The 70000-nt window shown below is 37.7% G+C and overlaps 6 protein-coding genes across 11 annotated transcripts in view; 4 read left to right on the top strand and 2 right to left on the bottom strand.

The window, feature by feature from the left end:
* Nucleotides 1-9576: 9576 nt before the first annotated feature.
* On the top strand, nucleotides 9577-20049 carry LOC148736732 (adhesion G protein-coupled receptor L4-like). Its single transcript, XM_088747077.1, has 12 exons — nucleotides 9577-9778; nucleotides 13556-13605; nucleotides 13811-13940; nucleotides 14082-14209; nucleotides 15218-15320; nucleotides 15593-15743; nucleotides 16338-16419; nucleotides 16933-16999; nucleotides 17175-17257; nucleotides 18490-18610; nucleotides 19133-19174; nucleotides 19266-20049. The coding sequence occupies exons 1-12, from the start codon at nucleotides 9707-9709 to the stop codon at nucleotides 19401-19403; spliced, it is 1167 nt and encodes a 388-aa protein (XP_088603203.1). The 5' UTR covers nucleotides 9577-9706; the 3' UTR covers nucleotides 19404-20049.
* A 2063-nt stretch (nucleotides 20050-22112) lies between these two features.
* Nucleotides 22113-35361, top strand: LOC148736731 (adhesion G protein-coupled receptor L4-like). Of its 5 annotated transcripts, none has more exons than XM_088747070.1 (20): nucleotides 22115-22300; nucleotides 23851-23874; nucleotides 24004-24366; nucleotides 24640-24668; nucleotides 24963-25028; nucleotides 25453-25624; nucleotides 26520-26633; nucleotides 27295-27379; nucleotides 27709-27802; nucleotides 28459-28508; nucleotides 28677-28797; nucleotides 29438-29532; nucleotides 29970-30072; nucleotides 30347-30497; nucleotides 30974-31022; nucleotides 31288-31354; nucleotides 31873-31955; nucleotides 32152-32272; nucleotides 32753-32794; nucleotides 34166-35361. In XM_088747070.1, the coding sequence occupies exons 1-20, from the start codon at nucleotides 22240-22242 to the stop codon at nucleotides 34286-34288; spliced, it is 2013 nt and encodes a 670-aa protein (XP_088603196.1). In that variant the 5' UTR covers nucleotides 22115-22239; the 3' UTR covers nucleotides 34289-35361. The 5 variants fall into 5 exon arrangements, with proteins under 5 accessions (XP_088603197.1, XP_088603198.1, XP_088603196.1 ...); XM_088747073.1 differs by having other exon boundaries at nucleotides 22116-22300; nucleotides 30941-31022; XM_088747069.1 differs by lacking the exon at nucleotides 23851-23874 and having other exon boundaries at nucleotides 30941-31022.
* LOC148736730 (skeletal aspartic acid-rich protein 2-like) lies at nucleotides 35255-40118 on the bottom strand. Its single transcript, XM_088747089.1, has 4 exons — nucleotides 39921-40118; nucleotides 38055-38476; nucleotides 36915-37139; nucleotides 35255-36588 (listed from the first exon to the last, which is right to left on the bottom strand). The coding sequence occupies exons 1-4, from the start codon at nucleotides 39961-39963 to the stop codon at nucleotides 36289-36291; spliced, it is 990 nt and encodes a 329-aa protein (XP_088603215.1). The 5' UTR covers nucleotides 39964-40118; the 3' UTR covers nucleotides 35255-36288.
* A 703-nt stretch (nucleotides 40119-40821) lies between these two features.
* LOC148736729 (skeletal aspartic acid-rich protein 1-like) lies at nucleotides 40822-47897 on the bottom strand. The gene is made up of 4 exons (XM_088747092.1): nucleotides 47729-47897; nucleotides 44771-45186; nucleotides 43121-43333; nucleotides 40822-42809 (listed from the first exon to the last, which is right to left on the bottom strand). Exons 1-4 carry the CDS (start codon nucleotides 47769-47771, stop codon nucleotides 42558-42560), a joined length of 924 nt encoding a protein of 307 aa, XP_088603218.1. The 5' UTR covers nucleotides 47772-47897; the 3' UTR covers nucleotides 40822-42557.
* A 2128-nt stretch (nucleotides 47898-50025) lies between these two features.
* LOC111347149 (adhesion G protein-coupled receptor D1) lies at nucleotides 50026-55839 on the top strand. Of its 2 annotated transcripts, XM_088747086.1 has the most exons (11): nucleotides 50026-50122; nucleotides 50336-50465; nucleotides 50629-50744; nucleotides 51172-51274; nucleotides 51571-51721; nucleotides 52350-52431; nucleotides 52917-52983; nucleotides 53373-53455; nucleotides 54572-54692; nucleotides 55213-55254; nucleotides 55346-55839. In XM_088747086.1, the coding sequence occupies exons 2-11, from the start codon at nucleotides 50373-50375 to the stop codon at nucleotides 55481-55483; spliced, it is 996 nt and encodes a 331-aa protein (XP_088603212.1). In that variant the 5' UTR covers nucleotides 50026-50122; nucleotides 50336-50372; the 3' UTR covers nucleotides 55484-55839. The 2 variants fall into 2 exon arrangements, with proteins under 2 accessions (XP_088603212.1, XP_088603213.1); XM_088747087.1 differs by lacking the exon at nucleotides 55213-55254.
* A 12972-nt stretch (nucleotides 55840-68811) lies between these two features.
* The window catches only part of LOC148736726 (uncharacterized), a 13066-nt gene continuing 11877 nt past the window's right edge, over nucleotides 68812-70000 (top strand). The window contains exon 1 of the mRNA XM_088749165.1: nucleotides 68812-69020. The gene's annotated coding sequence lies outside the window, so the exon portion shown is untranslated. The remainder of the gene's footprint in view (nucleotides 69021-70000) is intronic.

Here is a 70000-nt window from a genome sequence, read left to right as displayed (position 1 = left end):
ATATCATCGACGCATCAGCTTTTTTTCGCGTTATCAGTTTAATGCTATTTTTTTAATATAACAGCTTGGTACAAGAAAAAGATAGAATAAAGAATTATAATTCTAGGATACATGCTCGAGAGCGGAAGTCTCGATATACTTCAGGTATTACGTTTATTCTCATGAGTAAAAGAGTTAAAAACATTCAGGTAGCTCCAAATTAAACTTTTGAGACGAACAACTCCCGGTTAGCTCAATGGATAGAACGCTGGACTGTTGAGCGGGAGGTCGAGGGTTTGAGCCCCACCTGGACCAACACTCAAGGCCTTAAAATTACTGAGGAGAATGTGCTACCTTTCTATAATATCAGGAATTGGATAGACATTCTAATCTTCTCAGATAACGACGAATAAACCGTAGGTCCCCTTTCCTGCAGGGTTAGGGTTAGGACACGTTAATTACCCACACACGAGATCACTGTGTAATGGATGTCTTCCCCAGGGGTGGGATGGGTGGGTTGCAGTCCGTAATGCTCTGTTGAGAGTGAGGACTTAAACTGGTGAATAAATAAATAAATAAATTCGTTCCACCGCTGCATAAGTATGAAATTTACTGTTTCTGCTTACTACGTTAACTGTAAGCTTTATCAACCAATTATTTACTCTTTTTTTATCCACTATCATCTTTGCTTCTATATTTATTATGTTTGACTAAACGGGAACGGAAACTACCCGTGTTGCTTCTTTCTAGATGCTGTGCAGTTTCAGGGTTTTGGCGCCATCTTAGACTCGCTGACCACTAACCTCAATTTCATACAAAACCTTTGAGTTCCGCGCACTGACTGAATGAATTGAATTCCCGCGATTTGACTCTGTTCAATTTGGTAAATATCTAAATTGCAACCAGCTAACCATATGAAGTGAATTACTTGATGTGGATAGTGACTGTAAACATAAGTATCGAGAAATTTCTAGAAAGCTGAGTCATGCTAAGCTGCTTATATGGACTTCTGTGGAACTTTTTAGAACATTGTATCAAATCATGCAGTTATGATGTATTTATTTATTATCCAACTACACTCCGTAGAGAACAAATAACGCCTAGACGAGTAGAACTATCACGCGGTATTTGTACTCCAGAGAACCTGTTAGAGAAATTTGCTCGCATTGCGCAAGCGAAGAAATGGATTGAAATGGCGGACAATTTAAATTATATTTCTGACGAAGAAGTGTCGGAATGGCTGGCAAATAGAAATCCAAGTTTATTAGATGAATCGAACGAAGAAAAAAAGCTAGACGACCAAGTCATTTCTTCATTTATTGAAGAAAATAGAAACAGCAACACGACAACCCGCCAACTCCGCTCCGCCCCGCATAGTTCTGTTACGCACCCTCCGTAAATAAATCTCCCCGAAATTCTCCCGCACTGAAATAACAATTTGGCATGTTAGATGATAGAAAACTTATTAGACGATTTTTTGTGTCGTATCGCTGAGTATTTTTACTCGCTTTTTGTATTTTGACGAGCCCTACGGGCTCGTCAAAATACGGCACAATTCGTAAAAATACTCAGCGATACTACACAACAAAACGTCTGATAAATATACACTACCGAGATAGTTGTGTTGCAAGCTCCTGGATTGCTCTTTAATACTTTGTAAATATAAAGGGGGCCTCGGTCTTGCATAGCAGGAGTTTATTTCTATTCTGTGGGTAGGGATTGCTAACAATGAAGACATCTGTTGTTGTTGTCGTTGTTGTAATAAAGCAAGGACTGGAAAAATCTTTAAAATAGTTCAAATACGTCCGGCCTCTTAGTGAAAGAGAATATAAATGTCTCGAAATGCACTGTTCAGCAACATATATTCGCCCTCTGGGAGATTTTATGGTTGACCTTTGCAAGCTTTAAACATCTAAAACTATGTGAAGTAATCAGAAATACTGCAGCCATGAAATAACTTCTCAACTGTTTACATTTTATGTTCGCTGTATAATATATAATCGCGCTAATAAGAATCAGGAATAATTAGGAAGCAGCACATATTTTTCCTATATATATATATATATATATATATATATATATATAGGATGAGTCATTGCTCTGCAATTGCGCATGCTCGCTAGTGTACTCTAGTTTGAGCACTCTGGCATGGCTTAGACGATACCACAAAGGTTGGATCGTTTGGGGTGACCATATTGGTTCTCCTCCATCCTAGCATTAGCACTGCACTGATGAGGCCCAGAAGGCCGAAACAGTACTGTCTGCAGTTAGGTATATATATATATATATATATATATATATATATATATATATATATATATATATATATATATATATTCAGCTTATTAGTAAATTGTGAAAGGATAAATTGAGATGGGGTTCATCTAATAACGGAGTATTTATTTCGAGCGCGACCCGAAGGGATGAGCAGAATGCCATATGGTTTGGCAAGCACATTTTATGTAGCGACGTTCCTTCTTAGTGAGTATTAGTATACGCTGATCAAAATTGTCATTCTTTTAATCGGCCCGACAGAGAGGCGACTATCAGTTTCTTATTTATCCAAGAACTCTTAGCTTAGATTGTAGTTGTGCATACCCAGATTTAGACTTTTTTTATTATCTTATAAGTGTAAATAGTTTTTAACTTTTAACTTAGGATAGAGGGCCACTGGTTCGTCAGTTTTTAACTGTTATGTGTTACCCTCTGTAAATAAAGTTGTTACTTACTTACTTATTACCTCGGTCAAATTCTGTCACTTATCGACAGACACTACACTCTTCATTTGAAACCCCTTCAACTATAAAATGAAATATGCAAATATTTTAGGAACATTTGTTTTTTATGGATCAGTACTGCCCTCAACGTCAATTGATGGCAAAGGCAGAGTCAAAATGTCTGAGAAAACGTAGAATTTTGTTTCCTATGTTCATGATCAAAGCTGACATACTATTGAAGCGGAATTCGCAGTAGTTTGCAAAGAGAAAAAAAAATACTGATTAGCCTATACAGGAGTAAATTGGTGTAAAAGAATACAAAGCCACCTTAGTGTCTTTTAAAATTGCACTAATTTGCACGTCCTTATCATTCCGCGAGATGAGGGAGGGTCTCAATCAGGTTATGGTTTCGAAACGAGCGACGCGCTCGTTTTGAAACACCAGATTTAAAAATTGAATATCAAATGTTGATAGAAATAACAAAATCAACATACGAACTATTTGATGAAAAAAAAAATAGTTTTATGTTCTCCCATTATAAGACCATAGGAGAGAAATTATGCTGCTTTCGTTTAGTTTGTTTACTGGGGCCCGACAAATGAAAACTCGTAGATTGGAGTAAATTGGCTAGGGGGTATTACCCCAAGCCGCTTTAATATACAAAGATAAAAAAACTGAGGTTAGCACCTCTTTAAAATTTTGAGTAAAATGCACTTCGCCCCAGTAAAGGTGGGGCTAAAACACGCCAATAATAAAACCATAGAATTATCCTATGAAGGAGGTGGGAAAAGGTGGAGGAGGTGGGAAAATCTCCGCTGTTGACTCGAAGAGTAGCAATGGTGAAGTGAGTGATCCTAACAAAGTCACGTGGGCATCTTCCTAAGGGGTTATCGACTCCAATCGCAATGACCCCCCTCTCACCCAAAGGACACTGTCACGCAATACTTACGAACTTATTGTATAAACATTAATAGCAAAACAAAGACTTCGAATGACAAAACATAAAAACACTATTTGCTAGCAAATATTTCGTTTAGAAACAGTCGATGAAATTTTTGTTTGCTTTTTAGAATAACATTAAACTGAAGGAAAGCGCAGTCAACTGCATTAACCAGATGTTCAGGTTCGAGCGTTAAAAAGTCAACTGCAAAGTATAAAACTTAAATTAAGGCACATTCTAACAGTGCGTTGGGTAAAAATAATTTCTTCATGATAAATAGAAAAAAGGCCAAGGGACAACATTACCTTTTCGCATGGCAATAAAGCAACAAATGAGTTCTATGCTTAAAATCAATCTGTTATTTAAATACGCGGAGCTTGGTGGAATTCTAAATCTAATTCAATGCAAGATGGCGTGCCTCTTGAATGTAACAAAAAACTGAAATAAGCGCAAACTATACGATCTACGCATCAGCTATTTTTTCATGTCATCAACTGGATCTTATTTTTTGATAAAAGTGTTTCTTCTAAAAAAAGATAGAAACCAAGAATTATAATTCTATGATATATGCTCGAGGTCTTGATATAGATATTTTCAGATATAACGTATATTCTTATGAGTTAAAGAGGTAATTGATATTCAGTATTAACTATATAGTATATCAAACCGGGACCATAGGCTTTACGATACTTCAGCAAAGCTCTAAATAAAGTCCCTGAGAAGAGCGACTCGTTCCATCGTTCCATAAGTTTAACACTAACTGTTGCTACCTGTAGGCTTTATAAGCCGATGATTTTTTTCTCTTTATTTTTGCTTAACTATCATTATTATAGCTATTACTACTATTATCATCATGGTTGTTACACTTATTGCGTTCGAATTACGGAGAATGCATACTATCCGTTGTGCTTTTTTTTTTTGGAAGCTTTGGAATTTCAGGGTTGGGGCACCATCTTGGACTGGCTGAGCATTAGGATCGATTTCGTGAAAAAGCTTTGAATCCAGTGCGCTGGCTGAATGAAGTCCCATAATTTTACTCTCTTCTACCTAGATGCCATGGGACCATTTGTAGATAAATAAGGACCATTTAACCTTACCAAATTAATTACTACGAATCGGAACTGTGCGCCACGCAGTCATTAGATATTCGTAGGTTTAACTATATCCTGAATTTTTTTCCACCGAGACAAAATTTCCGTTCCTAAGCTAGATCGATGGCTCTTTATCAATCAATGATTATTATTAGCTGTTATTAATATCCTTTTCTTTTAAGGTGGCAGTTATTATTTCCTTTCTTATCCCGCAGTTATGCAAAAAGGCTGGGCAATATCAGAACGAAGTAAGTTCTTCATTTATCAGCTAACTTGAAAAAAAAAAAATCAGTAACTAAGAAATATCTCCAGTTATAGTTCACCACTAAATTTTCTCCGGTTCTTATTGGTTTAAATCGATCACGTGACGCGATAGTGTTCATCCGTGGAGAGACACTATCAGCCCATAGTGCCCGCCCGCGGAAAATACCCGGATGGATAGTGCCCATCAGCGGAAAATACCTGGATTAGTAGTACTCATCCGTGAAAAGTTTTGAATAGTTTGACGGCCGCGAAGTTAGGCAGATCGGAAAAAACAGTGAATTTTCAATTCTGACAGGTATAACATATTATTTAGCCAATGTACAGTTGCGAATTATTGACATTTGTGACAAGCTGTAAGCGTGGAAGTTAAATTTAGTGGTGAACAATAAAAAACAATAGAGTGTTTATGTCTCGGAACTTGCATATTTGCCCTCGAAGCTTCGCTTCTCCTGCAGATATTTGTTTTAAGAACATCAAATTTCCGCGGGGCAACTATCAGCCGATAGTTCCTCCACAGAAACACTCTATTGTTTAAATGGTTCATTCAGTTGTTATATTAGAAGGTTCCCCAGCAATTTGATTTCATTCGAACAGTGCCACACATATGTGATTATTTCCCTTTCCAGCCTTAGTGTCTCGAGAATCAGGACAATACTGAAACACGCTCATTAATGCTGACCGTGACTTAACTAAAGGGAACGGAATTCTTGCTATCTGTCTTTTCAAAAATTACACTGAATCAGTAGAACTTCAAAACACGCTTTCTCTGTCGTTCCTCTTAAAGAAAATATAATCAAATCTGTGAACTATTCATTCACTTTTTTTCGCCGAGCTTTTATTTTGATTTTATTGTAGATGATGGGTGTAAAACTGCGTCGTTTTTTAAGCAAAGTTACTGTGAGGATGAGGAATGCAGAGATCAACAAATGGATAAATGGCACAAAATAAAATGCGCTCCAATTTCCTTTGGCGTTGGCAGATTTTCCTGCTCTAGATGGTGTCATAAATTTAACTCATCCTTTGGTACAATATGGCCATCGATCACGCGTTGTTCAGTAACGTTTCGAAACGCTTTTACGAATAAGATTAAATACTCGTGTGGCAACGGACACCGTAGTTTTGAAGCAATACATTGCAGATCGTTTCTGTTTATCATCAGATTCATGCGGTTCGGAGTTCAAAGTACGTATCTTTCTCTCTTATCATTTTTATCGCAATCATTTTGTCTTCCATGATTTCACAACTCCTTAATACTTTTTCATTCGGCCATAGTGCTGGAAAAGTAAAATAAACTATCTTTAGCATGAGTTTGACTGCTTGGTGATGCCAGTTTTGTAGAGACTGTAAGCAATTCTATGCGGGGGGTAATATTGCTTGCACTGTAGGTTTTTGCCCAGTGTCTATGTGCTGCTGAAACACTAACCCCCTTAATGGTAATCATTGAATCTTGCAACTGAGAAAACGAACCTCTCTAACCTCTCTGTGATAAAGTAGGAATTTATTTCATTGTGGAACATTTTGCTGTTAACATAACCTTTAACACCGAAACGTTTCTTTGCAGAAAAATTTGAATTTTACTCTTGATTTCTTTAGCTTATATCTTAGGCACAGCAGCCAATGAGACGTCGGTAAGATATTTGGCAGATTGTCGTCTATAAGACTCCTGACTTCTGAATAAGTTTTACACTGTTACCCGAATGATGGAATTTAGATGAATGATTCTGTAGCACGTAACCATAACAATGCAAGCTATTTTCTTTTTGTTAAAGGAAAAAGAAAATAGTCCACCGGAGGAAACCTTACAGGTAGATGATGATAAAAACTGGGGTGTAGCTTAATTTACATTGTTTTCTTTTGAGTAAAATTTGTTGAATACTTTTTGTTATTTTTTTTTTCTGATTTTGTTGTTGTTATTATTATTATTACTATTATTATTATTACTGTTATTTTTATGAGTGATGAAGACTTAAACCTATAGGTATACAATATACTAATAATTATAAAATATTATGCAAAATTTATAGATAATATAATACATAAAATCCTCACTCATTATTATTGTCATAATCATTATTATTATTATTTTATCGATTGGTCAGTGATGGGTTAGTTACAAATGTAGCTTGCTTAGATGTGTCTTGTATGGTGAGCTGGCTAATATTTCTTTTTGTTTTCTTCCATATTTTATTTTTTCCCATATGTGGCTGTTCCTCTCTTTCTCGCTTTGTCTTAACGCGATAACGGAAAGATACCTTAAGATGACTTAAAAACACTTTTCATCTGTTAGTTTATCTAGTCAATGTCCTGAAAAGGAATCTAGTATTTACAACTCGTCCATATTCCCGAAATCCAGCAAACAGGAAATATCCATGTACCCATACTCCGAACTCCACTTATTATATTTATCCATCTTTTAAATAAGCAACAATTGAGTAACTGGAGTTAGCTTCTAATCTAACTAATGTTACCACTTTTCATCCAGGATGCCAAAAACCAGTTAACTTCCTCAATCCAAAGTATATGGTCCCGTAAGACAAATTCTTCAGCGAGTCAAAAATTGGAGGACACCTTTTTTGCTGCGTTTATCTTTGAAGACTCAATAGGGAGGAAAGCCATAAAACGACAGAACTTCACAAATCCCGAGCTTATTGATGTCGGTGAAGATCTGGGTGAGTGGAGAACAGCTTCCTTCCTTATGCGAGCCAGCGCCACTATTTTACATCAGCTGAAAAAATCTAATTTCTTTTCCAATGCAAGATCGGAAGCTTGCGCAATTCTGAAATTAGGGAAATTACTGACACGCAAAATCTTGAGTCAAACAAATGCAACGGGATGAATCTAGTTATGCTGGTCAAAGCCTACTCCGGACTTGAAATTTTGTTTTTTTTGTTTTTGTTATCGACATCTCTTTAGAGTTCCGAGTCAGACACAACATCTCCCAGAAAGGAGAAAACTTCTTGTTTAATGCAAGCAATCGGGAGAACTTTATCAAGATTCCCTTAGCCAATCTGGATCGAGGTAAGTACCTTTCTTTGTTTTGAATATTTGCTTTTATGATGATTGCATGTAATATCCTGCCTAACTCAGTGGTTCAGACTTTATTCTGACATTAACTACCAACTTTGCAATCCTTGGTTTTTAAGTGCCGTCTTAAAGAATCCAAAATCCACAATCCAAAATAACAAGGGCTATTACAGTTTTACCTCCGAAAGACGAAAGAACTCTTATCCTAAACATCAACTTATTTTCAGAGTACCATGGTTCTACATTTTGAAAATAGAGCCATTTCTAATCTCGTAATTTTTGGTCGCACGACATTGAAATAGCGGCCAAGCTCGTACGTAAGAAACATAAGACTTCGTCTTGTGACATTTTATTTCCTGAGCATCAGCAACATTAGAAAATGAGTCGGATTAAGTTTCCAAAGTTTACAGTAGATACCTAGTCAATTTAGCGGCGAAATAAGAGAGAATCAGTTTCTGTATTTCTTCATTGCCGCCGTGTTGGTACCCCTTGGGTGAGCACCAACAAGGCATCCCCATATTGAGCTCTATAAAGCTATGTCAGACACTGGCCAATAACTCATCAGCGGAAAACTTTACAGACCTTAAAGCTTGAAAAAATTTTCATTTATCTTTTTTAATATAGATGACTCGTTGGCGTTAGGCATTCAATAGATTTGATTTTAGATTTCGATAACATGACGGTGAAAACCACCAGTATGCGTGTAGCTTACATTTAATACTAAGGACAGTGAGGTGTTGTTTCCTTTTTCCCTTTTTCCCTAGTGCAAATCGGTCTCCGTTTTTAATTATCTTGAATCTCTTTCTTTTACGAAAAAACTTTATGATTTTTCAAAAAACTTCAAACAGTGTTCTTCCACGATTTCCCTGTCTATGACGACACTAGTGCCCTGAGTACTTATAAGTCACGGTCGTTTTAAAAAACAATTACATCGTGAAGTTTTGAAAACCGAAATTAAAGTAGTTATCATTCCCTTTAAAACAGACTCAGTAGTACTTGGGGTTGCATACAAAAAACTTTCTGAGTCTTTCACAAACTATTCAGCCAGTTCTGAGAGAGGCAACAAAACAAGGTACGCATGTTATATATATATATATATTTTTTTTTTCTTTTTTTTCGAAAGTAAAGATGAATAGAAATTAACAATTGGTTCATGCTTTAGCGTGCACTATCGAGTTATGGAGCACGCGGGAAGTTTGGAGAGCACGGAAGAAGCGTAAGAGTTGCCAGAGGCAATAGCTGAGGGCAACTCTAGCCGGTAGAATTTTGCATCAAATCCGACGCGAAAAACGGACAACAATATCAATTGAAGCGAATGGTGACGGCGTTGATGCCGAGTCTCTTTTTCCGTTGTTTTTCTTTTTTTCTGCCACATTTAAGAACTCTAGCCCAACGGAAAAGGTCGAAAAATTGTCTTAGTTTTGTGACTAGTAGGCCGAGTCTCTGTTTACATCCATTATTGTCGCGAAATATATTATTTTCCCCCGCGCTACCAATGGCCCCTCGCACGAAAAAAAAAAATTCTAGCGAAGTGATTTGCTTACGCTATCAGTGTGCACTATCGGAACTTTGAGCTCGCTTACGTATACTGAATTTAATTGCGCGGCTCTATTAGCTATGTTCTAATATTATTTTGTTCTTTTGCGATCGTCTAATTTTTTTTTTATTTCAGAATACTTGACAGTATAATTATGTCCGCCGTAGTAGACCCTCAGCCTGCAGATTTGTTAGAAAACGTCACATTGGTGTTTAAGAACCTAAGGGTATCTATGCCTCCCTCTCGTTATTTGTTTACTTATTATTTCAAGTTCTTTGTTTTGTCTCATTTTCAGTTTTGTTTTATTTTGTTTGTTTTTTCATTGTCGTGAAAGGGGATACAAACAGTTCCTTCGTCCTTCTATGGTTGAACAAGTTGTCATCTTTTACCGCAATTCAAACTGAGATTTACCGACTAATCCCTAAGTTGAAGACTACCCAAATCAGCATTACATCCCTTTAAGATCCGCTCCAAATTGTGTTACTTTGAACCTATTACAAAGGGGATACTATCAAACTCCGGCGGCTCTCTTCTATATCACATAGGATACCTGGTAAATTTTAACCATTAAACAAATTAATAGGCGAAAAGTCATTAGTGGCGTAATCCCAGAGACCTTGATGCAGAGGGTTACCATCTAGCTTAGAGGGTTATCCATTAATATTCTTTAGCTACGACGCCTTAATAGTGAGGCATGAGCGAGGCAAGCGCTGAAGCCCTGCTATCTTACTTCTTGAACTAGGACACTTAAAGTGTATATGACACAAAATTAATTTTTTACACTGTTTTTTGGTAGCTAGATAGGTATGATGAACGATTCGAGAGTTAAAGTTCATCGAAAATTCCCGATTTCGAAGATACCCCAAAATCGGTGTACGGGTAACGGGTAGCGCCATGTTTTTTTCATTTTGCGATGACGTCATCGATCTTACCCGGTAGACCCAGCCGTTTTTTCCGGGGTAGACACCAGTTTACCCGTAGAAGAAGTACGAGTACTAGAGTACGAGAATGACGAGCTACATGATGGAGAAACGAGTGAGTTTTTAAGACGTTTTGAATTGTTTGACTCCTTAGTAATGTTATTGCAAGTCTGTTGACATATTTTTGCCAAATTTTAAATTTTAGCGGTAAAGAAAGCGCGTCAAACTGGATTGACTTTGGATGTCAAATGCGAAGGTTGAACTCTGAAACGATATCAATAATTTGTGGTGGTGATTTGGGGGATTTCTGAGAATTTCTCAGTTGTGTCTTCCAAAAGCACTAGCATTGACAAATATGGCATGGGAGTCAATGCTGAGGTTCACAATCAAAGAAGTTGTTTGGTAATGTGCTTCGATGAAATGGCGGGGTTTGCAATAACAAGTGACGTGCGCTTGTGCTTTCGAAGATGAAGCATATCATTGGCGTACTTTCTAAAGACAGAACATTCGTAAAGGAGAATTTTGGATACATTTGATGGACTTTATTAAACAATTTAGATAACTTATTTCTGAAGAAAAAGAGCAAATGCTTCCGCCGCGGCCGCCGTCTTTGTAAACAATCGTTACAAATTCCCGCGTGTTAACTCTTCGGGCATCTTAATCAAATTAGCTACGCACATGAATATCTTACGCGTACGGGAGCAGTACCCGTACCCGTACACCGATCTCGGGGTATCGTAAGGTCTCAATTTTTTTTTTTTCGTTCGAACTTCGCGCAAATGCGGCCTGAAATTTGTCCCCTGGACCGCGCGCGGCCAAAAAGTCACGTGAGCTGAGGCTGTGACGTCAGGTTGTGGTACTCTCATTGAGTGCATGGCGGAAAAGAAGAAGCCTGTGAGGAAAGGTGGGCGCTATTGTGTCGCCGAAGTGCCTAACAATTCAGAGCTGTACGAACACCAGCTACACGCCAGGCATCTCGATGCACCAATTTCCTGTGGATCGTGCTTTGAGAAAGAGATGGATGAAATTCGTGCAACGGCACCGAGTGGATTTCAAAGAGCTGATTTCAAAGCATGCCTCAATGTGTTCGGTCCATTCAGTGAGCGAAGCTGTGACGAGAACAGAATGGCTTTCACGATGGAAAGCATGGAAAATACGAAGCGGAATAGAGTTCTGATCAAGGGTTCTATTCCCACGATGGATGCGGTTGTGCCCGAAGTTTCCCAAGAATTGATAGATCGCGAGAACTGTCAGGCGAGCAGTCATTACCAGTCATTTTTTTTTACCATGGCCAGTTCTGTTTATTTTTGCAACCCCACATATCCTTAAGGTAAAGGAGACACATTTGAGCCACTGATGTCAACAAAGTAGACTTTGGTGTAATTTCTTTCATGCATTTTTGTGAACTTTGAATTTTGTAATCCAAACACAAGACAAGTGAGGATAAAGTACATTTGCTGGATTAAACACTAACTTTCATAGGGCCTACACGGTAACACACATACTGTAAAAATGCACTCACATACTATATAACTATTGTTTTCCTATAGAATCAGAACAAACTTCACATCAAGCTGATGGTAAAAGTCAACCAAGCACTAGTTAATCTAGTTCTAGATGCCCACGCAAAAGCAAGAGGCCATCACATGGTCACCGGAAGAAAAGTAGCAAATAAAGTGACTCTCATTTTTTTTCCAAATCAGCTGTTTTATGGTCATTATTATTAATTTAATCCAGAGTAGCATAGACAAAGATGATATGGCCCAGATGAATGAAACTGAGCTGGGAGCATTTTTTTAATCATAAGTTTTTCTTCCTGGATACATGGAATATTTTTACTAGAGCTCAATACTCCTGGACATTGGTATATCCCCTGTGTTTTCGTGTGTTGTACTTTTTCCTTTTACTGTGATAAACACAAGCTGGTAGAGGTCTTCTGTTATCCAGCCTATGTACCCACAAAGCCATCTGGTGATTCATCTATATGCAACAGCTCTGATGAACCTACAAATAAAGAGGAAAATGAGAAATGAAAAAATGTACAGCTCGGGTGATTACTGGACCTCCCTTCCTCAATGAAATGATAAGAGACTCGTTTCTTATCACTGGCAAATTCAACGATTGAGATAAAACTAGAAGTATCATAATTGATGAGTAAAGCAACAAAATCAGAAATGACAGATGTATATATATACAGATATTTATATGTTTAAACTTACTCGTTCTCTGACACTTCATTGCGTCGACGATAAATTCCTCCACCTTGGTTTCTAAGGAGGGGAGCGACTTGCCAAACAACGGCGCGATTCGTAATCTTCGTGTTCGGTATTGCACTTGATTCTTTCGATCAAGCCATCAAAAAGCATCTTTGCGGATGAATTAGTTACTTCTCTGCAACAATGCAACACAAAACTCGAGAGCACCGACTAACAGCTCAGTGTTGCATTGCTCGCATTGACACCTGGAAGAGGTAAAGGAATAGTTATTGGACAAACATCGCGACGCAAGGGCTCAGATCAGCTCTGCTTATGCTTACGTTAGTCTGGAATTATAGTAAAGCTTTCAACTTACCAGAAATACACACGCACATTTCCTTAAAATCTAGCCTCCAAAGTCAAAAGGCTAAGTCCGTCGCTATCCCTTTCTTCACTTGCGTTCGAGGATTCTTCTTCGCTATAATCAGCAAGCGGCTCGTCTTGATACGGGACGATAACATAGTCACTTCACTCCAATCCGTTCTTTCAGAAGAGCCACACGATTCACTACTAGAGTAGGAGTCACTGAACATCATGGAAAGAAACGGATTGGAAACGGACGAATTTTGACAAATACGCGGAGTTTCCTCTCAGAACACTTTGATAGCCCCTTTGGCAATCAAACAACTCCACGTCACGACCTTGTTTCTCGTCCCTAGTCTCCTGAGGCAGTTTTATATGGAAATCGAGCAAGTTTTGCATGGCTAATAACGGTCATAACCAAAAGAAATTATAATTTTCTACTGTCTCACAGTTTATCATACATATTGAATTACCAAAAGCCGGGAAAAAAATTTTTGTGTCATATGCACTTTAACCATTCCTCAGGTGGATCGAAAAAACAGAACATGTGTATTCTGGAGCTTCTCTGAAGACAGGTAAGCAGCATAGTTAGAACACTTTTATTAACGACGCGAATTTCAGTTTTTAATGGGAACCCAAACTGTATGGATGGAAGGCAAAAGTATCTGAAAAAACTTTTGGGTTAGTAGGGTAAATTGAGCATTTTTGAGGAAGAGGGTGTAGGGGGTTGTGATAGAATAACTAGTCTTGAGTTCTTCCTCGTGTCTTTTTTTTTCAAAGCTTTGGGAGTTGGTCAAGTGAAGGATGTCAAACAAAGATGATATCCGATCACCATACAAAATGTGTTTGCAATCACTTAACCCACTTCGCTGTGCTCATGGATTTCACCGACAATGGTGCTGAAGGGAAGGTAAACATTTTTTTTTTTAAAAATATTAAATCATGAATCTACAAAAGGAACATTGAGTCATAACTGGTATCGCATCTGTATATATTTATTGTAATAGACAACACTTTCTTTGGTCCAAATAAAATAATTATGACTTTTCAGTCTTCCAACCAGGAGAAAACTCTTTCGTCAGATGAACATGACAAAATACTGACAATCCTCACTCAAGTAGGGATGGCTTTATCTCTCACTGGAGTCGTACTCACAGTTATCAGCTATCTTCAGCTCACGTAAGTAATATCAATAAACACTGATGTCTTACTGAATTCTGGGGGATTATCACTGTTCATCAAGTTATCAGACTAGTTCGATCTGGGGCTCAGAATGGACTTCTCGCACCTGGTAAAGAAAGTGGACGTTCTAAGATGATCTTTCATTGAATATTTCTCACCGAGGAGTTAAAATGGCTTGAAATAAAATTTTTGTGTAAGATGAAAACTTTTTGGTAAATATTCTTGTTTCTACTCGTTATTTATTAAGTTATATATATTTTATAAACCAAGCGCGAGGGCCGTACTGGGAGAATATCGGCCCGAGGTCTTGACAGTACGGACCGAGCGCAGCGAGGTCCGCACAAAAAAGACCGAGGGCCGATATTCTTCCAGTGCGGTCCCGAGCAAGCTTGGTTAATGAGAGATTTATTATATGACTGAAGTTCAAAGGGACACAAGTGCGGTATCATTCGGGACAATTCGGGACAGTGCCCGGTCCAATACTGAGAGAATATTGACCGGCAATAGAGCATTTTGATTGGTTGATTTTACTTACTGGCCCTCTGACTGCCTGAGTCGTGTAATAAATATATATATATATATATATATATATATATATATATATATATATATATATATATACTGCAGACAGTGCACACTGTTTCGACCTATGTGGGTCTCATCAGTGCAGTGCAGACACTGGGCCAAGCTCTGGAATAAACCATTGCCTGGGCGCTACACTTGTGGGACCAAGTGCAGGCATGTTGCCATGCGAGAGTGCTCAAATCACAACTAAGGTGATGAGCTTCGCCCGATATATATATATATATATATATATATATATATATATATATATATATATATATATATTTATTAATATTCTTTGTGTTATATATATATATATATATATATATATATATATATATATATATGCTATATATTGTGCCAGAGTATTTATTCCTTCATTTGTTTCACTATTTACTATTGTATTTCTGATGATTTTTCTTTGCAGTTAATTACCTGCAGAGACAGACATTCACCTTTGTGTCACATACGGGTTAGTCTGACCTCCTGCATTGGAGCAGGACATATCATCTTTTTTGCTGGAATTAACTCTACTGGAAATAAGGTGCCTTTTTGAATTATTACTTCTTGTTGTTTATTGAGTTGTTTTCGTTGTTCTTGTGCTTGTTTATTTGTTTGTTTGTTTTTAATTAGTTCAGCTTATTATTTTGACTGATTGATTTAAAGACTGATCGCACAAGTTATTATTTTTTCTTGTTTGTTTGTTTGCATGCTTCCGATTTTGTATTCTTCCTTTATTATTATTATTATTGTTATTATTATTGTTTGGCATTGTTTTTCATATTATTTTTTTTAAGAATTATCTATTCCTTGCAGGCTGCTTGCGTAACTGTGGCTGCTTTCATGCAGTATTTCCTGATGGCTTCCTTTTGCTGGATGCTTCTTGAGGGCATTTATATCTACTTATTTATTGTAAAAGTGTACAACATCACCGATAAAATATATCGTTACCATGGTTTTTGCTGGGGTAAGGCTCACTACTAGTCAAAAATGGGATTGGACTTATAGAATATACTTAACAGAATATCTTGATTCTGATTGGTTAGATACCAAGGCAGAGTAGGTTTCAGGGTGGATAAAGAGGCTAAAAGGTGCAAAAGATAGTTGCCATGAAAACATCGGGGAAGTTTTCTTCAAACGAGCATATTTTTAAGTCTTCGAATGAACAGGTGTGCTTTCTGAAAATCATTGGATCGTCCTGATGGGTGTCAAAATAAGGTGTACGGTATTTCCGGAGATGATTAAATCTGGTTTTATTTTGAATGTCACCAGCATAGGTCTAATTGGCTAAAACGCGAAGCTATTTTGTAATTGAAACTATTTTAGAAGTTTCATACCAATGAAAAAAAATTTCAAGAGTATAAAATATAAAAGTCAGATTGAAAACTCGTATTTTCACATAATAATATAGGGGTGTCAGTTTCTTAAAATCCTCAACTTGTACAGTCTTTGGCTTGAGCAAATGTAATAGTGCTCAGTCTCGATTATTGTAATACTTAAAACAGTAGCTTTTAGTTACTAATTGAAAATGGCTTTTTCTACTGTGGGTTTTTTTCTTCAGGACTGCCTGCAATCATAGTTGCTGTATCTCTGGGTATTACTTCAGGAAAAGATGGAATAGAAAATTTTATCAGTGATACAAAGTATGTTTGAAGTTTGATAGTTTCCTTAATTTATCAACTGCTTCGAAATGGTGAGAGCCTGGAAATGTGAACCTAAAAAACAAACAAGGGGAGGAGTGGGGTGGGGTGGGGCGGGGGGATCAAACACGAAGACATTAGTTCCCTGGTGTCACCATCCCCTTTACCTGCCTACAAATATTGGTAGACCATAATCAAGGTCTAAGGGTAGACAAAAATATATAATACGTTTTGCGAAACTTGTTATCTGTAGCCCCCAGCCTTCTAAGCTGGCCTTTTCCCGACCCTTTTCACCGGGCACCCCCTTCTTTCAAACTGTGGATCAGTCTCTCCATGTGCTAGACCAAGAAAATTTATAAGTTATCATCCAGAATGATGTTTTACAAAGTAATATAAAGGCATCATGATGCATTATCCTTTGGTTTTTATTTCAAATTCTGACATGAAATACCCCTAATTACTTTAACTAATGAACGAACAAAGATAGAAAGCTAGTTTTATTTTTCCAATTTTCAGATGCTGGATGTCTTCCTCTAACAATATTATCTGGATATTTGTTTCCTTTGTTGGACTAATCGCAATTGTAAGTTGCCACAGATTGAATCTTTTTCAATGAATATCAGCTTAGTCATCTACATACATTTGTTTCAAAATTGATTTCAATCAAATATTCTTAATGAGTCTTTTAAAGTCCTCCTTCAAAAACTTACAACAGAAGCTTACTTCTCCTCTTTTTTCTTCCTTTTTAATCCCTAAAGATTAACATGGTGATCCTCGTGCGCGTTATCAAAGAAATGACAACAATCCAACAGGTGAAAGATAACCAGACTGAACAGATCAGGTGGGATGACAAGAGTTGTTTCCTCCTGTAATACCTCCATAAAATTAAATATTCTAGTGGAGAGGTTATACTTCATTATATTTCAAAAGATCTCGCATAATAGTTTGTTGTATATATATATATATATATATATATATATATATATATATATATAAATATTATGAGAGGAAAAAAGGACGTAACTACATTAGTTAAAAGGCCTCGAGCCAACAGTGACGCAGCGCCAGAAGGATCCAAAGGGATTCACAGTCCAAACCTCGATAAATAGTAGGAAAAATATTGTAGAACACGAGGACGGACAACTTCGAGCTAAGAAAGATCTATGCTCAAATAAAAAGTCTAAGAAAGCTTAATAAAGTACGTTTCGGACCGAGACCTTCATCAGTTGTAATACAATGACTTACGTCATTGTAAGTCTTAAGTCATTGTATTACAACTGATGAAGGTCTCGGACCGAAACGTATTTTATTAAACTTTCCTAGACTTTTTAAATTGGGCGGGCATCAAAGGTCCCAATCTCAGCGTTGATACATAAACACACGAGTCAAACTATTAGCTAGAATTGCAGCACTGATAACTTACTTCTGTGGCGATGTCTAGTAGGATTGTTTCACGGTATACAGGTCGGCAACAGATATAACAGATCAGGGTATAACAGAATACGGGTCAGCGCGACAGGTCAGCAAAACATGAGGGTCACTTCGAATCTAAACATCTGAACTGAAAACAGACTTATTCACGTGGCTTAATTGCGAAACTTAGTGTCAATCAAAGTCAATCAGGAAATCAAGTTAATAATTCGTTGTATTAACGAAACACTTAGTGTGTGGCGATTGAAGATCTTGTGTAGTGGATGGTTTTTCGAGAAGCATCTGTCAACAGTATTTAAGAACTTTCTTCCCAGATTGGTCTTCACGTTGAAGTTCCATGGTGGATTATACCATATCACTTCTCTTTTGCGATTTTTGGTGCGCTTTTGAGCTGGCTGTGGATCATATGTAGGCTTATAGTCGTAGCCACTTTCGTAGAGGGCTTTTTGGTAAGGAGAGCTGGCGTTATCGAAAACTTCTTTGCTTGATGATATGCTGGTCGCTTGATCACAGTCAAAGTAACCACCCACCTCCACTGCATTTTGTCCCGGGTATCTTTAACCTTAAATTTCAACTTAGATTTTTAGTCTTCCCTCGGATTTCCGTTGGAGAAAGATTGAGCATTCATTTGGTCTCTTCTAGGCTAGGCATCCGCGCATGTGTCGTGTTAGCTCCGTTGCTGGGCGTCACGTGGCTGATTGGCTTCCTTTTACCACTACACATCGCCTTTTCCTACATTTTTGTAATCCTTAACTCTACTCAGGTAAAGTGCTATTTAGCTTTAAGTTTGCCTTTCACTGGGTAAGATAAGGGCGTACATCTGATAAGTTGAGCGTCAGAAATACTTGGAAGTGCCCCTATATCTAAGGATGACTCGGATTCAGTTTTAAACACCAGAACCACCCTTCCATTCCGAAAAGATTATCTAAGACATCCTTTCGCACCTTCCTTTTTATCTCCAAAGCCTTAGCTCTACTTAACAATAATAATGGAGTCACCATGAAACTATTATATCTGCCGGATAGAGATGTATTCTAAAAACTAAACCTTAAGCGGGTGAACGATTGAAGACAGAGAGAAAGAATACAGGATCTCTGGCTAAACTGTTTGGACACAACCCTACATTCATAAAAAAAAAAGGAAATTGTATAACGCTTTTGGTCGCTACCATGCATTCGATAAAAACGACCATGACGTTTTAAGCTTTTTTTTATTTGTGGATCTATTTGTTGATTTGTTTATTTATCAAGTGATTAACTGAAATCTCTACTGCTTTTGTTTAAAGGGACTCTCTATTTTCTTCTTTCACTGTTTGAGAAATAGTGAGGTATATATGAATTTTGAATCTTGGTGATTTACATCTAGAAAAACTGGTAACAAAGATGAGTACCTCTAATTTCCTTATACTTCCATTCTAGATAAAAGGGCGTTTCAAAAGAAAATTCCAAAGAATTCACCCAAGTGCATTGAACCATGGGCAAGCTGACAACACAAAGAACTCTCAGAGCCGTCAGAGTCACGCTAACGCTGGAATTCCTCAGGAGGATCGAGAGTAGCCTTTGTACTTATATCTTCCCCTTAAATTGAGCAAATACTGTGTGCATTTATAACCACTTTCACTTATGTTGTCTAGACTGTAGCTTATGAGCTCTATCGCAAATTCAAACCGTATTGATGTTTTTTTCCCAGCTGCTGGGTAACTTTCTTAACCATAAACTTAGGTTAATGACATTTCACAGGACGAAACATCAAGAATCCGTAAACGGAAACGTGGAACAAATATGTGAAACCGTCGTGGAAACACGACCATTAACTCGTGTTTCCGCTGCCGGCTTGGTGACGTTTACTCGTGTTTCCGTTGCTGCGGTCGCAGCGGAACCTTACCACTTTTTAAGATGTTTCCGTCAGGTTTCAGTTGAAGGAAACAAACGTTTCCGCAAGTGTAAATTCATGTTAACATGGGCGGAAACACGTGGTAACGTTCCGGAAACATGAATTTTACGACGTTTACCTAGCGCCATTGTCATTCTATGATCAATTGGAATAATTTCTTAGAATAGAGATGCCAGAAAAGACCGTTTTAAAATATATTGATGAATCATTTAATCTGTAATCACTCAATGGCCGTATGAATCAATTTTGGAGTAAAAGATATTAATAATAAGAAAAAATTTTGTAGTACACTTCAAAGAAAGACACAATAAAAACTTTACAAGACTACAACACTTCATAGCCGATGAAGGGAACATTATTCAACCCTGCTCTGACGCAATAGTTGCTAGGCGATACCACGTGGCATCATGGTAGCTATACCATCCCGATGAGGTAGCACGGTCTATCTAAACGAAGTTAAACTTGGAAATTTAATCTCAATATACCCTAGTTAAAAAATTGCGAAGTATACGCCCCCTTCCCTCCTTTTTACCATTTACCACTCCACGAGAAAATCGGAGAGTTAATTGGAACAGGCGCTAAAGAGAAAGCTGGTACATCATTATCGTTCTCGTCTGCACCATTTTCATTTCTGTCACTGTTTGATCAAGCTCGACGCTCTTGCTAAAAGTTAAGGATCGCTCAGAATGCAAACGTATATGCAATTCCCAATGTCGAGAACCCTATAGAGCCTGTGCTCCTAGAGTTCGTAAATTTAGAAAATAAATAAAGAAATAAAAGGCAAGATCAATTTAAGGATTTTATCCATCCTTATTATTTCTCTGTTGCCTTGTCTTCACTATTCCTCTGGTTTTCAATGCTTTGCCAATCCACACACCTTTACAACCCTTTGATTATAATTATTTACTGACGATGTAAGCAAAACTAATAAAAAATTCTCCTCGTGAACAAAAATTTCAACCGTGTAAACCTCCATTTTGAGAATTGTAGACTTGAATATTCGAATAATCCTTTATTTACAAAGATCTGGTTTAACTGTACAAAAAAGAAAACAAATGTAAACAAAACGAAGCGAAACAAAAAAAACTACAGTGAAAACATACTTACAAGATTTGTTGACTCGAGGAATAAGTGAATAAACTAGTGAGAAAACAAGCGAACATCCAAAACGAATTTTTGACCTCTGCAAGTACGAGCGCATGGTTTATCCCATAATATAGAACAATTTAAATGACTTAATTGTACCAGTCTCGCGCGGACTGATCACGAGAAACAAAGTAAACAATTGTAGAACGTTTTGTAACTTACAAGAATTGCTCATAAACGATAACGCTTCTTTTTATTCGTGGATATGAGAAGCATAGGAAAGAGTAATGATACGAAATACAAGTATCGTAGCGTTCAGAGCGGCCTTAGGATTGTGGAGTGGGCATGGATCTTATTAAAGATGAAGGACCGCTCCTTAAATATGTCGGATCAATTGAGGAGGACTCTTTTTGGATTGTCTCTTGAAATCAAATGAGAATGGCTTTTAGTACGTGTACAATCACTGTATATTCTAATCACACTGTGCACAGTTTATCCGTGAGTTCGCCATGCATAATTGAGGTAATAGACCACTTTCATAAATGGTTGCCGGATTAATATTCTTTTGTTTAAATTTAAATTAGCCCTTCTGGCCTCGCTTGAGATAATGTCCTCTTTTGAATTTTGTACTGGAGAACGAGGCCAGAAGGGCTAATTTAAATTTAAACAGAAGAATATTAATCCGGCAGCCATTTATGAGGGGGTCTATTTTCGTTTCTTTCTCGGCGATCCATTTGAGTCCGCAAATAATATGTCGAACTCACGTAATATATAGGTTCGCTTTTCCAAGAGGCACGTAGGTGTTCTCCTATATTAAGTCTTGGGTACTATCATGTTTGTAAAAGTTAGAGAATTTACCAATAGATCAGTTTCGTATTATGATTTTGGGCACGCGATCGTTCGTTTGTTTGTTTTTCTGTAAGCGCCAGGCGCTACCCCGTGTGGGGTACTGGGACGAATAAAGGTTGTTGTTGTGAGCACATGGAAAATGTCTGAAGTATGTTGTAAACCGGAACCCTGATAGAATTTCCCACGCCTAGAAATCTCCAATTTTACTTCCGTAAGCAGTATGCCTGTTAGTATCTGGTATTATAAGGAGAAGTTGGAAATCGATTCCATCCGGGACTATAACACCCCAAACGTAAGCAAAAAAGATACTCCGCTTTTTTTTTTTCTTTGAGACACCCGAATGTATTATTTCAGGAACCATTCTTTGTTCAAGATGGAACATTGATTAGCCAATTGTCTGTTAGCTGAGACATAAGGTTTGTACTGCAAAATAAAATAAACAGCTGGCAATATCTGGCGTTCATTAAAAAAGGATCTACTTCGTCCATCGTTGAAAGTGGATTGAGGAAAGTAAAACTCCTATCTCACGTCTCGGTCTCCGCAGTGCATCTCAAGCTTGGAAAGATGAAAGTGTTTTCTTATGCGTCAGCATTTGGCGCAGTTTATTTGATGACAGTCATTCTAGGTGAGTTGGATATCTTCTTTAATTTGACATCTCTAGATGCATAGCTAATAGCTAGCTCATCGACAAAAAGTTGCTCCTAAACTTAATATGGTGACATGTTTAACTAGATATGCGTATTCCATGCAGAATTTTCGTGTACAAGTTAATTTTTTCCTCCATATTCCTTAGGTGTAAAACGCTATATTACAATGTGGACAACTTTGAAAAAAAAAACACACACACACACACACGCACACACACACACGCACACACACAAACACACACTCCTACACACACACAAACACACACACACGGACAATGATGCGTTCTTTCGACCTGGTTTGGGACATATACAGTTATTGTTGTCAATCAATCATCAATAAACAGACCGATCTCTGTAGTGCTGTGGATACTTGAGAGTAAATATAAACAACATGGCAAATATTTCAGAAACCTCATGCTCAATAATTTTTCATTTTAGATTTCCCGTCTCATTCGTTACGTTAGGTATATTATTGAATTCAAATTGGCTTTGTTTCACAACTGTTTAAATCATCAGATGCGTTCTTGGTTTGGGAGATATACAGTTCTTGCTGTCGATTAATCATCAATAAGCAGAGAAACCTTCCTAAATTTTTTGACTTCTTGTGTTGGCTAATTTTCATCAAATCACAAATAAAGAAAATGCGCTTTAGGCTAGCACTATGATAATTTTTCAAAAGATGTCAACATCACGACCAAATGTCCGTGGCAGGTTTCGGTAAAAGTTCTTTCAGCTTTTACGGTGTTTGGTGTATAACATGGAAAGACGAACATTTAGCTAGATATTTTCTAAGTATTATCATTTAACTTGAGTGGGAGATGTATCCCTATGAAACTATTCACTTTTTATTTTAGCCGTAAAACCAGATAAAATTGATATGCAGATGAATGAGTGGCTAGTAATAGGATTCATCTGTTTGCTCAAAGATTTTGGATATCGCCAAAGGGAAAAATTTGCTGGTCGCTAGAATGAAATATGTGGCGAAAGATTGTTTCGACGTCGAAAAGTCAATTTTGGAGGGAAATTATCACTCTCTTGCCGCTGTCTTATCAGAAATGGATTAAGCCAACGTTGATATGAGGAACTCGTAACTTTTTGTTTGATTTACCATGAAATATTTTATAAAATATACTGATAATCTTATCTCCTGGCGGTAACTTTATTGTAAAATTGGCATGTAGCAATGGTCTCCAAATATTTTAATGTCTCCCGGCGCCCTTTAGAAGCAGTTTCGTGCAGCCTGAACATGCGTGTGAACAGAATCTAGCTGGAGCAGCTCATGGGCTTTGGCTCTTTTTAATAGCTTCGTTTTCAGGGCACAAATACATCTTACAAAGTAAAAAGGAGGTTACCAAGTAGAAGCACATTTTGTCATAAAAGGCATCAGCAGACAACCATGCTTCATCCGTCCACGCCATCTGGCTTAGATAAAAGAAGAGGTATATCAGGAAGATTTTTTCGACAGAAATCTTTTTTTTTTTCTCTTTTCATTTTTCTTTTTTTTTTTTTTCTTGCTTTTTTTTTATAGCTATTCAGAGTGGACAACCAGAAGGTAAGTTTGTTTCTATCTGATTAAAAGCAATAGAAACAATTCTGTCGTGTTCATATTTTGGTTGTCCTAAAAGAGCTCTGCTTTTCTCTTTGCTCTGAGACATACTTCCTTAATATGCTTATTTTGCAGACGTCGATTGCAAACATACCAACGGGAGAATGCTCCGGGCATGTAGAAAGAAACATATCAACACGAAGATGCCCCAGGCATGGAGAAAGAGAGCGTGCAAGAAACTTAAAAAGAATAGCCTGCTTAGTCGGTCCACCGTGATATCTTGTAGCCCCTTTAATGGTGGTACTAATTGCTCTTCCTGGTGTGATGGATTTAATAGCTGTTTTAAACGAAATAATTTCAACGAAACAGTGTGTTCTGAAAAGTTACGAACTCGTCAAACTTTTACCACATCTGGGGCTTGGAGCATTCATATTAGACCCCTCTTGTGTAACCGAAATGTGACTCATCGGTTTAAAGTCCAGACATGTAGAAATCAAGGTAGGTAAATGAAATCTCGAGTTAATTTAACACCGTCTCAAGTCTTTTAAAATTTTAAATCATTTCTAGCTTCTTGCGGACATTAGTCTTTAGTGGTTGCACCTATTTCGCAGTTAATTTGCTTGACTTGAGTCAACTGCATGGTGCCCACTCTTTCACTTAAAGAAATGAATACACTTTCTAAGCAGAGAAAAAAGTTAAGAACGAAACAAATCAGTGAAATACCATATTTTATACAGCTTATAATTTCCCTTCCTTTTATCATTTTCGCAGGAGAGACAAACTGCATAGAAGAGAGAAAGGCAAGAGATTTATAGTTAGAGCATGCGCAGTAATAATAGTACATCTATATATATATATATGTATATTAGTTAGAGCAATAATAAAAGTACATCTAATATATATATAACAACTGCACGGGTCTAAACTAGATAGCCTATGTTGCATTGCGACGACAGTTTCAAATCAGTAACCGACTGTATAGCCGACTGGCAGATAGATCTGGTAGATTGACTCAGCGATTGACCTACTTGACTGTTTCACTGATTTATTGATTGACTGACTGATCCATTGATTTATTGATTTGTTTCGTTTAGGAAAAGAGGTGTCGTATTCTGAGATTTTACAGACGTCTTAACCTGACAAAGCGTAACGCCCTGAAGGTAGAGTTCTTTAACAGTGCTATCGTTTCTGAAGCATTGAAGGTGTGAAAACTGAACGGAATTATGTTGTAGCCAATGGGAAACAATACATTTGACACAAAACAGAGATACATTTCTTTAGGATTGTTTTAGTAATGGGGCTATGCGCTGGCAAGCTCACCCAATATAACGAAGGCCACAAGACATTAGAGAACTCAAACGTAACAAAAACAACAAGTGTGCAGGCCATGCAGGGTATCTGGAGATTTCGACCATTCAAAATTCTTCTCTCCCACTCTCGGTAAGTTTCCCCCGTCGAGTATTGAGAGTTCGCTTCCACCTTTACAGTTCAATGGCTAAATTATTTACACTGGTGAGGATAATATTATAGTCTTGCTTTCCCTAGCTATCCTACCATTTACTTTCCTCCGATTTTCATAATCAGGACGCAGTATCCGCGCTGGAGAATGAAACTATCTTTCGCGCTGGGGGAGGTAACCGAATTAGGGGGGATGTGATGTTCACCACACTGGTATTTGAGGACTTTCTATATAGACTGGCTCTATCACATTTGAACGGTACAACTACCAATTTCTCCTTCTTCAGAAATAATTCAGGTAGGTCTTTCATGTAACTTAAGATATTCTTGTGAAGATTAATTAAGTATTTACAAACGCGAACTGTAAGGTGCAAATGATCATGATGAGATGTCGTGGATTCTGAATGAATGATTGAAATGGAAACAAGTAAAATAACCAAAAGCGCAACAATAAATAATCCTGCGTGGTCAAGGAGTGCGGCCGCTGAGTTCTTTATCTTCTATCTTTTTTTGTCTTTGGTTTTTATTTGTTATTATCATTATTATAATGGCAGTACAAACGTCTGGATGCCCAGAGTAAAGATTAAAAGCTTAGGCTGGGCGGCAAGCCGTAACCAGCCACAGCATCGAATAAAACTTATGACAACAATTACGCAATAATTTACGCGAAAAAAAGAAAAACCAGCACACCAACACAAAAAAAAAAAAAAAAAAACCTGATTAAAAATGACTTCATAAGAGTGTCATAAAATATATAAATAGATAAATTAAATCCTGAGAGTTTCGTCTTAATTACTAATCCTAAGAGTTCGTCTTAATTACAAAATAAAACTGTTCATAAGTTGTTAATATTGTTATTATTATTGTTATTATTTTTATCATTATTATTCTATTAGTATTATTATTATTATCATTATTATTATTATTATTATCATTGTTGTTGTTGTGTGCGTGTGTGTGTGTGTCTTTGTTTTCTTTATCATTCTCGTTGTTTTATTATTGGGGCATAACAATTGCCAGGGAGTGTTTCTTGATAATCATCACTTAATGCTAAAGCAAGACCCATCGCGCTCAAATAAACTTATTTGATGAGTTGCAGGGCTTGAAACTCCTTTATCGAGCTTTACACCACCTTACAAACACGTGGAAATGAGTAATATTGAAAATACATGGCCTTTTTTTCTAATTCGTAGCCGTAGATTATCTTGCCAGTCGCACATTCAAGCACAGTGGCAATCAGTTTCGTTGTGCTGATCTTGGAAATGAAAACTTCATGGAAATTCCATCAGAAAATGTCTACGAGAAAGGTGGGTATTCTAAGAAGTAAGGGCTGATAGTTTCGAAAGAAACTGTTTGGGGCTGCGTCGGTGGGAGAAAGAAATAATTTGGATATATCAACAAAGTTGAAATGGTAAATTGGCCACCGTAATGATTACAAAAGCTGACGTTTCGAGCGTTAGCCCTTCGTCGGAGCCCTTCGCTCCGACGAAGGGCTAACGCTCGAAACGTCAGCTTTTGTAATCATTACTGTGGCCAACTTACCATTTCAACTTTGTTGATATATCCAAATTCTAAGAAGTACATTTAATCTCAAGAAGAAATTTCTGAACCCCTGATCTAATATTAAAATTTATTGTATATTTAGTAGACAGGCTTTCTAGTAATATCATAAGAGATAAATCAATAGATGGTGGTTAAAAACAAAAAAACAAACAAAAACAACGAAAAAAAAAAGACATATATTTGAAGATGAGATGCAAAGACGTTTTGGATGAATTTATCCCAAATGTAAAATGACAGGAAGCAAAGAAAACATCCTCGATTATCATGGGGGCGGATACTAACATTAAGTTCTTCCCAGGAAGGGACTTGGGCTGTATCCAAGACTCGGGCACAGACTTTTCCAATGAAAAACTCCCGCCTAGCGAATAAAATATGTATCTTTTCGTTCGAATTACCTCCATATAGGGTCAGTGGTTGTAGCAGTTATGTATAAAAATCTCTCCGAGATCTTCATATCGGACAACAACGTCAATGGAGCCAAGAAAACCAGGTTTGCATGTTTAGCGTTAGCTTGAGTATTTCCTCGTACTTTATTACACTCGCATCTTCCTCCAATGTTTCGAGAAGATGAAATTGGCTAATTTCAGTGCGAGACCGCATTTAAAAGAAAACAAAGGAAAAACATCCTTAACGTGCATAGCTAAGATGATGTATCCAAACCTACCTCATGGCTCTAAATTAATAGGCTTCCTCCAAAACTAAGGTCCAGAACTAGAGGTGAGTAAAAATATCCAATTGAACAAGAGATTTTGATGGAGACTATAAACTTGTCCGTTTCCTTTTTTTGTTTTACTGCCCTTTTTATTATATTATTATCAGGAAGTTGAACACCATAATCATGTCCGTCGAAATATACCCTGAGCCTGATGAATTGGAGGAAAACATTACCTTGGTTTTTAAAAACATAAAAAAGGTATCCTCGTCACCTCTTGTACCTAATTTAGTCTTTTGTTTTTTCCATCGCACCTTACAACTTATGTTTAAGTAAGGACGCATCAGGAGCTTTTTCGAGGACGCCGAATTGTCTTCGTCTTCAATATTAAAAGCTTTTTTCCTTGAATTTCCGAGATTATTCGTTCAAGTGGGTGAATCGAATTAATCAAAGGTATAAATTAATGACAATGACGATGGTAATAACGATCGCGATGATCAGTGATCTTAGGGTCTACTTTTAATGAATGTGGCATTTCAGTAAATTTGTCCTTTTTTTGTATTCTCGTATCTGTAATATTTGAGGGGGGAAGTTTCTATAACATGGGGTGCTGCGTTGGCGTGCAGTATAGTAAGATAATGAACTGTCTATCAAGTGAGTTGATAATGCGAATTGGCTAATGTAGAGCGATTAAAAGCTGATGCGTTGAGCGTAAAGCGTTCGTCAGAACTCTGATGAAGGGCCGACGCTCGAAACATCAGCCTTATAATGTCTCTGTGCAGGCGAATTTCCCTTATCAACTCTCTCGATAAAACTTCTTTATCTAGTAATTTTTGAGCTTGTGTCTAAAAGTTCAGTTTTCAAACTTAGCATTGTCCATAAACTGTTCTTAACTAGTTCTCTTGCAATACTTTCAGGCAAGTGGAGATATAAGAGAGTGTGTATTCTGGGACATGTTTGGAGATGGGTAAGCCTCACAAGTGTTCCGACGAAACCTCTTTTCTTGCAAAACTCTACGAGATGTCTTTCCATTTCTTTGACACCTATTGTGTAGGTCATGTAGAAAGCTGAATAAGATTTTATAGCCTGGAACTACAGTCGACCACTTGAGAAGTTTCTTTTGTTTCTCATACAGCCCTGAGGGTTGGTCATCGCAAGGATGTTTCACCAGAATCTTGAGCGAATCCCAAACGGAATGCAAGTGTAATCACTTAACACACTTTGCTGTTCTGATGGATTTTACCAACGATGAAGAGGTAACCGTTGCAAGGAATACAAAAGCAACACCTAAATTCATAGTTCTATTTGGTGTATAAGTTGCCCAGCACGTATCATGAACACTTTAAATCACAGGCGTCCCACACAACAAAGCATTTCCAAAAAAACTCCAGTTGTAGTGCGTGAGCTTAAAGAAGAACTTTGACAATAGTGTTACTGAAGTAGTAAGACCTCAGAGGGCAAAACTGGAAATTGAGTCTAGTCCTCCTTGGCCTGAAAGCGACTTCCGCTATAAACATAAAGCACCAGGTGTACTTTTATTTCGTTTAGGCAACTAATTGTACACTTGACGCAGAAATTCGGCCTATATGAAGCGATTACAAAACAATTGGTTGGGATTACTATTGCCAGAATCAAAGACTGCACCAAAAAATTAAAATTTGTTGGATTGGGTGCGCACAAATCCCGTATCCCAAAGGCGGCCAGTTTCATTTACTATATCTCTCTCCTAAATGGAGGTTCACATGACGCCCTGATTCCTATGAACATGCAACATCTTCAACATCATTGAAACAGTTTATTTTAAGGTGCCCTTGAGGTTCAGAAAGTAAGCTTTAGGTATTAGCATTAAATACGTAGCAATCTTCGGCCTTTTAAATAAATGTTATTGAATTTAAGGGAGATGACGGAATACTGACAGTTCTTACACATGTGGGGATGGCTTTATCGCTGACTGGAGTTTCTATAACAATCATCAGCTACATTTTGCTCACGTAAGTCCCATTATTAGTTGAAATCTTCGACAAGTTAGCATGAAGGAAGTGCTCTCTATAGCATAAAGGAAGTGGTCTCTTTGATCTTGTCGATATCGTCTTATAGTCCAGGTGAGATTAGAGAATAGGCCTTAGAGATGAGCTACGTGTTGACAACCTGAGAAAACCTGGGGCGAGGATTACACTGGCGGAGGTTTCAGACTTTTTTCTGGCAAAGTAATGCCTAATATAAAACAAATAAGCTTACAAACGTCATATAGAAAATCAGCTGCAACATGTGAAAGAATTAGAGAAAGTTTTAAAGCGAGAGTCATTTGAAGAATATTGGATTAATGAAAACGGTTAGGGCGGTAATGTTTCTCTTTCTTCACTTCCTTAGCTGAATTTTGGTCATTATATTTTGGTTTGCAAATTTTTGTTTATTTGGGCCTCTATAGAGACAGACATGCACCATTGTCCCATATTCGAGTAGGGCTAACATCTTGCATTGGAGCGGGACATATTGTCTTCCTTGCTGGAGTTGATGCCACAGGAAACAAGGTGAGAGGTTGGGACAAATTAATTTACAACCTCCTCGTTGACTTTCATTTTTATTCGATTCTTTTATGTTATATTGTTTTTTGTTTTTTTTCTGGGTTCCTATAAAGGTTTGTTTTTGTAGTTGGTGTTGTAGTTGTTGTTGTTTTTCTTTTTTTTTTTCAGTGTGTGTCTATTGTTCTTTAACCTGTGTATATATGTTTCTGTTTCCTTTTACATTTCCCGATAACTTTTTGGTTACCCAATACATCAGCCAACCGATGATAATCTCTTGCAGGCTGTCTGTGTTGCGGTAGCAGCTCTCATGCAGTATTGCCTGATGGCAGCATTCTGCTGGATGCTGGTCGAGGGCATTTATATCTACTTATTTGTTGTCAAGGTGTACAACATAAGTGATAAAATCCGTCTCTATCATGGCCTTTGTTGGGGTAAGGAAAACTACTTGTTAAGATGCGATAAAAGCTGAAGTCATTATACACGAGGGTACTAAAGTAAATTGAATTTAATAAAGCAAGTATAAACGAGAAAAAAATGATTTGCTGGTGCAATGCACAACATGTTAATCCTCAAATTCTGATTGGCTTTTGACACTCACCAGTCGGGATTTCATAACGAAAACAGAGCCACGCAGTCAGAAATTAATGTTTTGTGGCCAGACAGGGGTGGGAAGCAAGCATATAAAGACTACCTTGAATATTTTTTTCACATCAAGGGGAGAAGTATAATCGCCTTGATTTTTTTCTATTCCTCAAAGCCGTTTGTTAGATAACATAGCCCGTACTTTGATAGTTATCGCTGTCCTCTTTGATATAACCCCGTAAATGATCATTTTAAGCAATTTCTCTTTTAGTTATTGTGGCTTTTGTTCCAGGACTTCCTACGGTAATAGTTGCTGCATCTCTAGGTATTGTTGCAGGAAAAGACGGAATCGAGAATTTTGTCAATGATCAGTAGTAAGTTTGAAAGTTTACCTATTTTATCTTCTGAAAGCATCACTGTAGATACATAAGTGAATAATGTTTCGACCACCTGAAGAGGTAAACCTAGGGAAAGGAAAATGAGTTCTCTCAATGCATTTATATCGAAACTGCGTCGTCTATCTTGATTTTCGCTGAAAAGATTGAAAATCTGGCCTATCGTACTTTAAATTTTTAGTTTATCCCTCGTTTAACTAATATATTAATTTTTAATCCTTTATTTCCCTTTTTTAACTCCAAGCTGCTGGATATCTTCAAGAAACAAAATAATCTGGATATTTGTTTCCTTTGTTGGGCTAATCGAACTTGTATGTGGCGACATTACCTGTTTTAATAATACAACTCAACTTGGACCTATTTAAATTATTCTATTATCGTATGTTCTATTTAAGTTATTCTGAGTTAAGTTATTTTTTATTTTTCCCTTTGGTCTAAGGCAAGCACCTTGCCTCTGCCAAAAATAAATATATTTGATAGAAGACAATGACGGGGCAGACAGGGAACATCCATTTTCCCATCCATTCCACTACAATCATTATAAAAGGTTTTCAGAAAGGACTCCACATCCACAAAGGGATGTAAAGGCGAACGGCTTTGGAATTTAGGCTACGTGACCGTTTTTTCAGAATCTTCTCTTGTTAATTTCAATTACTCTCAAGCTGCAAAATTTTTACTGAAAGCCTTGTCTAGCGGGATCAATATTACTCTTAGCTGCCGCCCGCATTGTCTTCTCCTGTACTCTTTTCACTTTCTCATATTTCGCACCATTAGAGATCTACAAGTCAGTAAAGTTAGCCAACATTTCGTCTTGTCTTTGTTTGTAAAGACTAACATAGTAATCCTTGCGCGAGTCATCAAGGAAATTACCACAATCCAACAAGTGAAAGAAAACCAGACTGAACAGATCAGGTGAGATGATTATCTCTCTTTTATTTCTATGTACCACACCCCACCTCTGTTCCCAGCAAAGTGCAGAACACTTGTCACATAGTGTTCTGGCTCTCTTTCGAGTTTTGTAGCTCTGTTGTAGAAAATCTGCGCGCGAAATCCGACGGTCCGAGGGTCGATTTCTCGAGGAAAATTCTATTTTTCTCTATCTTTATAGGGTCGGTCTCCGATCATGCGTGGTGTTGACTCCATTGCTAGGAGTCACTTGGCTGATTGGTTTCCTGTCGCCAATGCACATTGCTTTTTCCTACATCTTTGTGATCCTCAACTCTACTCAGGTAAAATGCAAAGTTTACAAAGGTTTGATCTTCGAGAGGGAGGTAAGGGTGTCATCACCACAAGATGATAATCATCGAAGTTTCGAAAGTAATTCTCAATAAGCAAGTATAACCCGGATTAGCTTTTAAGGTCAGAACCCTTTTTGAATTAATCGCACCCTTAAGCCCAAAGAGAACGTTAGTAGAGAGAAGTAGTGAAAATCTTATCACGGGGGCTTGTTTCTAAAACTACAGATCAAGTGAAAATTTACATGTACAAAGAAATCTGTGCATGCGACCGGAAAAGAACGATTGATTTGAAGATAAGTACCTTACTGGTACCTGTAGTTGTTGCGACACAGACCTTCGACCACAGTTAAAAAGGAGGTTAATGCTTCTTTGTCGCTTCCATAATCTAAAAGTTCTCTTTTTTTTTTCATTCTCATTTATCTGGTCATTAGCTTATCTATTTTTTATTCCATAATACCTTTCTTTTTCTAGGGCTTCTCGATTTTCTTCTTTCACTGCTTGAGAAATAGGGAGGTATGCATAATATACATATTTTCAACAGGAAGAAATATTTGTCAGCGAAAGGAAACCTTTGAAAAATAATAGTTTCACGCTTATTGTACGTCAATTATAGATGCACTTGGGAGGTTTGGAGAGCACGAGAGAGGCGTAAGAGTTGCTCAATGTGCTAGAAGCATGAACCAATTCTTTTAAAACACAGTGGACACAATTTGTGCTTGAGGAAAGTTTAATTATTATTGCGTCAGGTTTACGAGATTATCGCGGTCGACCCGAGAACTATGCATATAAGACAAGGCAAAAACCACCAAAAAAATATTTCGCGGCCAAATCTTTATTGAAAGAATTGTAGTTTGCTGATAAGATGCTAAATTCCAAAGGAATTCTTCCATGTACGAGACCGCGTGATAGAATCAGCATGCTTGAAGCGTTTACTAGAATTCATGACCAGAAAATTGAGTTGGTTTGTGATGACAATTCTAGCATTGTGTCATTTCAAAATTAAAATCCCCTTTTGAACAATACTTTTAAGCTTTTAGACATATCAACATTTAAAAAGAATATACACAATCTGAAAAACTTACGATTTTCTCGCGTTTACGAGACCCGCGTGGTTGATTCACCATATTTGTTTTCTTGTTTACTAGAATTTACGACCAGAAAAACGCGAGGCTTGGAGTAAATTATGAAAATTGTTAAACCAAAGTCTTCTATTGAAGAGTACTTTTGGGATATTTTGACACTCAAATAGTGCTTTACTGCGAAGGATCGTTCTTATATACATAATATCTACTGTTCTAAAGAATTTTCTCCAACGTCGCAAAGCCTCACTTAGAGTCAGAAAGATCACTTTGTTCTTTCCAAGTCATAATTCGCATCGCGTTTGGGAATTAAGTGTCAATAACTCTTTGGCTCCCAGAAGTGATCAACATGTAACTTCTCTCTATAATATCCATACACGACCCAGCAAATAAGTAATGAGAATCCCCAAACTTATCAGGAAGAAGTTGTTACCCTGATTGAACACCAAATTGTTCTAACCAATTTACAAGGAAACGTGTAGCAGCTAGAGGGGAGAATTAACAATCAGATCTTGGGAGTTTAAGGGCGAACTTCAACGCTAATTTCGTCGCTGGAAAGCTACACTCTCACTTTTTTTTTACAAATAAGTGTTTTTTAACTCAGGGTTGAACGGAAAAGCAATATATTGAAAGGTTTGAGACCTCGCGGCTAAATTTCAGAGACGGGAACTTGCTATGAATGAACATGTCATGGATGCCTGGCCGGCCGTCCATACAGACGGATTTTTTTTATATTTGCTCTTTAGGAATGAGGGAGGACTTGCTCCCTTGAAATGTTATAATTTATCTGATATTCTTCACTTAGATAAGAGAACGTTTCAAAAGAAGACTTCACAGAGTCTATCTACGGGCAGAAAATCCACCTATGACTGAGATAAGAGGAGACGATACAATCAGAGTTGAGTCTGAACCAAATCCGTCAGACTGATGATCAATGATCTTGCACATCCACAGTGGTTGCTGAACTTTTAATCAAAACTATAACGCAATTCACTATCGTATGATAGCGGCTCGATGTAAAACAGTGATAATAGAGTGTAAACATTATGTTTGTAGTCGGTCAGTGTGACAGGATGGATTGCAATGGGAACTAGAGGGTCACTGCTGTTGCTGAGAAGTTTTTAGCCAAGTTAGCTTTTCACTCTTCTTAAGAATTGGTTCATGCTTTAGCGTACACTATCGAGTTATGGAGCACGCGGGAAGTTTGAAGAGCACGAAAGAAGCGTAAGAGTTGCCCGAGGCAATAGCCGAGGGCAACTCTAGCTTTTTGAGTGCTCTCCAAACTTCCCACGTGTTCCACAACTCGATAGTGCACAGCTGAAAGCATGAACCAATTGTTTTAGAACATAGCCGGTGGAATTCTGTATCAAATTCGACGCGAAAAACGGACAACAATATCAGTTGAAGTGAATCGTGACGGCGCTGATACCAAGTCTCCTTTTCCGTTGTCTTTCTCTTTTTCTGCGTCATTTAAGAACTCTAACCCAAAGGAAAAAGTGAAAACATTGTCTTCGTTTTCGATCTAGTAGGCCGAGTTTCTTTGTATCCATCATTGTCGCGAAAAATATTATTTTTTCCCGCGCTAACAGTGGCTGCTCGCGTAAAAAAAAAAAAAAAAATTCTGGCGAAGCGATTTGCTGACGCTGTCAGCGTGCACTATCTGTATTTTGAGCACGCTTACGTGTATTGAATTTGATTGCGCGGTTCTGCTAGCTATGTTCTAATATTTCTTAAGGTCCTTGGTTCGTGATATGTTACGACATTTATACTATTCTCTAATTAGGAAGTCAAGATTTATTTCTAAGAATGAGATTTCGGAAAAGCCCTCGAGTTTTCAAGGATATGTAAATCTTAGTATATGAAAACAGCCATTAATTATTTAATTACAATAATATTTGGTGCAAGTGATTTTATTGGGTAAAACAAATATAATAACAATTCCATTAAGCTGTTGCACTTTGAAAAAGATAATAAAAACGTTACGCAAGCATGCAGGTGCAACTTTTAGGGGTTCATCGTTATTTTCATAAACACAATGCTTATGCAAATAATCTTAAAGAGGAAATAAACAGCATGTTCGGGAAGCGAAGGGGGGCCCAAGAAAACGAGAAAAGACTGGAAACAACACTTGGGCAGCGCAGTAGCCCCACCATCTTTGTTTCTTCTCCCGCTGCCTTTTAAAATGACACACAATTGGCGGTAATTTCACAATCTGATCGGCCAATTTTCGGTTGTCGATAAGAGTACAGACAATGGCTGCACGCGTCAACATGTCACGCAACTTGCCATGCACTGAAAGAATCGTTTTATTTGGTGTCGATATTGTGGTAAAAACAAATCGACAGGGGCTCACTGCGGTTTTGCGGACTCACCTGGCTGCGCCTCGTGAGTCTACGACATTTTGACCACTGTGATGACGAAGAGTTTTGTCCATAAGAGTACAGACCATGCCGAAAACACTGTTGATTTGTTAAATATCTTTTAACATTATATTACTGGCGATGGGGATTTTTTAATATAGGCAAATAGAAACAGATTGCGACAAGAGGGAGGGACAGGTAGTACTATTCAAAGTATCCCGATGCCAACTTTAAGTTTGGTTTTGAAATATTCTGCTAGAAATCAAACAATTTTGGTTTAAAACAAGCTGATGTATTTTGTACAGGAAACTTCAAAGGTTATCAAAAATTTTTCGAATGGCGGCAGCAATGATCAGGGTTTTCAAAATGGTTCTCAGATAACCACGCTTTTGGGCTTGAATATAGCTCAAGGTAGGCTATAAAAAATGGAATATGCTTCGCAAAGAGGTATACATGTACGATCATTGCATCGAGTGTCATTAGCAGTGCCCTAACCCTAACTCCCCGCACATCAGATTAAAGCAGCGTGTATAAATTCTCAAAAGCCTAACGAAAAAACTTTTAGTCCTCAGTTTAACGTGAATATGGCTGCCAGTACCACAAAAAGCAGCGGGAGATTCAGCTGAACAGAAACCGCGTCGTCTTTGTTGTCTTTGTTGTCTTTGTTATCGTTTTTGTCGCCTTTGTTGTCTACGTTTTCATCGTTTTCCTCAATTGTATCCCCCAATGTCACCCCTGGGTCAACTTCAATGGTTTTGCTGAACTGATCGGCGGGTACTCGGAAAACAAGTCTATGCTTGTTGCCAGTCGTCTCGAGCTTTGGGTAATCACTGCTGCTAAAGTTGGCAAATTTTCCATTTATTTTGCACTAGAAAAAAAAAATTAAAAGAGTAAAAAAGGGACATTAAATTTGTCGTAAGTTAAAAATAATAAAAAAAGGTACACCTTCCAGTTGCAGAATATATTGTGCGAACGCTCTCCAGGAGGTGGTTTTTTAAATTGACTTAACTAGAACACGAGAAAGAGAAAACAACAAAAACAACCCGAGAAACTGAAACGTTCTGCTGATCACCGACCAGCGACTCATGGAATGTTTTCTATTGTTTTTTAATTTCATCCCACTCGGGTTGTTAGGCAGGTAAGCGGCTACAGAAAGTGTGGTATTTTGCATAAAGATTCGCTTTAGAGTCATACCTTACTGGCAGCTGACATTTCGTCATCGTCCTTAGCTCCACTGCCAAAGCGGAAATGCTTGCCGCATTTAGCCCCTCTCCGGCATGGCATATTTCGAGGAAGTTTCTTGGAGTTACCATCACTGCCTTTGATATCAATGTCTTTACTTGGTTTTTGACCTTTTCTTCCTTTGACAACAAGTCCCAGTTCGATTTCCTTCGCCTCACTCGAAGTATAGTTTTCAAGCTAAAGAAAACCTTATTATTTTAGTAAATTGAAGTAAGAAGTAGTTCGAGACTGCCACCGCGAGGATCTCTTTCGTACATTTCTCAAAAGCCGCAGCGCACATATAAGATTTTTATATATTCTTAGTCATTGATTCGTCATTTCACGGGTTTAATACGAACCAGCATAATGACCAGCTCCCTGTTAGCTTGCTCGCTAAATTGGTAGAGCACTGCACAGGTATCGCAGAGGTCATGGGTTCAAATCCCGTACAGGCCTAATTTTTTTTTCAGGCCTCACCTTAAATACTGCTTAAGGTAGTCTTCATTACTGCGAGGTTCTGTCATACAGCTCGAGACTACGTTGAACTTTTCTTTCATTCATTCTGTGATTGTCTCGCGCCACCTTTTCAGCGAATGAAATTCAAATTTCAACATATCTGTGGTGGGGTGTATGCTCTTGCTAGAAGATGTTGAAACCAAATCCAAGGGAAAAATTCAAACCTAGTTTTGATGTTTTCTCTATAAGGGCAACTGTCTCTCTAGGGAAACTGATACAACGTAACTAAACACAAACAGGGAAATTCCTTTCAAAGCTAGAAGACTGATAAAACTGATTACGTTTTGGATGAGGTTTATCATCTGTGGAACAGCCTAGCCGATAGTTTACGTTTTCCTACACAAGAATCAATTCCCTTTTTGCGTATCTATTTCAAAAGAATTTCTCTGAAAAACTTTTGTACCCGTTTATATTTGAAAATCTAATGCATTCGGGCTATACCAGCCGAGTATCCTTCATTTATCACATCCAGCACCATCTCAAAATTAACAGTTCACGCTCGCGCTAAAATCTACACTATCATTGTTTCTATTCATAGAGATAACATTAAATCTAAAAGTTTAGTTTTTACATAATTAAAGAGAGATGAGGGTGCACCTTCACGAAGAATTTCAAGGAGCCATTTTTCATAGCTATTTCATCCTCTTCGAATTTAATTGTTCCGTTTTCGCAAATGACGTACAGGTCAACGTACAGGTTCGCCTTTTGAGCCCTAAGGTTGGCTGTGAGCGAGAGTTTCATCGCCTTCAGACCTTGCAATACGGCAGATTTGTTCAAAGTGCCTACGGTGAAATCTTGAGTTTTAAAGTTGCTAACGGACCGACCGCCTTTGATCTCCTTGCCATTCGCCCCATATTGCTTCATGTCATCCAACTCTACAGTAAAGGCATTGGCGAAACTCGTGTTATTTCGACAACGACGAAACAGAACCTTTCCAGACCTGCCAAGAACTTTAACACACATGCCGCCACATGTTGTACCGTTGAAATCATTTGCTAAAGCCAACAAAATGTTGGCAGCTGAGGAAAAATGAAATTCAATAATTTTATAATTATTCAAACTTACAGTGCGATATAACACCCCGTTGACAGCGAGTTGATTTCAAGACAAAACATCGTGGTATAGTTCCAGTTCGCATGGCGATTTTTTGTTTTGAGCCCATTATGTCAAATTTGCACTTTGTTTTTAACATTGTCTGCAATCTATAAAAGCAGTGTGATGTGGAAATCGCAGAATCGACTTTTTAAAATTACATGCCCATATTTTGCATGCAAACTCTACAGAGGCTCCCCAAACGTAGGGAAAGGTTTTTTAAAATGCTTTCATATTTCCTGTGAAAATTGATTGGGAAGATTTTTATACTGAGCTCAACACCCTTGGGGGTGAAAGGGGGCACTAAGGGAGAAATTGTTTTATCAATTTTTACGCCTAAAGGATTAATCATTTTAATTCCATTGTGGCCCTCTTGCATCGGTGATTTGCAATTTTACATAGTTTCAACTCCAGCTAGAAGGGAGAATTAACAATCCCATCTTAGGGATAAAGGGTTCACGTAAAACTAACTAAATATCACAACCACTGAAATGACGGAACCAGTCAAAAATTTAATGCAGTGATCATGCGAGTCATGTGAGGTGCAAAACAAAGAGACGTTGTCATGGTGATGCAAAATATGTTTCTTGACTACTGAAAAATTCATTTTCTATTTGCGGTAAAATTAAAATACTTGCAGCAAATCTTATTCATTTGATTTCGAATTCTTAAATTCCAGTGAGTAAAAGAGTTTTTTCTTATTGGATTTATAACTGATTGAAATTATTTCGATTGTGATATTGACACAAATTCCTCTAGCTTCAAGAGCTTCTACCCAATCAACTGGAGAGGCCAAGTTACACTCGGTCAAAGCAACGATGATTGCACGAAAGGGATGACCTCAAAGGCTTACAGTATGACATCTAATATCCAAGGATTTGAATCAAGAATAAACAAAAACCCTGGCCAAAATCAACGATTCCCCTACAATATTTGGGGGCAGAATTTTATCCTTTGGTACCAGAAGTTGTTAAATAATTGCTCTCCAGCAATTTGAAAATGGACACGAACGCATTGTTGCTATGTACACCCTTTAACATAACTTGTTTTCATCGTCACGATAAATCACACTCCAAACCGTATTGTTAATTTCACTTCTAGAACATGTGAATATTCTCTCGTCCGCCATTTAACGAAAAAAATATATTTGTTACTGCGTGCTAGGTCTCACGCATTTATCAAAATAAGCCAATGCTACCAACTTCTTGTTGAATTGAACAAACACATGCACGTCACCCATATCAAATAGACCCCTTATTTCCAAAGAAATGTAACAGCGATTTTAAGGGAACAAGAATGTGTTAACCGAGGTGAACCCTCTCCAATGATGAAGTCTTCAGTCGATGGCTAGTTTCGAAAAGCAAAACTTACCTGCAAAGGCAAGAAGAAACATACAGCTTGCTTGCAAAGTCATGTTCTTGAAGTTTTTCTTGCTTCAAGGAAATGTTCCTTTCCCAAAAAAGGACGCCTTACTTATATATCATAAAAAGTTTAAAATAATCGTGGCACCTCCACGAATCAAATCAATAAAGCGAAAAACTTCTCGGATGATCGCTAATTTGCAACTGAAAGTAGGTGCGCCGCGGACTTGGCTAAATATTCAAAAGCTACGGAAGTAGTTAATTCTGCCCGCGATCTTTGAAGCATACCTTTAACCCTACCCTATTTTACTTCATTGAATTCCCGAACTGTTTTGGTTCATTGATAGACTAGCCAGAGAAATAAAATGTTAATAGAAAAATAAAATTAATTTCTGATCGCGAGAAAATACCAGAATTTATGAGTAAGGTTTAAAAACGTTGCGTGACATGGCTAGTACTTGAACAAATCACGTCCACGCAAACATTTTGGGTCTTCGACAAGCGACCACTCAATGCAGGGTGACAGCCTTATACGGTGCCGTTTAACAGGTTCTACTGCACTCCGATTCCCAGGGAAGAATAAGGAAAGATAATCGAAATTGTAAGGCTGCTTCTTAGTAATTTCGCCCCAAAATCTCATCAGCAATTCTCCTTACCGTCCTCTATCCAATTCTTATGATGTAATTTTGGAGAATTTGGTATTAGATCAACTGATTATCCTTTAATTGATATTTTCTTTTTTCGTCATTTGTCTGCTTGATATTGTATTGATATTGTAAGGAGAAATGTTGTCTTTGTCGCTCGTGGGAGTTCAGGGTTAAACTGGGCTCGAGAAGCTCAAATGAATTTAAGTTTTTGGCCGATTTAGGGTCCTCAGTGTTTGCACACAGCCATTGACCATATAAACGAACTTTGGTGCAAACGATTTATTAAGTTCAATAATCAGGTCAGACTGTAGAGTGTTACATACACATGATAATAATATTTTTTATCAACGTATTACACTTCGAGACAGACAAAGATTACACCTGTCACGCAATCATTGCTTTGTCGTGGACACCTCACTTGTGCAAATAATCTTAAAGACATATTATCTCAGGTTATCTAACATGCTGGCGCAGCGAAGAGGGTCGAGAAAGGGAGGAGAGACTGGAAACAGGTCTCAGGCCCCCCAGCTAGCATCTCAATGATGATTCCGTATTTCTCGTAATTTTTCAAGTCGTGAGTAATTGTTTCAAAGTCTACAACCATCACCACTGTTTGTTATTTCGTGGTTTCATGGTTTCTGTATTCCCATCATAACCTCGCTAAAAGCCATTACGTGTACGTATATAAATCAAACTATTTTTGATAATTTTAGAATCGAATATATTGATTCATTATTACGTGCAGTGAAAACGATTTTGAGAGAATTATGCCGCCTTTCTCCTTCTCTTTCAAATTTTCTTTTATGGACGGAAGGCCCCAGTACCAATGGTGTAGATAAGTCAGCTTTTTCGGGAGTTTCACCCATCGCAATTAATGTTACTCAAATTCTACAAGCTCAATACTAAATTACCAGAGGTTCAAAACTAAAATTTGCACAAACTGAATGCCGGATAACTGAAATTACGTTTGCATCTAAATTTGAGTATCTTGGAAAGTATATCAATACTTAAATGAAGTACATATCTATAATTGGCGCCGAAATTGTTGACATATTGACCCGATTAACACCGTATTACTTCAATTTTATCTCTTTTTCCCATGTTAAGTTAAGTTATTTGTCTCCCCCTCTTGGAAAACGAAAAGAGAGTTTTATTGTGACTCGATGAATTTTTAGCCACATACGGGCGATGTTGAATAAGGAAGGGGGAGTCCCGTCTATGATTTTGGGTGTAGTAGAAACAGGAGCGTTGGATGTATTCTACACATGACTGGTACTCTCCAGACATAATGTGTCAACTAATTTTGAAGCTGATTGTAGATTTGTGGAAAGGAGTTATCTCGCATCACTAATACTGCAGTTACACTGAGCTCGTTATTGCAAGAGACATCTTAACAGACCTCATTCTTACAGTGATTTTACAGAAACCTGGATTTGGAATCGAGAAATTTCCTGGCTGTTATTGTTTCTTAAACAGCTCTCACGTCTTATCGAAAAAAAAAAAAAAAGCTGCCGAAGAGGATAAACAAAGAAAAAAAACCTTTTAGCTAAGACCAGGGTTTTATTGAAATTTGGAATGAAGGAGTTTAAGAAACACAATCCGAGGAAAGGGAGAGAGGGAAAGAGTGGTACTCCATTCGTTCCTCATTATTAGCCATGCAGAACGTTCTATGTACCACCGTTTAGTGTCTTTGGAATCAGTTTTGAAGCAATCTGCTCTGCGTGTAAGACCAGAAATCGAATTTTATGGTCTAGAACAAGGTGCTACATTTTGCAGAGGGAGCTTAAAAAGTTAAATTAGGTGTTTCATAAAGAATGGGTAAGGGTTAGTCAAGTCCCAAAATGCCTCACGACCAGTTCTAAGAAATGCCTCCAGTGTAATTTGCACGCACTCTCCCAAAAAGAAGCCGAATACCACTCTTCCCGTCCCTATGCGTCCCTACATCGGGTTAAAAGCGGCATCATTTCTCAAAAGCGTATAACGTACTAACTCTACTGTTCTCACTTGAAAGCGAAAACAGATGCCAGCATCACGAAAAACAACATCAGGTTGAGCTGAGCGGCAGTTACTGCATCACTGTCATCGCTGCCATTGTTGTCAGTTTCATCCCCCAATGTCACTCCAGGATCGATTTCGATGCTTTTGGTGCCATTGCCGGGTACCCGGAACACAATTCTATGCTTGCCACCATTCGACATGAGTTTGGGATAGTCGCTTTTGCTGAAGTTGGCAAGCCTACCATTGATTTTGCACTAACAGAACGGAAAAAAAGGAAAAGGAACTAAATAAAAAACTAAATGAGACGTAGATCATGAAAAGATGCGCAAATTTCCAGCAGTAGAATTTATTCTGTACATAAGCTCACCAGTAGGAGGTTTTCAGACTGTGCTAATCTAAAGCATGGCAAGATATGAAAACAACAACAACAAATCTAATGCAGAAACGCGAAGGTATTGCTTATCAGTGACTGATAATTCCCAACATCTTTCCACTTGGAGTTGTTGCGCAGTTCAACCAAGCAAAAGGCTGAATTGTTGCTTAATGATTTCGTTCAGAGTCCTACCTTACTGGCAGCTGACATTTCATCATCGTCCTTAGCTCCACTGCCAAAGCGGAAACGCTTGCCGCATTTACCCACTTTCCGGCATGGCATGAGTTTTTGGCGTATGTCACTCTCGTTGATGTCCTCGTCTTTATGTGGTCCTCGGTTTTTTCTTCCTTTGACAATGAGTCCCAACTCAATATCCTTCGTCTCACTCGAAGTATAGTTTTCAAGCTACAGGAAAACAATGAAATTTTGAACTTATTTGGTGAATTAAGTGAAAATGAAACAATATTTAATTCAATACCGAAATTATTTGTCTTTGCGCTGTTGTACCTTTAAAAGTTTGTTCTTGTTGTTGTTGTTTTTTTTTTTTTTGGTTCTGTCTTGTTTTTGTTTTGTTTTTTTACTTCACTTTGCGACTTTCTCGCTCCGCCGTCTCAGTCAGTCTGCTTCAAATTTTTTTACAAATCCATAGTAGGTGGACCCAGAATGTTTCTCGAAGGTGCTTGGCACCGTTCGGAGGTTAAAAGTCAAACTATTGACTTTCTCGATCCATTAGAGCACATCTGTCTTTAGCAACGTATATATGCCTAGATTAGCCTAACGAAAGATATCCTTTGCAAAGCTAAAGGTCGGCACACACGTGGGGACTAGTCCCTGCGACTAGTCCCAGCGACCAGTTTCATACGACTAGTCCCTTCGTGTGAACTACACATTTCTGTGGTCGCAAGGACCAAAATTGGGTCCCTGCGACTGGTCGCACGAATTCAAACTGGTTTGAATTCGTGCGACCAGTCGCAGGGACTTGCCGCATGAAACTAATGTTTGTCCCTTCGTGTGAACTGTTTGTGCGACCAGTCCCTGCGACTAAACGGTAAATAAGCCAATCATGAGTCAGTATATGATTTGTAAACATTGCAGTTTCTATGAATTTTCCCTGAATTCTAGATTTCTACAAGTGAGGAATAAAAAACTATTTCTAGTTTTGTAAACATATACAGATGTCTTGGAGCCGTTTTGATGGAATGTTTACCCTATTTGACTCCGTGTCTGTTAAAAATAACAAAAAACAAAACAAAAACGGAACACGTAAAAGCATGAATAATCCGACTAAATAATTGTAGTTCATTTGCGTTGATGTTTAATAGTGCTACAATGAAAAGTTACCAAATTTTCATTGTTTTCGTGTAACGCCCCAGACTGAGAAAAATCTTTTGCCTCCTAATTTTCCTTTGTTCTTGTGCAATTGAGTGCCCGCGTGTGAACGCCTTAAGGGACTAGTCCCTGCTAACGGTCCCCTCGTGTAAACCCTTCAAAGACTTGTCGCTGGGACTAGTCGCATGGACTTGTCGCAGGGACTAGTCCCCTCGTGTGTGCCGACCTTAAAGGACTAGCAGATCATTTACGTTTTTCCACGCTAGTATCAATTTCTTCATTGCAACTTTAACTCAACCTTTTCCCTGAAAGTGGCATAGTTCGGAAAAACAGACTATTGTTTGAAACCGAAGAAATAAATCTAGTCAAGTCAAATTAAAATAGACACGTCTTTCAAATCGTCTCATTCAGTACCATCCCGTAAGTTGATCACGCTCCTGCTAAGCCCTACGGGATTATAATGTCACAACATTACACGTAAAAGCTTAATTTTCAGGGAAAATAAGAGTGTACCCTCAAGTAGAATTTCAGTGACCCATTTCTCATTTCCATTTCATCATCACCGAATTTGATCGTTCCGTTTTGGCAAAGAATGTAGAGGTCCACGTGCAGGTATGCCATGTGCCCTTCGAGATTTGCCTTGACGGAGAGCTTCATCGCCTTCAGATTTTGCAATGTGGCAGATTTATTTAAACTACCGTGGATGAAATCTCTAGTTTTAAAGGCGGACCGACGCCCTCCGATCTCACTGCCATTCGCCCTCAGTTGCTTGGCGTCATCCAGTTCTATGGTGAAGGCATCAGTGAAATTCTTGTTGTTACGACAACGACGAAACAGAACCTTTCCAGACCTTCGAAGAACTTTCATGCACATACCGCCACAGGTTTCCTTGTTGAAATCAGCCGAAAAAGCTGAGAAAAGATTGGCAGCTGTGAAGAGAAAAAAAAAAAAACAGTCAGTGTCCTTCTTTTATACTCAAACATCACCTCGGCCGGCGGTTTACAAGGTGATTTTATATTTCGGTGGTGAGCTCTGCCAAAGATTTACTGTGCCAATATCAAGGGCGAATTTCTCAGCCCATTACAGCAATGTTTAGGTGGTTGCCATCTTGAAAAGAAAATCGACCGAATCACTACACAGCCTTGTGATCAGCATGAAAAATTGTGGGAATAGGCGCAAATGTAGATGAATTTGGTCACCTGTCATAACAATGGGCAGGAATCTCCATCGCTGCAGCAGACACACTAGGGAATTTTCCCCAATCATAGTTGTTGGAGTATAAAATCAATCGCAATGTACATCACAATGAAAACTCTAGCTAACGCAGTCATTGAATTAAGGAAACTTCGACAGTCTGAAATAATTACTGACTCCATACCCGGTCCATTCAAAACTCACCCACCACCAGTTTCTTTCCTTGCAGCTTTCGTTCGAATTCTAATTTACTAATTTAGTCCATTTTCACTGCATTACGTTTTGCAGTGGGGAAGGATTAGAAAGGAACATAGGAACCATTCGTGCTAGTCCACCCTCCCACCCATCCCACCCCAGGGGAGGACATCCATCACACAGTAATCTCGTGTGTGGGAAATTTACGTCTCCTACCCCAACCCTGCAGAAGACGGTACCTCTATTTATTCGTCCCTATCCGAGAAGACTAGAATATCTAACCATTTCTTGATGTTATAGAAAGGTAGAAAATTCTTCTCAATTATTTTAAGACCCTGAGTGTTGGTCCGGCCGGGGCTCGAACCCTCGACCTCCCGCCCAACAGTCCGGCGCTCTATCCATTGAGCTCTTTAGTTCGAATTATCTCAACGATCGAACCACCGGTTTGCGATAGCCTAAATACGTTTTATAAAGAAATACCATAACGTAAAACTGAGACAAAAAAAAATCTGAAAGAACAGAAAGAAATAAACCGCAAAGAATTTAAAATCAGTGATCAGGTAAGTTGTGTTTGGTGCAACAAACCGAAGTTGTTATGGTAAGGCAAAACATGTTTCTCTAGGTTTTTACTGCTTTTTTTTTTTAACAAAGGTTTGTTCAAGATCGCTGAAAGGGCTGCATGATAGATATTTCATGGAGAGACTGAAACGGTTGTCTTTTCGTATTTCGTATCAATTTATGTTGATGTCGCCATGTAACGTGTGGTAAATTGATGAATTTAAGACATTTGATGAATTTAAGATTTGTTCGAAACGCCAAATCCTTGTTTGAAAATATGTAAACTTGAATAACAATATTTACCAAGTAACAGCTTCTACATTGCAAAATCTGCAAACGAAAGCAATATTGAGACTTTCGTTGCTCCCATCGACGACTTCTAGCTGAGGCTGCCTTTTGATAGAGACTGAGAATTTAAGACCATGGAAATATATGACAGATCTGCATTATAGAAAACACTATGTGACCCCGTTTGCGATAGTAACGGTAATTTTTAATTCAACATTTGCCTCCAGAAAAAGGATCAAGCAAAATAAATATTTCTTTCAACAACGGGAAATGATAAACGTTCTCCCCTAAGTTATGAAAACTCGATTGATAAACGAAAATGATAGTAAGGTTACTTTCGAAACGGAAGTTTGACTTTGTCCGTAAAGCGGGAAATAAAAATGGAAATTTACTTCAATTTTATTGTCACTTGCAATTAAAATGGTGGACACTGAAGATAATGGATTCCCTTTGTCTAACAATGTTTCCTGGCAAAAATAGAATACTTATCAGCAAATCTAGGTAGCTGCGATTTTCAGTTTTTAAAATCTTGAAAATACGTTTGGAATACTGTTGATATTATTTATATCGTGATACTGCAATGACGGTCTATAAAGTTTCAACTCAACAAAAGGATAGACCAGATTAGTCACCTAAGTTTCGACCAAGGATGTTGCACTTTGTTAAACCAAAACTTGTTGAATCGAATTGCATCAAATATAGCAAATGGGATCCGCAAAGATATGTAAAACCTCACAAAGATAACCGATGTCTTCCTTTGCTTTGTTTTAGAACATAGGAAGGAAATAGCTGATAAAAGAGAATATTGCTGTCTGTTTATATTGACTCGTATACATCGATATCGCGCAAAACAACAAATTTTAAACTTCTAAAATGCGAACTACTATATCAACAATAAATCTCAAAGGAAATTGTCTCATTGATCGAACGGTTTGAAAATGTAATTATTCTTCATTTGCTCTCCGTTAAAAGAAGAATTCGAGGTAAAATAACAGAACGGTGCTTCGTTTACCGCATGTAAAGACATCCTTTACTTAACATCCTTTACTGAAAGCTCCAAGTACTTTGATGTGTTGAGTGGAACAGACAAAAACGCTTGAAATATGATTCAAAATTCTCATTCCCAGAGACTAGAATCAACAGTTTCGGGACTCCTATGAAAATTTAAAGAAATGTAAGCCCTCTGCGTTCTAAATGTTGCTTCGGTCGATGAGCTAGATTCAAATTAAAACTTACTTGCAAAGGCGAGAAGAAAAAAGAAGTTTGTCCGAAGAGCCATGTTTCCTACGCTCTGCAAGCTTCCTGCACAAAGATGCCCGCCTTATACTGAGTAAGAGTAATAAATTTTAGTGATATTTCGCACAAACCAACGATGTAAAAGGAGCAGTGAATAATAGCTTATTTGCACCTGAAAGAAATGGGGCTGGCTTAAGTATCACCTGCCCTAGCAACGCTCCAACAAGCCTATTGTCTCACAGCCAGTAGCGACCTCGTTGCTACTGGCTACTACATGCAAACAAATCAGCTTTGCTGAAGCAGATCCAATTTCCAAAGACTTATTGACAGCTGATATAAATAGCATACTGGGTTCATCGAAAATGATGCAAATTCATCCCGTTTGAAGAAAAACCAAGAACTCTCCGGTAAATGCGACAATAAATACGAGACTTGCGCGAATGTTCATCCCCATTTTAGTTTGCTGGCTTCAAATGCGTGATTCTTGCACCAAACCTGGCGGCACGGGATTAATAAACTTCACACCTGGCTAGAAAAAGGTATGATAATTCATGTGAACAGACAAAAAAGGAAACATGACGAGCTACAGCTAATCTGCAACTGAAAAGAAATTGTCATAGAAACTGTTATCAACACAAAAACAGAATTGACACCTGCAAATCTGATGATTCGTGGTGGCTCGCTGTTTAGTAAGTATATTGGTTTCCATTCGAACGCTTTGTGAAAGGTAACTCTGCATATTGATTTATTCTCAACGAACGTTGGGTTTGATTCCGTTCTAACAATAGATATTATGAGAGCATCGTGTATATTGAACCAATACAATAAACTGACTCAAGAAAAAAATCTACTCTTTTGTGGTTCTGTTTTCGCTAATCTGGGATACATTTACACGCTTGGATTTAAATTTAGCTGCATTCTTGATTCGAGCATGCTTACAACATATATGAATATATGTACATGAAAAATACTGGACTTCTTTCCGAAACCACTAACACTTGATATGCAGATTTCCCTGTGATCTACAATTTGCTAAAGATATGGGATTTTTTTTTCTTTTTTGCTGTTTTTCAGATGGCTGGATTCGATTTACTCTTTTATATTCTTATGGCTACCCATTCAAAACAAATGAAGGACCCAGTGAAAGGAGGCAGTAATTGTGTAAATTTCACGGGCGATTTCAATCACACAATTAATCTTAGTAGGTTGCAAACATCGATGAAATCCGTATGATGAAATACATATATCTTATTAGACGTTTTTTTGTGTAGTATCGCTGAGTATTTTTACAAGTTGTGCCGTATTTGATATAGTAATAATAATAATAGTGATAACGGTTTATTATAATAATAATAATAATAGTAATTAATAATAATAATAATTATAATAATAATTTATAATAATATAAATATGACGTCTTTACTAGTCTGCTACTAGTAAGGCATCACTAAGGCGAGCACTGAAGCCCTGATATATTATTCCTTCAATCATAACCATTATAACCTTCTCAAATGTGTTTTGTGCATTAGCTGCTTTATTCTGTAGAGTTGTAATCGGACAGTTTAATCGAACAGTTGGATATAATCGGACACTTTTAATCAGACGGTTAAAGCAGCCAATCATACCAAGTCCACTCAACTAAATTTATGCATTAATTAATTAATTAATTAGCAACCATCACAACTGGGAAACTTCCAAAATGGAGGAATTAGGTAGTTGGGACCTTGTCTCTATTTTTCCCTAATGTATTTCTTTTTCTTTCTGGAAAATTATAATGGTTATGATTAAGAGCCACTGACCATAAATATCGAGAATCCGCCGACAGTTGCTAAATGCCTTAATTCATTTGATTTTTCCTGAAGGACGACCCTTTTGATGAAACGTTCTCAAAAATTATATCAAAAAGTTCCATCCCGCTATTCTTTCTCCGGAAAATCGAAAGTTCAAAATACGCCTGAATAGCTGTCCCCCCCAGTCCCACTCGCAAATCAATGAAAAACTATGCAAATTCAGCAACTTCGTACACCACAACGCGATGTAGTCCCGCTTTTAAATTTCCTTTTGTGTGCTAACATATGGTTCTTTTATCCCTTTGAAAATATAAGTTTCTTGTTATTTTGTTACGTTTAACTCTGAATAGTGACCCGTTGAAATAAAGTAACCAAATTTTGCAACTGTCGGCGGATTCTCGATATCTATGGTCAGTGGCTCTTAATTGGCAACAGAACGGTCTGTAGTCATACTCGTAATTAACAAACCGACTTGTTGACTACAGACCAAGTTGGACTCCACACGGTCCTATCACCTTCATGAATCACCATAATTGATTATTTTTTTCTCCTAGGTGAATCGTAAAAAAAGAATATGTGTATTCTGGAACTTCTCCGAAGACAAGTAAGTACCATAGTTACAAAACTGTCATTAACGTGAATTGTTACAGCTCTCATAGGAGCCAAAACTACCTGAATGGAAGCTTAAAGTATCAGAAAGCCCGTTTGAGCAATAAGTGGAATGAGTTGAACACTTTTCCATTATAGGGGGAAAGGGTTTGCAATAGAATAAGTAATTTTGAATCCTGTCTGTCCTTGTCTCTTCCCTTTTTTACAGCTGTGGGAGTTGGTCAAGTGAAGGATGTCAAACAAACATGATATCAGATAGACAAACGGAATGCGTTTGCAATCACTTGACCCACTTCGCTGTGCTCATGGACTTTGCCGACAATAGTGCTAACGGAAAGGTGAATATACATACATATATTTTTTTTCCAAAAAATAAAATCATATAAATCTCAAAAGCCACATAAGGTTATAACAGGTATTGCAATTGCCTATATTTATTGTAATAGACAACATTTTCTTTGATCCAAATCAAATTATTATCGATATCACTTTTTCAATCAGGATGAAACTCGTTCGTCAGATGAACATGACAAAATACTGACAATCCTCACTCAAGTAGGGATGGCGTTATCTCTCACTGGAGTCGTACTCACAATTATCATCTATATTCAGCTCACGTAAGTAAATTCAATAAACACGCAGTGATATCTAACTGAATTCTGGGGGGTTATCGCCGTTCACCAAGTTATCAGACTAGTTACTTGGCGCGTCTGGAAAAGAAATTGGACCTTCTGAGATTAATTTTCTTTGAAAAAAATTCGCCAAGGAGTTAAAATAGCTTCAAACAAATGGTTAGTAAAAGAAAAACCTCCTCGTAAATATTCTTGTATACAATCGTTATTTACCAAATAATTTATTTAAAAAAAAAAAGGATAGTCTCAGCACACGTATGTCTTTTTTTTGCTTGATTATTTACTGTTGTATTTCTGATGATTTCCTTCCCAATACATTGACCTAAGTTTTGTATTTGTCTTGCCGCTTAATCAATCTCATTAAGTTGCTATTTAACGACTTGTTTGTTTTTATTTATTCTGTGCCCTTCAGAGACAGACATTCACCTTTGTGTCACATTCGGGTTAGTCTAACCTCCTGCATTGGAGCAGGACATATCATATTTTTTGCTGGAATAGATGCCACAGAAAACAAGGTGACTTGTTAAACTCTTCCCTCTTGTTGCTTATTTAGTTGTTCTTGTGCTTGTTTGTTTGTTTGTTTTTCTATTTGGTTCAGCTTCTTATTATTTTGACTGATTGATTTCAGACTGAGTGATCGATGGAGTAATTCTCTTTTCCAGTTTGTTTGTCTGTTTGCATGTTTTCTATTTTGTAGTTTTCATTTGTTTGTTTTGTTTTGTTGCGTTTCTCTTTTTTTAATTTGTGTTCGGATTATTATCTCGAAAAATGGCAAATTATTAAATTTTTATGGATTATCTATTCCCTGCAGGCTGGTTGTGTAGCTGGAGCAGCTCTTTTGCAGTATTTCCTGATGGCCTCCTGTTGCTGGATGCTTGTCGAGGGCATTTATATCTACTTATTTGTTGTAAAGGTGTACAACATTACCGATAAAATTTATCTTTATCATGGCTTTTTCTGGGGTAAGGTGCACTACCAGTCACAGATGGGATTGGACCTAAAAAATTAATTTACTTAGCAGGATATCTTGATTCTGATTGGCTTAAAACCAATGCAGAAGTAGGTATTAGAGTTAAAATAGAGGTTATAAGAGTGAAAAGATAGTTGCCATGAAAACATTGAGAGAACTCTAAATTTGAAAAGACTTTCTTGTAATGGCCATATCTTTTACGTCTTCAAATGAATACGCGCGCTGTTTGAAAATCATTGGATTGTCTTGATTAGTAACTAAAGAAGGCGTATAGTATTTTTGGAGCTGGTTAGACTTGGGTTTTATGCAGAATGTCACCGGCGTTGATCTTAATTGACAAAAAAAGAAGCAATTTTGTAATTAGATGCGTTTTAGTAACGTTATACCCACAAACAAAAGGTTTCGAGGATGAACAATATAAAAAGTCACATTGAAAATTCATATTTTCGCAGATAACAAAAAGGCGTCGGTTTATTGAAATCCTCAACTTGTACAGTCATTAGCTTAGGCGGATGTAATAGCCCTAGATCTCGATTATTCTTGCTGTCTTGTCCTACATAAACCAGTAGCTTTTAATTACTGATTTAAAATGGCGTTTTCTATTGTTTGTTTTGCTTCAGGACTTCCTACAATCATAGTTACTACATCTCTAGGTATTGCCGCAGGAAAAGATGGAATAGAAACTTATGTCACCGATAAAAAGTGAAGTTTGAATGTTTTCTAATTTTATCAACCGTTTAAAAGTAGAGAGAGCCTGGAAATGTGAACCTAAAATAGACAAGGGGCGAGGGTGTCAATTTCCCCTTTACCTGCCTCCTGATATTGGTAAATCATTATCAAGGCCTCAGGGAAGACAAGAACGGGTACTAAATTTTACGAAATTTGATACCAGCAGCCCCCCCTCCCCGACCTTCTAAAATGGCCTTTACCTCACCCTTTTCACTAGGCACCTCCTTCTTTCAAACTGTGGATCAGTCTCTTCGTGTGCTAGACCAGGAAGCTATTTAAGTTATCATCCAGAATGATGTTTTTCGTAATTTTGCAAAGTAATATAAAGGCATCGTGTTGCCCCATCCTTTGGGTTTTGATTTCACATTCTGACATGAAATATCCCCTAATTCCTTTATTTAAACGGACAAAACGAAATTGAAAGATAGACCTGTGCACTTTATTGTTTTGATTATAAGATGCTGGATGTCCTCCTCTAACAATATCATCTGGATATTTGTTTCCTTTGTTGGACTAATCACAATTGTAAGTTGCCATAGATTGAACTTTTTCAATGAATATGAGCTCAGTCATCTAGATACATTTGTTTCAACACAGATTTCAACAGCATTTTGACAACCATTAATTTTCTTAATAGGTCTTTGAAAGTCCTCTTCCCAAAACTTAAGGCAGAAGCTAGAGAGACAAAAATATTGATAGTTATTTTTTTTCTCTTTTCTTACTTTGGTTGCAATGAATATATGAAGTTCATATATTTGAACTGCTGTTGTAGATACGTATGATGCACGATCCTCGCAGTAGAAAGCGCTATTTATGTAATAGCGAAAATCAGAACTGAAAAAAATCAAGCCTGTACGGGATTCGTACTTTTCTTACTTTCTCCCTTTTTATTTTTTCCTATTAAATCCCTGAAGATTAACATGGTAATCCTTGTGCGAGTTATCAAGGAAATGACAACAATCCAAGAGGTGAAGGATAACCAGACTGAACAGATCAGGTGGGATGATAAGAGATGTTTCTCCCTGTAATATCTTTATAAAGCTAATTACTTTATTAGAGAGGTAAGACTTCAAATAGTTTCGCATAATACCTTGTGGTTTATGTATTACGTTTTCGATGGACAGCCTTCAAACTGCTTTTTGTGTCACCCCCACCATTATTTCCAGTGTATTTATAAATATTTATAGACTTTTGGAGTACAACATTAAATGGCGCAAAGTAAAACGGGCAAGATCTTACCCAAACGTCACCAAGAATTGTAATTTGTGTTTGTGGGAGAAGTATTTTATTTTGTGTAAGCTCGAAATGTCAACCTTAAACAACCGAAATGAATGAGCATCGTCCTGTAGACACTCTAGAAAATTTCTGCTAAAAATGTCATCACATTATTAGCGCGCGCCGCACGAAGCACGCGCCACAAGTTTTTTCAAAACTTTAAATGTAACCGTTTTTTCAAATAACTTTGAATGTAACCGTTTTTCAGGAAGTTACCTGATGATTGCTCCTGATGGAACATGAAACTCTGAGTAGCAATTACATTTCTTGGACCAAATAACCCAATTCGTTGCTGATAATATTATCTACTACTCTAGTCCAACTATTGACCAACTATTGAGCACCAACTATTGAGTCCAACTATTGAGCACATACTATAGTATATATATATATATATATATATATATATATATATATTTATTTAACAATTATTCCACGAGCGCGCGTTCGATATGAGATGATAGATAGTCAACGAGGCGCGTAGCGTCGAGTTGGCTATAATCATCTCATATCCAACAAGCGCGAGTGGAATAATTGTTTTATTAAAAACGTTAAATTAAATTATTAAGTTTTATTAAATTTTTAGCTCCCTTTTCATTTTAAGCTGCCACGTACGCTTACCATATTTGTAGATTATGGTATATTGGCTGATATACCATAATGGCTAAGCCAATAAAAAGTCTTGAATTGCATTATCCAATATTATATATATATATAACAACCTTCAAACTCCTTCCATTATGTCCCGGGTATTTATAGCCTTCAAATTGAACGTAGATTTTTAGTCTTCCCTGGTTTCCGCTAGAGAAAGACTGAGCATTCATTTGGTCTCTTCCAGGCTAGGCATTCGTGCATGTGTCGTGTTAGCTCCGTTGTTGGGTGTCACGTGGCTCATTGGCTTCCTTTTGCCACTACACATCGCCTTCTCCTACATTTTTGTAATCCTTAACTCTACTCAGGTAAAGTGCTATTAAGCTTTAAAGCAGTTTGCTGTTCACTGGATTGGATTAGGGCGTAATTCTAAAACGATAAGAGTAAAGAATACTTAAAAGGGTCTGCATATCTGAGGATGACTCAGATTCAATTTCAGACACCAGACCTACCCTTCCATACCGAGAAAATTATCTCAGACGTCCTTTCGCACTTTTATTTTTATCTCCAAAGCCTTAGCTCCGCTTGAAAATAATAATGGGGTCACCATTAATCTATTACATCTGACGGATAAAGATGTATTTTGAAAAATAACCCTTACGCGAGTGAACGATCGAAGACAGAAAGAAAGAATAGAAGAGCTCTGACTGAGCTATTGGGACACAACCCCACATTCATGACAAAAAAAAAAGTTTAATGCTTTTGGTTGCTACCATTCGATAAAAACGACCATGACGTTTAAAGCCTTTTTTATTTGTGCATCTATATGTTTATTTGTTTGTTTATAAACTAATAAGGTAAATCTCTAATGCTTTCTTTTTTTTTAAGGGATTCTCTATTTTCTTTTTCCACTGCTTGAGAAACAGTGAGGTATATATAAATTCTGATTCTTAGTGATATATATCCAGAAAAACTGGTAACAACGATGAGTACCTCTAATTTCCTTATCCTTCCTTTCTAGATAAAAGAGCGTTTCAAAAGAAGATTCCAAAGAATCCACCCAAGTGCATTAAACCATGGGCAAGCTGACAACACAAAGAACTCACAAACCCATCAGAGTCACGCTAACGCTGGGATTCCTCAGGAGGATCGAGAGTAGACTTTGAACTTCTATCTTCGTCTTGAATTGGGAAAATACTGTATGCATTTATAACCAGCTTCACTAATGTTGCTTAAGCTGTAGCTTAAGAGCTCTGTCGCAAATTGAAACTGCATTTATGCTTTTTTGCCCAGCTTCTGGGTAACCTCCTTAACCACGGATTTAGGTCATATGATCAAGTGGAATCATTTCTTAGAATTAAATTGTCAGAGAAGAACGGTTTAAAATATCTCCTGATTAATCATTTAATCTGTAATCAGTCAGTTTCCGTTTGAATCAATCTTGGTGCAACTGATATTGACAGTAAGAAAAAAAGTTTGCGGTATACTTCAAATAAAGACATAATGAAAACTTTACTAGACTAAAACGCTTCATAGCCGATGAAAGGAACATTATTCAAACCTGCCAGAACGTAATAGTTACTACGCGATACCACGTGGCGTTATGGTGGCCATCTTGATGAGGTCGTACAATCTATCTAAACAAAGCTAGACTTGAAAATGTAATCTAATTGTACCCTAGCAATAATTTGCTAAATGTACGCCCCCTCCCCACCTCTTTACCATTAACCACCCTACCAGAAAATTAGAGAGTTAATTGGAACAGGTGTCAAAGAGAAAGCTGGTTCGTCATTACCGTTCTCGTCTTCACCATTTCCATTCCTGTGACTGTTTGATCAAACTCGACGGGAGTTTGGGATCGCTTAGAATTCAAGCGAATGCATAATTCCTACTGTCGAGAACCTTAGATTGCGACTGCTCCAAGAGTTGATAAATTATAAAAATAAATAAAAGGCAAGATCAATTAAAAGATTTTGTCCATCCGTACTGTTTCTCTGTTCCCTTGTCTCCACCATTCCTCTGCTTCTCGCTCCTCTGCCGATCCTCACCTTTGCACAGTTTATCCACGGGTGCACCATGCATAATTAAGGTCATTTTGATTCCGTTCTCCATGATTCATATGAGTGCACAAATAATATGGAGACCTCACATTGTGCCTCCTTCTCTCTAGATTTGTTTAAATATTTAGGGTTTTTTTTCAAGAAGCGGGTAGATGTTTTCCTTTCTAGGTCTTGGGTACTACCATGTTTGTAAAATTAAAGAAGTTACTAATAGATTAATTTCGTATTACGATTTGACTTCCAATAGCTGCAGGCTTGTTAAAATGTGGTGTAGTTAAGAGAAGGTGGCAAAAAAGGTCTCTTTTTTTTTTTCAAAGCACCCGGATACATTATTTCATTAGCCATTCTTTGTTCAAGAAGGAAAATTCATCGGCCAATTGTTTGCTCGCAGAAAGATCAGGTTAACATTGCAAAATAAAAAACACAGCTGACAGTATCTGGCAGAAAATAAGGATCTTCTTCATACATCATTACAAATGGATCGAGGAAAGAAAAAGTCTTATTTCACGCCTCGTTCTCCACAGAGTATATCAAGCTTCCAATGATGAGAGCATTTACTTGTGCGTCAGCAATTGATGCAGTTTACTTGCTGAAAGTCTTTCTAGGTGAGTTGGATATCTTCTTTAGGTTGACATAACCACTTACTAATAACAGCACATAGCTAATAGCTAGCTCATCGACACGAAGCTGCTCCTTAAGGTTAAAACGGATGACATGTTCCACTAGATATACGTATTCCCTGTAGAAATTTCGAGTACAAGTTAACTTTTTTCGTCCATATTCCTTAACCGATAAACGCTATATTACCAATATAGACAACGTTATGAAAACAAAACACATACCAAAAAAGTATAACAATATTTTAAAATAAATACTTTAATTTGAAGAACACAGCAGATTATAGTAGATTATTGCTACCTTTCGGATAAAAATGTCTACGACCGATCTCTGTAATATTGTAGATCCTTAGGGGTAACGTTATACAACATGGCAAATTTTTCATAAACCTCATGCAAAATCATTTTGCATTTTAGACTTCCCGTCTAATTAGTTGCGTCTTGTGTATTATTGAATTCAAATTGTCTTTGTTTCACAACAGTTTAAAAAGTCAGATACGTTCTTTCAGACTGGTTTGAAAAATTGCAATTCCGAAACAATTGGGAATTGCAATTTTAGGATATATGCTATAAGGGAATTCTGCGATATAAATATATCAAGGCTTTAAGTTAATTCTCACGATCATAAGTAAAAGAGGTAATAGCCCAATTTCGATATATTTCAGCGTGAGAGACTGGTATCGAGACTTCAACACCAAACCGAGGCTCCGGGGAACATAATTCATTCGAATCGAGCTTTGGTTGTTTACATCTACAAGTGGACACTGCTTTCTTGGATTATTATGGTTTTTCAGTACAAAATCGTAGCTTGTTCGAGTTAACAGTAAATCGAAATAATCATTATGGACATGGCCACGTCGGAAGAAGAAGATAAGGGGAATCTACAATACCTTTAGCGTCGAATGTTACAGTAGTTGCGAACCTTCCTTCAAGAAAGAGGGATATAAACATCATCGGAAGGAAAGCGTAAAAGAAAGGCCGAGTTGGTCAAGCTGACGTTTAATGTTCATTCAATGAAGCTCGCGAAAGTGTCTGCAGAGGAAAGTGAAAATGATAATCTTCTCGTGGCCGAGTTACTTCCCACAGACGAAGATGTTTTGCCAAACCCAGCATCCATGTTGAAATCGAACTAGGGTAGGAGCCTCTCCATATTTCCAGTAGTCACCTCTCCAGATAGAAGTAACTATCTTCTGGGAGAGACCGACGAGTACTTTGAAGAAACCTTAGGTCTTTTAGAAGCCTTACGGGTTATAAACTGTTCAAAAATGGACACGTTCTGGACTTACAGGTCCGTGAAGCCGTAGAACATTTACCTTTCGGAAGCCTAGTATCAGAACCGTCCATGTTACTTTTCGCTGTTGCCTGTTCCTGGCTGCAAAAGTACGAGTGATTATGGTTTACTGAAGTTGCACCAGCACTAAAATCTATGCAAGTTTCTATAGAGTCCCCAACAGCGAGCTCTCTGGGACAAACTTTCTTGGCTTTCGGTTGTTCATCACACTGTCTCTCTTTGTCAGCAAGACGCTTCGAACGCGCACCAACAGTATTCGTACATTTCTTTGGGTCATAGATAGTCCGATAGCTGTCTGAACGTAGACTTTTTCGACCAGAAATTAAAATCTCGATGTCGCTTTCCTTAAGATGCAATGAACTGATTCTTGGATCACCGGGTGTCTTGAATTTTTTCATGCGCTTGCTTACAGAAAACTTTCCGCATCTTACGGTCATTGCGCCTTGCACGACAGCAAAAATGACTGAGACTCGGTCTTTTATTATAGTTACTCCCATAACGGCAAAGAGCAACAGCACAATACTTGACCATGGTACACGCGACAATAAACTGCAATGGACCAAAAAAAAAAAGCCAAGAATTCCCGATTTATCAAATGCACACAGCTTTCCCTGCAGTGTTTGCAGTGCTGTGTTTGTTTTCATCATCCGCGCCGTATTCCCCAGAGCCTCGCTTCGGTGTTAGAGCTTCGTCACCAGTCTGTCACGCTGAAATGTATCGAAATTGAGCTATTGTTATTCAAGATTCATTATGGTGTGTACAAAACACGTAGATCATGACCAAGCAGCCACAACAGACTAATTGATCATATATAAAAACGGAAAAGTAACAAAACAGTGTAAAGCAACATAACGTTTTGAAAAGCCTCACGATTCTTTAACTTAGATTTCAACAAACTCTCTGCAATTAACAACTCGTTCCACCGCTGCCTCAGTGGATAATTTTAAGAAAGGAGAAAAAAGTAACTATCGGATATTCTTGCCTCTCTAGCTTCTGTTGTCAGTTTTCGAAAGAGGACATCAAGGAAATTAGACTGATTGTTAAAACGTTGCTGAAGTCATCGTCGAAACAAATGTAGCCCATATTTATTGAAAAAAATGCTATCTGTGGCAACTTACAATTGCGATTAGTCCAACGAAGGAAACAAATATGCAGATGATATTATTAGAGGAGGACATCCAGCATCTTATAAAAATAAAAATGAAAGGCACAGGAAGTGCAGCTTTCAAATCTGTTTCGTCCGTTTTAATGAGGGAACTAGGGATCATTTCATGTCAGAATGTGTATCAAAATTAAAGGATAGGGCAGCATTATACATTTATATTACCTTGCAAAATTACCAAAAACATCATTCTGAACGATAACTTATAAAGTTTCCTGGTCTAGCACATGGAGAGCTGATCCACAGTATGAAAGAAGGGGGTGCCTGGTGGGAAGAGTGGGGCAAAGGCCATGTTAGAAGGCGGGGGCCTGCTGATATCAAGTTTTGCAAAATTTAGTATCTCTTCTTGTCTTCCCTGGCTCCTTGATAATGGTTTAACAATGTTATGAGGCGGGTAGAGGGAAAACAGAGCGCTAACTTCTTGTTTTCGTCTTTCACCTCCTCCCCCTCCCCCCCCCCTCCCCACCCCACCCTTTACTTGTCTTTTAGGTTCATATTTCCAGGCTCTCGCCATTTTTCTAAACAGTTGAATAAGAAAAGATTCAAACTTCAAAGTTGCTTCTTTATCAGTGACAAAAGTTTCTATTCCATCTTTTCCTGCAGCAATACTCATAGATGCAGCAACTATGATTGCAGGAAGTCTTGAAGCAAAACACACAATATAGAAAGCCTTTCTTAGTTAGTAATTTGAATAAACCGACGCCATGATATTATTACATGAAAATATAAATTTTCAAACCTATCACTCTTTGACCATTTAATTTCTCTGAAACCTATTTCTGCCTTGGTATTTACCCAATCCGAATTAAAATATTCTGTCAAGTATATTCCATAAGTCCTATCCCATTTTTTATTGGGAGTGCTTCTTACCCCAGCACGAGCCATGATAATAATACATTTTATCGGTGATGCTGTATACCTTTACAAGAAATAAGTAGATATAAATGCCCACGACAAGCATCCAACAAAAGAAAGCCATAAGGAAATACTGCAAAAGAGCTGCCACAGCTACACATGCAGCCTGCAAGAAATAGGTAATCCGTAAAAATGAAACAATTGATTTGCCGTTTGTCGAGATGATGATTCGAAAACAAAACAAAAACGAAGCAAAACAGGACGAACGAATGAAACCTACAAAATAGAAATCGCGCAAACAAACAAACAAGAAAAGAGAATCACTTGATCAATCAGTCAGTCTTTAAATCAATCAGTCAAAATAATAAGAGGCTGAACCAAATTAAAACAAACAAACAAGCAAAAACCAACAAAATAAGCCAATACGAAAGTAAGTTTAATAAGTCACCTTGTTTTCCGTGGCATCTATTCCAACAAAAAAGATGATATGTCCAGCTCCAATGCAGGAAGTCAGACTAACCCGTATGTGACACAATGGTGAATGTCTGTCTCTACAAGGGCACTGGATAAATAACAACAAGCAAGCCATTAAACAGCTACTAATGAGATTGATTAAGTAGCAAGGCAAATACAAAACTTAGGTCAATGAATTGCGAAGGAAAGCATCAGAAATGCCTTTGAAACTAATCAAGCAAATGAGGGGATAAATAAGCTGATTCAATATATTATTTACATGAATTAGTTAGTAAATAGCGAATGGATACAAGAATATTGCTGGCAGTCTTTATCTTTCACTAGCAATTTATTTGAAGCTATTTGAACTCCTTGGCGAAAGATTTCCAAAGAAAGATTATCTCTGAAATTACAATTTTTTTCTAGTTTTGAGAGGCCTTTTCTGAGCCCTAGAACAAACCTGATAACCTATAAAACAGAGATAATCCCCAGAGTTCATGCGTTCAGTTAGATATCAGTTTCATTGAATATACTTACGTGAGCTGAAGATAGCTGATAACTGTGAGTACGACTCCAGTGAGAGATAAAGCCATCCCTACTTGAGTGAGGATTGTCAGCATGTTGTCATGTTCATCTGACGAACGAGTTTTGACCTGATTGAAGACCTGAAACCGTCATAATTACTTAAATGAGATCAAAGAGGACGTTGTCTATTACGATAAACACGTACAGATGCGATGCCTGTCGTGACGCCATGTGCCTTTTTAGATTTATATGATTTAATTTTTGGGAAAAAAAATTCACCTGCGCATCACCATCATTGTCGGCGAAGTCCATGAGCACTGCGAAGTGGGTCAAGTGATTGCAAACGCATTCTGTATGGTTATCGGATATCATCCTTATTTGACATCCTTCACTTGACCAACTCTCAAGGCTAAAAAAAGAAAGAAACGACGAGCGAGGAGTCAAAATTTGTTATTCGATTGGAGCACCTCCTCTGCCTTAAGTAAAATGCAATTGGGTATACTAATTGCTCAAAAGTGCTTTCTGATACTTTAACTTCCGTTGAAATAGTTTTGGCTCTATAGAATACTGGAATAATTAACGTCGTTAATAAAATTAATGTAACTATGGTGCTTACATGTCTTCCGAGAAGTTCCAGAATATACATATTCTCTTTTTTCGATCCACCCGAAGAAAAAAAGAATCAAGTGTTGTTATTGAAAGAGTGATAAAGCGGGGCTCCAGTTCTCGCCACCCTGATGCCTTACGAGTGGCGGGCTAGTAAGGCGTTATTGTTATAGTATATCATTTTAACCCACCAAGCTAGATAGTGATCCTCTTCATGAAGGTCCTGGGACCTCTTCATATAATGAAGGATAGATTTGTTATTTAGCAAAAGCGAGTTTGTTCTCGCCGGCTTGTAGATATCTTTAAAATTTCTGATTTAGCAAGTCTCCGACGTGAATTAAAGGAAGGCTGACAAAAGATAATTTCCCCCTTGGGAGGGTCTCAATGTGACGAAAGTTGATTGATTGATTAAAAACCAATGTGAGCATTTTCTAGTAAAACTTCAGGCAGAGGGTCTATTACAGCAGACATAACTATACTTTCAAGTATCCTGAAAAAAAATATTAATGTTTACAACACAACAAAATACTTTCTTTGTATTTCATCTTCAGTTATCAAAATAAATTATACATACCTTGTTTTGTTTCCTTGCTCAGTGTCAGCTGGATATCTTGATAAAAACTCAAATAAGATGTTGTATGCGAGCTCAAGTACTATCGAGTCTGTTTAGAAGGGAAACGAGAACTCAGGAATTAGTTGCGGTTCCGAAACACTTTTGAAAAAAAATTAAATTTTTTGTGAAAAACGACAAGTACACCATTGCTTATAAATGCTCAGGGCACTAGTGTAGAGGGAGATCGTGGAAAAACACAATTTCAAACCTTTTTTGAAAAAGCATAAAGTTTATTCGTAATATGAAAATTCTAAACGGAAACCGATTCAAGCTAAGGGGGAAGGAAAAATGGAAAAAAGGGAAAAAGAAAACAAAACTTCGCTGTGCTGAGTGCAAACTACGCGCACTTTGGTTATTTTCATCGTCATTCAATCGAAATATAAAATCAAAGCTACTGAATGCCTGTCGCCAAGAGAGTAACCTATGGTATATATAATATTGATAAAATGAAAAAAAAAATGTCTCAATTCTAAGTTTTTGGTCTGTAGGGTTTTCCGCTCATGAGCTATTCGCCAAATAATGTTGGTACCCATTTAGGGCGCACCGACATGGCGCTTCTTGGCCAAATATTCATTTTTCGGACAACCTCTGAGCCGTGGACATTATCAGCCGACATATCAGCCACTTGCAGGGGTTTATTTACTAGATATATAGAAGGGCTAAACTTGATATCCGTAAAACAGTAGTCGATACATATAGTAGAGCGGATATAACGTGTGATAACGACCTTTTATTTCGAAGGATGATGTAGTTCAAGTTTATAATGCTTTAGTACTACACATTTTGATTATTGCAATCCGGTCTGGGATTGTATGAGTGGCTATTTGAGAGAGAAACAAATCGCGCAGCCAGAGTAATAACTAAATCACCTTTTGATACAAGCTCCAACCTCCTTCTAGCGATGCTTAAGTGGGAGATGCTGTCTCTTCGTCGTAAAAAACAAAAAGCTTTTATTATGCATAAAACATTCAATGAACTAACCCCAGAATTTCTTCAATGTCTTTTCACTCAACGCCATGTTAATGATTATAACTTACAAAATCTTGAAGGACAACTCTCGCTGCCCAAGCCAAATACTAATTACTTGAAACGAAGCTTTTGTTATAGCGGGGCTTGTTTGTGGAATAACTTGCCCCAAGATTTGAAAGGCGTGGGTTTTACTGGGAAGTTTACACGGGGTATTAAGAAAGTATCTGAGATATCGGATTCCCACACGGCAATCATGTAAAACAGTTGTAATAGTTTTAGTTTTTACCTTTAGCTTAACTGGTGATTCTCCGTGTATAAATGGAGTTTTACATTACATTACATCACATTACTAATTAACATAATTGATTTGGTGCGAAAAGTGTCAAGTCAGCTATTGCGTAGGAGGGCTTTGTTTCTCTGTCGGCAGGAAGAGACGAGTTTGTTACGCTTGTTGAGTGTAGATAGGTCGGGTCGGCAGATGATCAGGAATTTCTCTTTGCATAGGTTGCATCGTTTGCTTGAGCTGTTGTAGGGCAGGTTTGAAGATAGAATGCGCCAGGCGATGGAATAGCCGATGTTGTTGTCTTTAAGTGTCCAGATGTGTTTACTGAGTTCGGTAGAGTTGCGGTGCTTTGGGTGTTGGAACGATGAGGTGTGGTTGCTGTAGCGGGTCTTGAAGTCATTTGCAGTGAGTCCGATGTATGAATCCGTCGAGTTGTCTTCTTTACGTGTAGCGGTAGCTTGGTAGATAACATATTGTTGGAGGCAATTTCCGTCGTCTAGTGGGCAGGAGTTTTCCAGTCGGCAGTTGCATTTCTTGTTATCGTTAGCGGTAGTGTAGGCGGTTGTGTCGGCAGCATTAGTCGTGGGAAGTCAGGATTCTTTTGTTGTGACTGTCAATGATTTTTTTTTGTATTGTTCATGCAGCTGTAGCTGATGTTGATTGTGTTTCTGTTGAAGATTTTAAGAAGCTTATGGTCTTTAGGGAACTGTTTTTCTATCAGCGCGAAGAACTTATTCCCGATGTTAGTGCTCGTTTTCTTGCTGAAAGGTGGGTTGTACCTGAAGATGTTTTTGCGTTGACGGTTCTTGCACCTTTGCGTGTGCGTTGGTTTATAGTGAAGTGTGTAGCTGTATCCACTGTGTCCTAGTGCTTTCTGGTAGGCGGGAGCGGCTTGGTCGAAGGAGATTTTGTCGGATGAGAAAGATGATAAGTGTCTGTTGATACCGGCGGGGATTCTCCTTGTGGGGATTTGTGGGTTGCTGCTCTCGTAGTGGACGTATTGCAGTGCGGTGTTAGGCTTTGTGTATGGTTGGTAGGTGTTTGGCTGAGGTTAAATGTGACGTCTAAGAAGTTGACTACTTGTCTGTTGGCTTCTATGGTGATGCGGAGTTCGTTGGCGTTGAAGACGCGGCATATCTCTTTCTTGATGTTTTCAGTGTCCGTAGGTGTGGCGTCAATGGTGGCAAGTCTGACGGACTTGCCACCACTGAAGAGGGTCTCTGACCGAAACGTTTTTCATCAAATTTTTTATCTTTTTTTACATCAGAAGTTTTCCATCCTCGCATTTTTCTTAAAACTGCCTGTATATGTATATATTACTTGTTCGATGGACAACCTTCAAACTGTTTCTTGTGTCACTCCCGGCATTATGTCCTGGGTATTTATAATCTTCGATTTAAACTTAGATTTATAGTCTTTCCTAATATTCGCTGGAGAAAGATTGAACATTCATTTGGTCTATTCCAGACTAGGCATCCATGCATGCTTCGTGTTAGCTCCGTTGCTGGGTATCACTGTGGTTGATTGGCTTCCTTTTGCCAGTACATATAGCCTGCTCCTACATTTTTGTAATCCTTAACTCTACTCAGGTAAAGTGCTATTAAGCTTTAAAGCATTTTGCTGTTCACTGGATGAGATTACGGCCTAATTCTAAAGCGTGAGCGTCAGAAATACTTAAAAGTGATTCCATATCTAAGGATGACTCAGATTCACTCTTAGACCCACCATCTATTCCGAAAAGATTATCTAGGACGTCCCTTTACACTTTTTTTTTATCTCCAAAGCCTTAGCTCTGCTTAACAATAATAATGGGGTCACCACGAATCTGACGGATAGAGATATATTCTGAAAAATAACCCTTAAGCGAGTGAACGATCCAAGACAGAAAGAAACAATAGAAAACCTATGGCTAAGTCGTAATGGCACAACCCTGCATTCATCACAAAAAAAAAACCACTAAGACTATTTGTTTATTTGTTTATTTATCAACTGATAAAGTTAAATCTCTACTGTTTTTCTTTTAAAGGGACTCTCTATTTTCTTCTTCAACTGCTTGAGAAACAGTGAGGTATATATGAATTTTGATTCTTCGTGATTTATATCCAGAAACACTGGTAACAAAGATGGGTACCTCTAATTTCCAATTACTTCCTTTCTAGATAAAAGAGCGTTTCAAACGAAGATTCCAAAGAATCCACCCAAGTGCATTGAACCATGGGCAAGCTGACAACACAAAGAACTCTCAGACCCGTCAGAGTCACGCTAACGCTGGAATTCCTCTGGAGGATCGAGAGTAGACTTTGAACTTATATCTTCCCCTTGAATTGAGCAAATATTGTATGCATCCACAACCAGCTTCACTTATATTGCTTAGGCTGTAGCTGATGAGCTCTATAGCAAATTCAAACTGTATCTCTGCTTTTTTACCCAGCTGCTGAGTAGCTTCCCTAACCAAGGGCTTAATTAATGATATTTTACGACATTTACCTAGCACCGGTGTAATTCTATGATCAAGTGGAGTAATTTATTGGAATCAAATTGCGAGGGAAGACCGGTTCAAAATACATCGATGAATCATTCCATCTGTAATCAGTTAATAACGGTATCAATCAATTTTGGTGCTATTGATATTAATAATAAGAAAAACAATAACGTTTGTAGTATACTCCAAGTAAAGACATAATGAACACATTACTAGACTATAACACTTCATAGCCGAATAGCCGATAAAGGGAATATTACACAAAACTGGACACACTGGCTAGCAAGGGATACCTCGTGACATTACATTGGCCATTCCACCAGGATGAGGTTGTACAATGCATCTGAATGAAGATAGACCAGAAAGGATACTCTACATAAAGCCTGCCAATATTTAAAAAGTTCACCCCCCACCCCACACACACTTACTTCTCCTTCACCATTACCACCTCAAGAGAGGCTCAGAAGCTGAATTGGAATAGGTGCTAAAGAGAAAGCTGGTGCGCCGTTATCGTTCTTGTCTTCACCAACCTCATGTCTGTCATTGTTGAATCGAACTCGACGCTATTCCTAAAAATTAGGCTAAAACTCGATTCCCACCGTCGCAAACCTTAGAAAGCTGCTTCTCCTAAAGCTGGTGAATTAAACAAAAACGACTACAAACAACCACAACAGTAATGACAATTAAAAGATTTTGACCATCGATACTGTTTCTCTGGTCCTATATTTCACTTATTTCTCTGGTCTTCGCTCCTCTGCCCATCCTTACACCTTTACAACACCTTAATCATATTTATTTACAGTCAGCGCCTGTAAAGCTCGGAGAAGGTTTCTTCTCATAGGTGAAACATTCCACGGTGGTAACCATCGTTTTGAGAATTGACGTTTCTTTTATTATGAGAGGCATAAGTAAGATTAATGATGGGTTTCGAAATGACTGGACTTGAGAGTCTGGGTGAGCATGGATCTTATCAGAGATGACGGACCGATTGTTAAACATAGCAGATCAATTGGCTCAAATCTGTTTCCTGGAATCAAGAGATCATGGCTTTTAGTACAATCACTGTATTACTTTGTGTGTAGTTTATCCACGAGTTCATTAAAAAATATATTTGTTTACAAATAGGAATTTTATGTTTCCTTTTGGAGTGTGAATAAATCGTTGTTTAAGTATGACGTAACAGCAACATACGGGTCTTTGAATGGAATGTGCTTCAATGAATCATATTGATACCCCCTAGAGTACATTATATATTCGCCTACGTGACGTCGAGGTCACCCTTGCTGTTCATTGTAACTAACAAGATAAAGTTTCCCACCCCCTCCCTTTCTGCTTCATTATATTGCTGTTTTGTTTCCTGGCGTTTCCTGGCCCTCACCTTTACTGGGGCAAGTTAATTGTTAACTTAATTTGAAATTACAAATTATGATTGTATGAAAATAATTTATATTTTGTTATTATAGAGGCTATGGGTCATTGCACACAGCCATTTACTCCAACCTTTGCGTTTTATTGCCCAGTAAACAAGCTACAGGAAAATCGGAGGAAAATTGGAGGAACTTAATTCTTGGACCTCACGTTGTGCCTCCTTTTAACTCAATTTTTTTTTTCTTTTTTTGTAGAGAGTAGATGTCCTCCTAAGTAATTCTTGTGTAAAACCATGTTTGTAAAGTTAAAGGATATCCTGAAAAATCAATTCGTATTACGTTTCGATTTCCATTGGCAGCAAGCTTGTTAGCATGTGGTATATCATTGCAACGTTAGCAATTGATCCCTTTCGGGACTATAAGGCCTAAACCGTCAACAGAAAGGTAATCCTGGAGGCACCGCTTAAAGCGGGCCAAGATAGAAGAATCAGATGAATTAGATAATAGGAATAAAGCTTTAAGACGATGTATCTTACGATCTATAATTATAGATGGCACACCCCTTTATATGTGGCAGACCCTTGCCATTAAAGTTGACCTTTATTTTACCTCTGCTAAAAAGTCAAAAAGTACCTTATTTCAACGGGTAACTGTTTAAGACTTGAACAAAACCACATAACAATGAATTTATAATTTCAAAGCGAAAAAAGGACCATCTGCAAGCACACAAAATTTAAAAGCAGGATTGCATCGCCTTGGGGCGTGCGAAGTTTCCGGAGTTGCATAAATCTTCAACATTTTATGGGATGGGGAGAGGGAGTTGCCATCTAGTCGTATTTTGAGCTTTTCGATTTTTCGGAGAAAGCAAAGCACGATGTATTATCGTGGCTTTTAAGAGCATTTGTGGAAATTTCTAATCAAATTGATATTATCAACATACATTTGATTGCTACGATTATAATTAGCGTCATAATTATTTATTCGATTCAATTTTAATTAACATTTTCTCTAGCGCTTTTTTTTTCTGGGACCATCTTGCTGCCACGATATTTCATCCTTAAGTCCTTCTGCTCTTAATTGAAAAATCATTTATAAGTCAATGGGTCACTAATGATATACCGCAATTAAAATGTTAAGTAATGCATTGTGCTAAATCGTCGAGTACCTACGAGGAAATTTTAGAGCAGGTGAACCAGAAGTATAACCGGGATGACATGTGGATAAAAACATACTGGATGAATCCTAAGCTCCTCGAGTGAATGTATATTTTCATCATATTGATTCATTGTGAGTGGAGAATTTGAGACGAGTTTCACCTATTGACAGAGTCTCTTCTTCGAGTGCAACCAGGAGGGATAATCAAAATGCTATCTGGTTTGGCGAGCATATTTCATGCTTCGACGTTCATTCTAGGTGAGTAACGTCATACGCTCATGAAAATTATCATCAGAGACAACTTGCCTTGACAACTAGCCAACTTGAAGTTTCTTAATCATTTGTTGGAACGTCAAAGAAAAACCAAAAAAGCTCATTACTTTCTTAAAACCTTTGTCAAGTTTTCAACTACCCACTAAAACCGCACTCTTAATATAAAACTTATCTAACTAAATAAGCGAAATATGCAGATATGCTAGGGAAAATGGTGTCTTTATGGATCAGTAATGCCCTTAAAATGCAATCGATGGCGAAAAGCAGCGTCAAAATATTTGAAAAACCGATGACAATTTTTTTTTAATGATGATGATCAAGGGGGAAATGCTACCGACTGGAACTTGGAACAGTCTATCAGAAATAAGTTTGGCAACTTATTTCTAACGGAAGAGCGAACAGCGTATACAAGAATTTGTATAAGAGGATGCAACGCCATCTTGATATCGCCTCAAAGTGTACTGAGCTGATCGCCTTTAAATTTGAAACGCGAGATTGCATATTTAATAGAGATAAGAAAATCAACATACAAAAAATTTGAAAAAGTAAAAATTCGTTCACTTAGTAGAATAATAATTCACTGAGAAAGAGCGCTGTGAACTGCATCAACCAGATGTTTAGGGTCGAGATTCAAAGCGTCAACTACAAAATTTAAACCTCAAAAGAAAGGTGCAGCCTGACGGTGCGTTAGGTTAAAAGAATTTCCTCAGGATTGTTACAAGAAAAGTGATAGAAACAAGATCCTATTTCGGATGACAATAAAAGCAACGAGTAAGCTTTTTGCATTAGATCAATCCGCTATTTAAATACGTCAAGCTTCGCAGTTATAAAAATGCTGATACAATGCCAAGATGGCGAGCATCTTGGATGTAAATAAAATATTGAAATTTGCGCAAACTATATCATCGACGCATTAGCTTTTTTTCGCGTTATCAGTTTAATGCTATTTTTTTTAATATGAGAGC

Source organism: Stylophora pistillata, chromosome 2 (genome assembly GCF_964205215.1).
Source record: "Stylophora pistillata chromosome 2, jaStyPist1.2, whole genome shotgun sequence".
NCBI lineage: Eukaryota > Metazoa > Cnidaria > Anthozoa > Scleractinia > Pocilloporidae > Stylophora > Stylophora pistillata.
Note: the sequence above shows the minus strand (reverse complement) of the source record. Positions and strands in the feature narration are given on the sequence as shown.

What these genes read in the sequence shown, in the direction of transcription:
- LOC148736732 (XM_088747077.1), top strand. Translation starts at nt 9,707, where the DNA reads ATGTCCGCCGTAGTAGACCCTCAGCCTGCAGATTTGTTAGAAAACGTC. An exon ending in TGGAGCTTCTCTGAAGACAG is followed by an intron (nt 13,606 to 13,810) that starts GTAAGCAGCATA and finishes TTTTTTTCAAAG; the next exon opens with CTTTGGGAGTTGGTCAAGTG. An exon ending in ATCAGCTATCTTCAGCTCAC is followed by an intron (nt 14,210 to 15,217) that starts GTAAGTAATATC and finishes AATTACCTGCAG; the next exon opens with AGACAGACATTCACCTTTGT.
- LOC148736731 (XM_088747073.1), top strand. Translation starts at nt 22,240, where the DNA reads ATGAAAGTGTTTTCTTATGCGTCAGCATTTGGCGCAGTTTATTTGATG. An exon ending in CAAAGCGTAACGCCCTGAAG is followed by an intron (nt 25,029 to 25,452) that starts GTAGAGTTCTTT and finishes TTTCATAATCAG; the next exon opens with GACGCAGTATCCGCGCTGGA. An exon ending in TGATCCTCAACTCTACTCAG is followed by an intron (nt 32,273 to 32,752) that starts GTAAAATGCAAA and finishes TTCTTTTTCTAG; the next exon opens with GGCTTCTCGATTTTCTTCTT.
- LOC148736730 (XM_088747089.1), bottom strand. Translation starts at nt 39,963, where the DNA reads ATGACTTTGCAAGCAAGCTGTATGTTTCTTCTTGCCTTTGCAG. An exon ending in GTTTCTTCTTGCCTTTGCAG is followed by an intron (nt 38,477 to 39,920) that starts GTAAGTTTTGCT and finishes ATTTTTCCTCAG; the next exon opens with CTGCCAACATTTTGTTGGCT. An exon ending in CCTTGAAATTCTTCGTGAAG is followed by an intron (nt 37,140 to 38,054) that starts GTGCACCCTCAT and finishes GGTTTTCTTTAG; the next exon opens with CTTGAAAACTATACTTCGAG.
- LOC148736729 (XM_088747092.1), bottom strand. Translation starts at nt 47,771, where the DNA reads ATGGCTCTTCGGACAAACTTCTTTTTTCTTCTCGCCTTTGCAA. An exon ending in TTTTCTTCTCGCCTTTGCAA is followed by an intron (nt 45,187 to 47,728) that starts GTAAGTTTTAAT and finishes TTCTCTTCACAG; the next exon opens with CTGCCAATCTTTTCTCAGCT. An exon ending in CACTGAAATTCTACTTGAGG is followed by an intron (nt 43,334 to 44,770) that starts GTACACTCTTAT and finishes GTTTTCCTGTAG; the next exon opens with CTTGAAAACTATACTTCGAG.
- LOC111347149 (XM_088747086.1), top strand. Translation starts at nt 50,373, where the DNA reads ATGATATCAGATAGACAAACGGAATGCGTTTGCAATCACTTGACCCAC. An exon ending in ACAATAGTGCTAACGGAAAG is followed by an intron (nt 50,466 to 50,628) that starts GTGAATATACAT and finishes TTTTTCAATCAG; the next exon opens with GATGAAACTCGTTCGTCAGA. An exon ending in AACCAGACTGAACAGATCAG is followed by an intron (nt 53,456 to 54,571) that starts GTGGGATGATAA and finishes GGTCTCTTCCAG; the next exon opens with GCTAGGCATTCGTGCATGTG.